The sequence below is a fragment of the Euprymna scolopes genome, chromosome 46, assembly GCF_053919585.1.
Source record: "Euprymna scolopes isolate OS-2025 chromosome 46, ASM5391958v1, whole genome shotgun sequence".
NCBI classification, from domain to species: domain Eukaryota; kingdom Metazoa; phylum Mollusca; class Cephalopoda; order Sepiida; family Sepiolidae; genus Euprymna; species Euprymna scolopes.
This window is the reverse complement of record NC_136527.1, coordinates 148,212,469-148,284,557: the sequence shown is the minus strand read 5'-3', so window position 1 is coordinate 148,284,557 and position 72,089 is coordinate 148,212,469. Positions and strand designations below refer to the sequence as shown.

The 72,089-nt window shown below is 33.6% G+C and overlaps 1 long non-coding RNA gene across 1 annotated transcript; it reads left to right on the top strand.

Moving 5' to 3' along the window:
• Positions 1–17,323: 17,323 nt before the first annotated feature.
• LOC145270741 (uncharacterized) lies at positions 17,324–69,040 on the top strand. The gene is made up of 2 exons (XR_013865541.1): positions 17,324–17,512; positions 67,983–69,040. It is a non-coding gene; the product is annotated as an uncharacterized LOC145270741 (long non-coding RNA).
• The last annotated feature ends 3,049 nt before the right edge of the window (positions 69,041–72,089 follow it).

Here is a 72,089-nt window from a genome sequence, read left to right as displayed (position 1 = left end):
CCGGCGTGCAGTTCTAAGAAAGAAGCTTTGTTCATGGAATCCGCGTTTTGATTTAGGCACAGATATAGAGTGGGGGAAATTTTTCACAGTGGATTCAGCTAGACGGGTGGTTTTTTTTCACCCCTTTTCCTCTTGCGCGTTACGGATTCGAACCTGCTTACTAATTTTTTTTTTATACTTGTACTTGCTGCTATTTTTGAGTTGTTTTAATTCTTCTTTTTTTTTTTTTGCTCAACCAACCCCCTTACACACACCTCGACACACCCAGGCAATGCCGGCCATCCAAGCTAGTCTATAATATAAATCTCAAATGTCTGTTAGAGCGTGTGTATGCTTTTATATCTTGCATGTCTGCCAAAACTTTCAACACATGCGATCAACACTAAAAAAATTGGTATCGTTTAAAAGCTCAGTCTTTCAGCCGACAAATATCCAAAAATTGATCATGTTACGTTGCGCATGACCCCAGGTTGGGAACGGTCGTATTTAGTAAGTTCCCTGCTGCAACAAACCTAGCAGCCGACTTTATTGATCGTCTATTTTGTTTAGGACTCTGGGTGCCATAGTAACGGCCAAGACAGCAGAGTTATTTCCCCCCTGACCGTGCATTTTTTTCTTACTTGTTGTCAGCTGTCAACCGCTTATCATAACAACGTTGCCGGCTGAAAGAAAATTAACATGCACACAAAAATCAGACGTAACTCAGCACTCCAATTAAGATGTAAGACACACTGGCTTTTTGTATAAAAATATATTTTGTGTTAGAAATATTTTTCTCGTTCTGTACATAGAGATTTTTAACAGTTCACAAAATGCGGCTTACTTTTCTGTTTCAGTGATGGAGAGGGGGGGAACGTTATGTTCTCGACAACGCACGTCTCATCTATCGGCGTCTCTCTCTCTCCTTCTCCTTCTCTCCTTCTCTCTTCCTCTCCTTCTCTCTTTCTCTGGACTCAAAAAATCACCTCTTTATATTAGCATGTGTTTTTGCTCGGTAATTTTCCACGCCACTGGTCGATCAACTCTGTTATCGATAATGGATTGCGCATTTCCTGGTCACGTTTCTCAGTTTTCGTTGTACACATGCATTGCTGCATCTGAACCAGAGACATCGTAACCCATTTCTCTTTTTACGACATAATTATTTTTGCCGCTTCAACTGGTGGACAATCGATATTCGATGGCCACCTTTCAAATCTTTTATTATCTTTTTTTAAAGAAGTTTTTTCTTTTCAGTTATGTATCGGATGGTCCCAGCCATCCATTACATAACAACCAAATGCATTAATTTTTTACCATCAACTGGGCCGTTTTTTGCAAAGAGGGGTCACTTTTTTTGTTGAAATTTTTGCAAAGTCATACGCGTTGCAATGTCTAAGCTTAATTTGTTGTATGTCGCAGTGGGCACAGTGACTAAACTGTTTTCTTTTTTGTGGTATATTTGCTAATGACACCGTTCTCTACAACAGACACAAAGGGAAACAAATGAACACATATCTAAGGAAATGGCAGAAACACTAGAGGAAGACCTCCAATCTGTAGTGGGACAGGGAACGTGATTTGGAACAGATACATTGAGAGCATTGCAAAGGTCGCTGCAAGGGAGGTAAGCTCCCTCTACCATGCTAGAAAGCTACTTATGCATGAAAGTATCCTGTACCTCTATAAGGTCACCATTCACCCATGTATGGAGTATTGTTGTCACATTTGGGTTGGTGCATTTGCTACTAGTCTCTCACTCCTGTACAGGGTTCAAAAGACAGTCTATACTGAGATAATTACTATTTTTGGCTACTACAGAGTGCCCCTTTAACCCTTCTTTTGGGATGCTGGTTTTACCACACATTAAAAACGACCTTTTGTCACATTTTGCTTTCATGAAGAAGCAAATAAATACCAATAGGAAAAAAAGGTTTATCAAGACAAAAAAAAAAAATTATAGGAGTGTGTGTGTATATATATATATATATATATATATATATATATATATATATATATATATATATATATATATAAAATATTAGGTTTTAAAATTGTGCCCCTTAGTTTAGGTATGGGTTAAATAGAAACCGACGTGAAAACAACAAATATATTCTATTAAAAAATTTTTTCTTCAAAATCTTTGGATTCGGCATTAAATAACCCGAAAAGGGTTGATATGCCATAAAACAAAAACAACCTTAGTTTAGGACGCTACTATATATATATATATATATATATATATATATATATATATATATATATATATATATATAGTAGCGTCCTAAACTAAGGGGCACAATTTTAAAACCTAATATTTTTTAGAAATAAGAACTGTGAAAAACTGAAATTTTGACAACCGGCGATAGTTGTTATCATCCACAACAACATACTAAAATTTGAATCATTTGCAAAGGATAGAAAAAGAATTATAACAATTATTTATTTATTTTCGAAATAGGAACGTCCAAATGTCAGGGACGAAATTGAGAAAAACAATGTAAACAGTATGCTATATTCAAATTTTTTATTTCTTCTAAAGAATAAGTCTTACTTATTTATTTGTAAACGTTGCATCAGCCGGCACCATGGCGAAACGTCAAAAACTTGATTATTCTGTGGGACAAGCTATTGTGAAGCTATACAAGGAAAATCACACCATTAGAGAGATTTCAGAGAAAGTGAAACGTTCTAAGAGTGTTGTAGCCAGGGTTGTTAAATCCTACAATGATACTAGCAAAATAAAACCCTTTTAAACCCAGACAAAAAAAAAATTCACCCTTGTCCGTTTGTTTTTAAAATTTTGCACAAACATTAAACATGATATGAGTAAAAAAGTAACAGAACGGATTTTCTGGGAAAAATCCGATTGGTTGCCTAGGGGTGTCTTTCGGGTTAAAATGGCTAAAATTGAAACTTTTGTGGTTTTTAAAAAAAACTGATGCCTTGGATTTTTATAAAACTTTTTGAAAAGTTGTAACTAACTGATATAAAAAAATATCAAAAAAAGTTATAAATATAACTAACTATATAATTTTGTTTGTCTATACTTTGCGATAACTCTTGGGTGTACCCCAGGGGCTCTTTTAGGGCTAATAAAAACACTCCATTTTTGGGACTATTTTACTATATTTGTCCCAAAGTTTCTGTATATGTCTGTTTAGCAGTTTTGCATGGTGCTGAACTCAAATTTACATATGTTAAGGCCTAAAACTGCACTGTTTGTTCATTTTCACCAGGATTTGACATCCCCTGGGGACTTTTTGGGGCTAAATATGGGAGAGGTGCAAATGCTGAATTTGGACATTTTTTTTATGCCTCGTTTACTGTAAACCGACGGGGATCATGAGTGCTTCACTTCTTTCTTTCCAACTCTCCAGACTTGACTTTTATTTTTTTTATTGTTTTTTTTTTATTACATTTTCACCCCAAACAAGGCACATTGCCACTTTGATGTAGGGGGCTACTATCAGGGACATAAGTTACAGGCGTACTATGTAGGGAGTTTAGCAGCAAGATATCTGTTCACATTACACTTGAACTTTTGCATGTCAGTGTAACCCCCATGTGTGGCTCCCTCGTCAGATCGCCAACCCCCAATGTCGTGGATTTTTCGTTCGACTATTCTTCTTATGGCCGGATCGTCCTTTTCCCATTGGCGAATGTCGATGAGAACACACGCGGTTAACAAAATAGAAATATGAACAAAGAAAGGAAAAACGCAAACGCCAATGTTCACATATAAATTGACTGTTGGACTTGTGAGTGTGTGTGTGTCTTTTTATATTATATTTGTCTGTTTCACAGTCAACTCTAAATGTCAAACTGTAGTCGTTATCAACTCAAATCTGACATCTAGCACATCTAGTTGTCAACTGTCACTGTCCAACTTCCATCTGCTGCCTAGCGCATCTAGATCTCAACTGACTGTCCACTCTATGTTGGTATCACAGGTCGCCCATCCTACCCTGGCTACCGGAAGCTGCCCTTCCCTGTTTTATCAGTAGGTTTCTATTGTTATTGTTTGCTATTTCCTATCTATTGTTAATTGTAGGATATTTCCGATTTCTTTGTTTATTCTAAGCTATTTCCTCTTCCTTTGTCTATTCCTCCCTCTCAGCACTTAGTGGCTCAAATCCACCCCAGGGCAACTTTATAGTATCACATCAGTTGAGGAAGCTGGAAACCAGAAGAGAATTCCAAAGTCCTGCCGTTCTGGGAAAGAAGCTATTAGAGTAAAAGGCTTTCTTACATCTAGGGATCTCACTGTCTAGGGGTTGGACCTCGCTGCTTGTCGGGTTTGTCGGGGTGGGGGTATTTTCGTCGAGGGGGTACAAGTGCTTGGAGTTCGTCAGAGCATCCATCATTAAAATACTTGTAAAACAGGCAGAGGGATGCAACATCTCATCGGTGGGATAGGGGCCGAAGCTTAGATCACAGTTCAGGACCTATTAGGTTGGCGACTCTCTTTTGGACCTTGTCCAGCAGTGAGAGACTAGTAGCAGATGCACCAGCCCAAATGTGACAGCAGTACTCCATACATGGGCGTATGGTGATTTTGCAGAGGTACAGGATACTTTCAGGTGTAAGTAACTTTCTAGCACAGTATAGAGAGCCCACCTTTTTTGCAGCAGCCTTAGCAATGATCTCAATGTATCATGTTTCCTGTGAACATTAAGCCAAGGAGCTTGAACGAAGTGCTTTCAGGTAAAGCATCTCTAGCCATGGCTGTTGGTGGTCTGTAAGGTTTCATGTAATTATTAAAATAAACAAGCTTTGTCTTGGCAGCATTGAACGTTATCAACCATTTATGACTTCATTCCACTACAGACTGAAGGTCTTCCTCTAGGGTTTCAGCCATAACCTTAGATATGTGCTCATTAGTTTTCTCCACGTGCCTGCTATAGAGCATGGTGTCGTCGGCAAATATACCCATCTCAGAGACAATTTAATCAGGTAAGTCATTTATGAATATCAGAAATAATAAAGGTCCAAGGATCGATCCCTGACGTACACCCGCATTTATATCAAATTTTTTGGACGTACGCCCATCGAAGACAACCTGGATTCTTCTCTCATTTAAGAAGGATCTAATTATGCTAAGCATTTGTCCAGTAATACCATAGGATTTTATTTTCATGAGAAGACCATCGTGCCACACCCTGTCAAGCCTTAGATATATCTAGGGCTTCTGCCCTCCCCTCTTCTGCCTTATTCAGGGCTTGGTATATACGTACAGAGATAACAATTAGAATATCTGCAGTAGAACGGGCTTGCCTAAATCCATATTGGTGGTCTGACAGAAGTTTAGCCGCTGTAAGGTGGTGGACTAGAGCTTGATTAATTAAGGACTCAAATATTTTGGCAAAAAGAGGGAGAAGGCGAATGGGGCGATAATTTAATGGGCCAGTTCTTTCACCAGAGTTTTTGTAAACTGGTACCACAGAAGCAATTTTCCAGCAGCCAGGAAAGCAAGATTTGTTAAGGCATTTGTTGAAGAGTTTAGAGAGAACAGGAGCGATCTCAGCGGAGCATTTTTTTAATAGCACAGCTGGGATGAGGTCAGGTCCACATGCTTTTGAGGTGTCTAGGTTTTTTATAATATCATGTACTTGGGAGGGCGTGTTCTTCAGATCATCTCGTGTGGTTTCTACCCGCAGAGGAAAATCAGGGAGGGAATGGCTTACTGGGTCCCAGGTAGAGGTTGAGGCAAACTAACAGGCAAGCACGTTAGCTTTCGAGGATTTAGAATTCTTTTTTTTTTTTACAAGATGGTCATCACTTATCAAGGCCCAGAAGCCACTCGGGGATAAGGGTTATTGCGTAAACAGTACGTTAGTGTTGAGATTTGATAAAGTGTCTTACTTAAGGGGGCGATTCATCAGGAATTTGTTTATGTTGGACTTGAAGACATCTAGCTTGTAGTCAGGTGGGAAACAGGCAAACGGAACAGAGTTCCACAGGAGTGCACTTTTGAGAAAGTAGCTTTGTTCATGGAATCTACGTTTTGGCTTTGGCACAGATAAAGAGTGGGGAAAATTAAGAGAAAAGGGCATCCCCCACTAGGCCACAAAGTCTATTTTGTACTCTGTCAAGGCAGGATAGGCTGTTTTTAGCAGCTCCTGCCCAGATATGGCAGCAGTATTCTATCCCTGGATGTACTTGGCTTTTATATAGATAGAGAATTGCATCAACAATAAGATATCTTCTGGAGCGGTAGAAGAATCCTACCATTTTTCCAGTGACCTTGGCAATAGACTTGATGTATGTGTTCCATTTCAGATCAGGAGTAAAGGTCAAACCCAGAAGCTTATCAAAACATGGGGCCTCTCCTAGACGGGAGCCATCCATTTCAATTGATGCCAGATGGGGATCAGAGAGTTGATGATGTAAAGATAGGAGCTTGGTTTTAGATGCATTAAAAGTAACCAGCCACCTCTTCCCCATTGTACCACACGCTAGAGATCAGAGGAGAGAGAATCAGAGAGAACTTTGTCATTTATGACCTTTGATGTGTTGCCATGGATGGTCGTGTCATCAGCATAGATGTCAACGAATGATTTAAGTATGTGTTTTGGGAGATCATTGATGCAGATCATGAAGAGAGTTGGGCTCAGGATTGACCCTTGGGAGACTCCAGCATTAATACTGAGGGCCTCTGATTTCTGCCCATCAACTCTTATGAGCCTATCAGAGAGAAATGATTTAATGATCGAGAAAACATTTCCAGTTATACCGTAGCTAGAAATCTTGTGAAGTAGGCTCTGATTCCATACTTAATCGAAGGCTTTTGATATGTCAAGAGCAATTGCCCTAGAAAGGAAGCCTTTGTCGAGAGATTCACTGATCCTATGAGATATAATCGTTAGCACATCTGCTGTAGATTTGGCAGAACGGAAACCATATTGCATGTCACTAAGAAGGTTATTTCTGTGAGGTGGCTGACTACTTCTTTATTTAATATGGATTCCAACAACTTACTCATGACACACAGGAGACTTATTGGTCTGTACTGAGAGGGAGACGCATTATCATCTGAATTCTTAAATACAGGGCATACTGATGAGGTTTTCCAGGGTGTTGGGAAGCACTTCTCTTTAAGGCAACGCTTAAACAGTTTTGTAAGTATGGGGGCAAGTTCTGGTTGGAGCTTTTTCAGCACTATAATTGGAATGCTGTCAGGGCCAGTTGCTTTACTGGAATCAAGGTTCTTGATTAGCTTGGCGACCTCACACACAGATATTTGTATGTTGCATAGCATGTTGTCTGTTATAGGAGGAAAGATGGGGAGTTGATGGCCTTTGTCACATAGGGTAGAATTAGCTGCTTGGCTTAGCTGCTTGTTCTTGGCAAATAGTTTGGCCTTGTCTGATGCTGACGAGATGACCTCATGTCCATTGATAATGGTTGGAATAGAACGCACGCTTCTGTTCAGGATCCTGTTTGATATTTGCCAAAACTGGTGGGAACCAAACCACTCCTCAGCTACTTTGGATTTAACTGACTGAGCATATAGCTCTCTTGCATGCTTTATTACTCTTTTACAGTGGTTGCTGGCAGTCCTGAAAGCAGCTCCAGTCACAGTACATCTATTACGTTGGTACCTATGGAAAAAGTGATTTCTGTGCGCAATGGCAGCAGTACATTCTAGGGAGAACCATAGCTGGCTGTTAGGTTTTTGTTGGAATTTTTTGGATGGTATGAATCAGTCTATGCCTACAATTAACCATTCGGTCAGGTCTGATACTATGGAGGACCCATTCTTTTTAAACATGGAATGCAGAGGTAGATCAGATATGAATGTACAGAAGCTATCCCAGTCAGCCATAGAGTACCGATATACAGTACGGTGGAGAGGTACGTCTGAAGATTTATTGCATTTCGTTTTTATCTTAACTGATACAACTGAGTGGTCGGAAGATCGCAGAGGAGACAGAATGGAACATGAATATAGCTCAGGGGAAGTTGTGAGAAAAAAGGTCTAGAAGGCTAGTGTACTGACTGGAAGTATCGGGCACACGGGTGGGTTCGTGAAAAATCTGGGTGAGGTCATGGGCAATGGTGAAATCATGACAGAACCTCCCCTCATCATCTGTCTTGTTCAAGTAGGCCAACCATTCCACATTGTGAACATTGAATTCACCACAAATGTGGATGTTAGCCAAAGGATGAGCAGACAGGATGTCATCAATTTTCTCAGATATGCTCTTAAAGAGAGTAACTCTGCTGTTGTGTGGGCAATAGAGGGCAAATATAAATGCAGTGGTGTAAGCAAGTGCAATCCGGAAGCACATATAAGGTAAATTAGGGTCTTCACTGGAGATATCCCTGCCACACGGAAAGCCATCTTTAATGTAGACACATATTCCATGCCTATGGCGATCTTGGGGGGCAGATTTAGATGTTAAGTTAGAGTATCCTTTAATTATGAACTCATCTAGGGAAGTGGTCAGCCCTATGCCAGTTTCACTTAGGAAGAATATGTCCAGTTCCGTTTTCTGTAATTGGGTTTCAACTTCTGGAAGGTTGGAATGTAGACCCCTGATGTTAGAGAAGGAGACATGATAGTAGAGGTCTACGTTGGAGGATGGGGTTCTAGGTTTATTTGTGATTTTTTTCTAGAGATATTTCATGTTGAGGATTTGGATTTGTGGAACAGGTCGACAGACTTGGTTAGAGCAGGACAGAGAGGGAATCCAGGAGAGAAAAAGACAGAAATTTTTTTTTTGTAGCACATAAGGTAAAGCCATAACAATTACCAGAAACTACTGCATGGTCCAGTTTTTTTTTTTTTTGTTTTTTTTTTACACAGTGATCACCACTTATCAAGGCCCGGAAGCCACTCAGGGATAAGGGTTATTGCAAGTACATTACGTTAGTGAGGAGATTTGATGAAGTGTTTAATTAGGGGGGCGGTTCATTAGGAATTTGTTAACATTAGACTTGAAGACATCCAAGTTGTAGTCCGGAGGGAAGCAGGCAGATAGAACAGAGTTCCACAGGCGTACAGTTCTAAGAAGCTTTGTTCATGAAATCCGCGTTTTGATTTAGGCACAGATAAAGAGTGGGGGAAATTTTTCACAGTGGATTCAGCTAGACGGGTGTTTTTCATGAAAGATTGGCGAGGGGGGACCAGGGATTGGAGTTCAGACGAGCACCTGCCATGAAAATAACGATAAAACAAGGATAGGCCCGCAACGTCTCTTCTGTGGGAGAGAGGTTGCAGGGTAGAGAAAAGGGCATCCCCCACTAAACCACGAAGTCTATTTTGTACTCTGTCAAGGCATGATAGGCTGTTTTTGGCAGCTCCTGCCCAGATATGGCAACAGTATTCCATCCTTGGCCGTACTTGACTTTTATATAGATAGAGAATTGCATCAGTAGTGAGATATCTTCTGGAGCGGTAGAAGGATCCCACCATCTTTCCAGCGACCCTGGCAACAGACTTGATGTACGTGTTCCATTTCAGATCAGGAGTAAAGGTCAAACCCAGAAGCTTGTTAAAACACGGGGCCTCACCCAGACGAGAGCCATCCATCACAATTGATGCCAGCTGGGGATCAGAGCGTTGATGATGTAAGGATAGGAGTTTGGTTTTGGATGCATTAAAGGTAACCAGCCACATCTTCCCCCACTGAACCACGCGCTCGAGATCAGAGGAGAGAGAATCCGAGAGAACTTCGTCATTTACAGCCTTTGATGTGTTGCCGTAGATGGTCGTGTCATCAGCATAGATGTCAACGAATGATTTAAGCATGTGTTTAGGGAGGTCATTGATGTAGATCAGGAAGAGAGTTGGGCCCAGGATTGACCCCTGAGGGACTCCAGCATTTATATTGCAGGCCTCCGATTTTTGTCCATCTACCACTACTCTTATGAGCCTGTCAGAAATAGATTCAAAAGTGAGGCTTGCTGGTCCTGGCGATCTGGGAGACAGGTCGGAAATGTTACTGTCTGTGTCAAGGAATAGGATATAGCAAAGTTATGGATGACGCTACCAGCTGTGTCAGTGTAGTTAGAGAAGCGAAGCAAATTTCTGTGGTGGGCGTTAAAGTCACCAAATACATGTATTTGGGCACTAGTGTCAAGGGAGAGTGCTACATCTATGCTGTCAGAGACATGATTGATTATAGTACAGTCCTGGGTTGATGGAGAGTGATAAAGAAAATACAGGTTTATTTAACATACTATTGTCGTCAGATCCCTTACTGTCTATTTAGTAAACGGCCTGTGACTCATCTAGTGTTATGGGTGCGTGCATGGCAACATATAATACACACACATACACATGATGACATACCTGTTTCTGCCGCTGGTCACTTCTAGGGAATTCGCCAACTGTCCTTAGGGCAACTGGAACCTGCTGAAACAAAGATGCTTCGAGATGATGTGTGTTTTTATTATATGGTTTTTATTCATTCCCAGGCATCTTGTCAGCAGAAATTGAGTCACCGATGATCTTTCGCTTGAGTGTTCTCTATTTGAGACCATCATCTCCCTCGTTGGGGAGACCTTTTAAACCCATCTTGCTTGTTTGGCATCGCAAATCCAACTCAGCTAAACTTGCTCAAACACGTCACGTCCTGTCCCCATTCAGATACTTCCAGTGCAAACTGACCAGTCAACTAAGTTTGACTTGTCACAACATTAGCTTTTGACCCTTTCTACACCTTCAATGATCATTCAACTTACTTCCCATGATTCAATCTCTGTTGTTTACTCAGCTAGCTTGCTAGATAGATAGATAGATAGATAGATAGATAGATAGATAGATAGATAGATAGATAGATAGATAGAAGTTGCCTGGCTACTACTTTATACAAATTATTAAGAGAGATAGATAGATAGATAGATAGATAGATTACTGAATGAATGTTTTCTACTCAAAGTTGCCTGGCTAATACCTAACACTACGTTATGCAAATTATTAAGATAGATAGATAGATAGATAGATAGATAGATAGATAGATAGATAGATAACTAAATACTTTCTGTCCAGTGTTGCCCGGTTAATACCTAACATTACGTTACGCAAAATGGCTTTTAAACGAGATAATAAGGATGGACTTAAAAGAGGCGAGGGTCACAAGCGAGTGGCACAGTGGCACACTAGTCGAGCTTTCAACCTCGACAATCATGCTGAAAGAAACTGGGCCATTTTATTGACGTTTTACACGTCAGACTGTGGGTAGAGCTTTATAAGATCACCAGCACAGAACTTGCCATTCAGGGATCGGCCTGCCTGTTTTTGACCTTCATCAAGCCGGGAAACAGTGGGTGGTCTACCATCTAGCGAGGGTTGGGAGGGGCCTACTAACAACTTTTTTCTTTTTAGATTTTTCCCCACCGTTTTCTACTCTTTTTGAATTTGTTTATTTGTAAATAAAAAACAGTCAATCTTTTCGGCGCTTCTACAGAATTGGGACGAGATTTTCGGAAATCGTGAAACTGAATTTCACATGAAAACAATGGTATCTACGTATTACTTGTATTTTTAAGATGATTATATCCAAAAATTACGAAAATCGATACGGTAGAAAATTATTTATTTTTTTTTTTTTTTTACATAGGCGTCACCACTTATCAAAAAAAAAAAAAAAAAATTAGAAATCGTAAAACTGAATTTCACATGAAAACAATGGTATCTACGTATTCCTTGTATTTTTAAGATTATTATATCCCAAAATTACAAAAATCGATAAGGTAGAAAATTATTTATTAAATACAATAACAAAATAGAATTTGAAGAAAACAATCGTAAAACGCAGGAGAATTCAAAAGGGAGATAATTTTCCGTTTCGATTTAAACAAGATGGCGCAACTTTTCACCTGCTAACACGATTAAAGTTTTTTTTTAATTCCATAATATTCAGGTAGTTTCGACTGCATAATTTGGAAGCTTCCATTGTAATTTATTAGAATTGACAAAAAAAAAAAAAAAAAAAAACGAAAACAGTAGAAACCATAGTTTTTTTTTGTATCTGAAAACTCCATTTATCGACTCACCAATAATTCGAAATATGTTAAACATTAAAAAAACAAAAAAAAAACATTGTTAATAACCATTTTGGTAGAAACAAAAATGTCCACAGATATTGGCGCGCTGCTACGAATTCGGAAAAATGGCATGTGAGCGAGAAAAGGCGAAAGTAGAATCAGGGAGACATCTGCTACAGGATACCCCCCCCCCCGTGATAGGAGAGGGAGGGGGGTAGACAACAAGTGATAAACTTACTCCACCCGAAAACTGGATTTTTTTTTATTATTTATTTTTTCTGTAAATAATTTTTGTCGCGAAAACATTTTTCATAACTTTTTTTTCACGTGTACAAATTTTTTTTTTTTTTTTTTTTTTCATTTTGGAAATTAACTTTAGTCTGTAATCTTTCGAATGCAATCAAAATTGGCCTTTTGGCCAAGATCAAAGTGTAGTATCTGTTCTTCAGATGCTGCATTGCTGCACTTCCATTTCTTGTTCTCTTTCGGTAGAGGAGAAATCCTTCACGACTGAGACAATTTTTTTTTTATTTTTGTACCTTTTCTCCACGTTAAAAACCGACCCTGGTGTCTAACTCTGTCCGGTGGGGAGGCATAGTGAATAGGGACAATCAAAAAGTCGTCGGAAACCTACAAAAACGGGTAATCTCCAAAAAAGTTTTTTGTTGACTCTTCTGGCGGCCATGTTGTAACCCTAACGGTATTTTTGGAGATTACCCAAAAACGTTATGATAAACCGGCTTTGAAAATTATGTCCCCATATTTTTATTCCGTCAATTTTGGCCGTATCTAACTTTAAATGTAACTTTTTTTTATTTTCTTTTGCATTTTCAATCCAAACAAGGCACAGTGCCACTTTAATGTGGGGGGGGGCTACTATCTCGGACATAATTTGCAGGGATACTATGTAGGGAGTTGAGCAGCAAGATTTCTGTTTACATTTACATTTGAACTTCTGCGTGTCAGTAGAGTTAGGAAACAGGAACCCGGAAGGGAATTCCAAAGTCTAGCAGTCAGAGGGAAGAAACTATTAGAGTAGAAGACATTTTTTTTTTTTTTACATAAACGTCACCACTTATCAAGGCCGATAGGCCACTCAAGGATAAGGGTTAAAGAGTGTAGAGTAGTCAAAAGGACAATATAGTAATCGATAGTAATGGAAGTTCGGTAAATTTGTTAACTTAAGTGGAACGGCTCATCAGAAACTTGTTCACGTTGGACTTGAAGACAACCATATTATAGACAGCTGGAAAGCAGGAAAACGGAACACAATTCCACAGGCGTGCAGTTCTAAGAAAGAAGCTTTGATCATGGAATCTACGTTTAGGTTTAGGCACAGATAAAGAGTGGGGAAAATTATTGATAATGTTTTCAGCTAGTCTAGTGTTTCTTGTGAAAGTTTGGCGAGGGGGGGGGCATAGATTGAAGCTCAGTTGAACACTTTCCATGAAAATAACGATAAAGCAGAGACAAACTCGCAACATCTCTTCTGTGAGACAGAGGTTGCAGCGAAGAGAAAAGGACATCTCCCACCAGGCCACAAAGTCTATTTTGAACCCTATCAAGGCAGGACAGGTCTTTTCTAGCAGCTCCTGCCCATATGTGGCAACAGTACTCCATCCTTGGACGTATCTGGCTCTTATATAGATAGAGAATTGCATCAGCAGTGAGATATCTACTGGATCGATAGAAGGATCCGACCATTTTTCCAGCGGCCTTGACAACAGATTTGATGTACGTATTCCATTTAAGATAAGGAGTAATGGTCAAGCCCAGAAGCCTGTCAAAACTTGAGGCTTCCCCAAGACGAGAGCCATTCATTTTAATTGATGCCAGATGGGGATCAGAACGTTGATGATGTACCTATTTACTATGCCTCCCCACGGGACAGAGTTAGACACCAGGGTCGTTTTTTAACGTGGAGAAAAGGTACAAAAATAAAAATTGTCTCAGTCGTGAAGGATTTCTCTTCCACCGAAAGAGAACAAGAAAATGAAGTGCAGCATCTGAAGAACAGATACTACACTTTGATCTTGACCAAAAGGCCACAAAGAACGTTGATGATGTAAAGAGAGACTTTCTGGCATCCAGAGATTTCTACTGTGTAAGGGTGGAATTTTGCTGCTTGTCCGGCTTGTTGGAAGTTTTTACGCCATGGAGGTTACAAGGGCTTGTAGTTCGTCAGAATATCCACCATTAAAACACTTGTAAAACAGGCAGAAGGATGCAACATTTCGTCGATGGGACAGAGGTTGAAGCCTAGGTGATAGGGCGGGCCTGCGGGGCCTATCAAGTTGACGACTCTCCTTTGAACATTGTTTAAGAAGTGGAGATTAGTAGCAGATGCACCAGCCGAGATGTGGCAACAGTACTCTATACACGTGGGCAAATGGTGACCGTGTAAAGGTACAGGTGCAAGCCTTTTCGGGTTTGTATTACTGTACACATAGATTCGAAAAAGTTGTCAAAAAACAAATATATAACAAATGGGGTTTGTATTACTGTACACATAGATTCGAAAAAGTTGTCAAAAAACAAATATATAACAAATGGGGTTTGTATTACTGTACACATAGATTCGAAAAAGTTGTCAAAAAACAAATATATAACAAATGGGGTTTGTATTACTGTACACATAGATTCGAAAAAGTTGTCAAAAAACAAATATATAACAAATGGGGTTTGTATTACTGTACACATAGATTCGAAAAAGTTGTCAAAAAACAAATATATAACAAATGGGGTTTGTATTACTGTACACATAGATTCGAAAAAGTTGTCAAAAAACAAATATATAACAAATGGGGTTTGTATTACTGTACACATAGATTCGAAAAAGTTGTCAAAAAACAAATATATAACAAATAAATGTTATCAAAGGCAAGATAAGTTACTTTTCTACCAAACTGGATATATTTTTTGTGTTTTTATTCAATTTAACATGTTTATTCAGCTCGAAAAACATGCAGTGTTTACCGATATATTGGAAAATTCAAAATGGCGGCCGACTCTCTCTTAAACGCGATAAGTTCGAGAAAAGGTGTTATAAATAATAAACTAAACAAAATACTATTTAAAAAAACACCGAATATATGTCAACCTATGTCATGGTAACATATAATGAGCGAATTTCTAGCAGTATTTTGTCTAGTTTATTATTTATAACACCTTTTCCCGAACTTACCGTAGTCGGCCGCCATTTTAAATTTTCCAATACATCGGTAAACACTGTATGTTTTTCGAGCTGAATAAACATGTTGCATTAAATAAAAACACGAAAAATATATCCAGTTTGGTAGAAAAGTAACTTATCTTGCCTTTGATAACATTTATTTGTTATATATTTGTTTTTTGACAACTTTTTCGAATCTATGTGTACAGTAATACAAACCCGCGTTTTCTAGTCTCATACAAAAACACGCGTTCACATTTCAAGCCACTTTTCTCGTCATACACATACGCACACACACGTACATATATTTACATGTACACATGTACACACACGTAGATGTCTTCACGTTCACGTACATACACTCACAATCATGTGCATACACACACACGCTAACGTACACACGTGTACGCACACATACACACACACGTACGCACACATGGGCAACGTCACATCCCTTTAAAGGAAATCCACACATGCGCGAAGGACACCGGAAACAACTATAAAAGCGAGAGACCTAAGCTTTTTCCTTCTTTCCGATTCGGCTCCTGACCTGAGCGGTCAACGGACCTAGTGCTCCCTTCGGGGCTCGCTTCACGTCCCCTGCTACTATGTGTGGGGCAATATGTACACCTTATATGCTTTCTCTCTCCATGGCCTATATTGACTTTCTCACTCTCTCTCTCTACAACAATAGGCTTTCCCTCTCACCAGCTAACAGCGAGAGATGCATGCCAAACTAAACACGTGCTGTATTCTTTCTTTTATTTGTTTCTTCACGAAATAAATTCGAGTTCGTTTATTTCAATAAACGCGTTGTTCGTTTCTTTCTCAACTCAGTTCATTTTTCCTATTTTGTACGACTGGCGGATATATATAATATATCCACCAGTCCGCTACAATACTCTCGGGCGTAAGTTTTATGAATATATGTCAGCCTATGTCACGGTAACATATATTGAGTGTATTTCTAACAGTATTTTGTATAGTTTTTTATTTTTAACTCCTTTTCCCAAACTTACCGTGTTCAACACAGAATCAGGCGCCATTTTAAATTTTCCAATTCATCGGTAAACACTATATGTTTTTATTTAATGTAACATGTTTATTCAGCTCGGTAAACACTATATGTTTACCGAGCTGAATAAACATGTTACATTAAATAAAAACACTAAAAATTATCCAGTTACGTAGAAAAATAATATATCTTGCCTTTGATAACATTTTTTTTTTTTTTACATGGCTGTCACTACTTATCAAGACCCGGAAGCCACTCGGGGATAAGGGTTATTGCGTGTCGTAATCAATGGGATTATGTGTTATATATTTGTTTTTTTGACAACTTTTTCGAATCTATGTGTACCTATTTACTATGCCTCCCCACGGGATAGAGTTAGACACCAGGGTCGTTTTTTTAACGTGGAGAAAAGGTACAAAAATAAAAATTGTCTCAGTCGTGAAGGATTTCTCCTCCACCGAAAGAGAACAAGAAATAGAAGTGCAGCATCTGAAGAACAGATGGTATTTATTTGCTCCCCCACCGAGCAAATTAGGCACAAGGCCGATTTTTAATGTGAGGAGTGAAGGGAGGGGGAAGGGGAAAAGGGGACCAGCTCCCGAGAGGTGGGAAATGGGAGCTGGTTAACGGTCAGACATGTGGGGTTGCCCCCACATCTGGTCTTTGCTAGTCATAGCTAGTCATAGCTAGTCATAGCTTGCAGTATCTGCCGGAACAGATACTACACTTTGATCTTGACCCGAAGATCAAGTGGAGCTCTTGTATGCATCTGAAGAACAGATACTACACTTTGATCTTGTCCCGAATTTTTTTTATGAGAACTTAATTTCATAACGGATACCTACTAATTTGGAAACTTACAATATAAATTTTTTTTTCAATATTTTCATTTTTTAATGTCTTGATTAAACTAAACAACCACCAGCATAAGCAACCAACATCTTGTTAATTTTTCCTAAGCATGGTCCAACATAGTAGCCCCTTTACGACTAAGTAGCGCTCTGCCTTGTTAGGGAGGAGCGTGAGAGAAAAACCAAAAAATTCTGCCCAGCTTTCGCGACGGGAGAAAGTTAGATACCCAGACGTTTTTAAACAAGGGACAAAATTATCCTAATCACCGGTTTTTGAAATATCCTTTGTTTTGTTTTGTTTGTTTTTTATTTGTTTTTTTTTTTCGCCGTCAAATTCCAGAAAACGTTTTTCTTGAAGGAAAATTTCGTATTTTTACGATATTTTCGCGTGATTTCATTTTTTTTTTTTTGCTGACATTTTTTTAAATTTTCAAATTTAAATGAATTTGAAATCGAAAAAATTTTTTTTAAAAGAAGCGGAGAATTGGAAAATATCAGGTAATAATTTTATTTAATTATTGTGATTATTTCGTGGCCATTCCCCAATTTTTCGGCCTTGTGCCATTTTTGGGAGGCTTTCATTATGATTGGTACTTCTTTGTTTACAAAGCCATTCGGCGGAAGTGACGTCAGACAAATATGAAGGTACGGATGACCAACAGTATGTATTTTTTTTTAAGCAAATATAAAAATAGAAGTTTTATTAAATCTTTATTTGAATTTTTATAACACAATTATAACCTTTATAAGAAAATATGTGATACTGCTAGTTTATCGCTGAAAATGGAGACACCACTTTTTTCGGGCACCTGTCGTCAGAATCAGAGGGAGAAATCAGTATTTTGAACTATGACCGAAGCAAGCAGCGAAAAGGAAAAGCATGATATAAACAACAAAAATATTAAACTATATAATGATTACTCCCGAAAAGAACTAATTACTACATACCCTAGCGTAGTATAAACATTCCCAACCTTCTCGTATTAAGAACAGCTTTCCAAGTTGGGGGTGCTTATTCCGAAAGCCGTTCTTAACATGGGGAGGTTGGGGGTGTTTATACTAAGCTAGGGCATTCTTTCCGGAAGTAATCGTTATTTAGTTTAATTTTTTTTTTTTTTGCTGTTATTTATTTAATGCTTCCGTCATAGTTTAAAATACTGATTTCTTCCTCTAATTTTGACGACAGGTGCCCGAAAAAAGGGCGTCTCCATTTTCGGCGATAAACTGTACTAATACCACATATGCACTGTTATTTCAAAAATCACGTAAATCGATCAAGTATTTCTATTTAAAACTGAGAAAATCAAAATTTACGATTTTTAGCGATTTTATAACTAAACTGCATTGATGATTGAACATAAGGCTGATTTTTTGGTAAATTTTTAGTTTACCGACCCCTCGACATTCACCTCTAAATTGTCGACTTTTATAAGTTTCCGGATACGCTGAGAACGAATATCGCATTTATTTTTTGCGCAAACACGCAGTTATCCATATTTGAAGACATTCAGTATCCAACGTAATCTTTGTCATTTTTAATGGCGGCCATCTTGTTTTTCAATAACGAAAAAAACGCTAAAAGAAGCTAAATATGCCACATGTAACTGGAATCCCCCCCTCCTCCTCACCACCGGCGTTGGCGCAAAAGAAAGTAAGATTTATTGTACCTATTTACAATGCCTCCCCACGGGACAGAGTTAGACACCAGGGTCGTTTTTTAACGTGGAGAAAAGGTACAAAAATAAAAATTGTCTCAGTCGTGAAGGATTTCTCCTCCACCGAAAGAGAACAAGAAATGGAAGTGCAGCATCTGAAGAACAGATGGTATTTATTTGCTCCCCCACCAAGCAAATTAGGCACAAGGCCGATTTTTAATGTGAGGAGTGAAGGGAGGGGGAAGGGAAAAAGGGCACCAGCTCCCGAGAGGTGGTAAATGGGAGCTGGTTAAAGGTCAGGCATGTGGGGTTGCCCCCACATCTGGTCTTTGCTAGTCATAGCTAGTCATAGCTTGCAGTATCTGCCGGAACAGATACTACACTTTGATCTTTACCAAAAAGGCCAAGAAGTGGTAAATTCCAAGAAATCTTGACCAAAGGAAAGAACGTAAATTAAAAGCAGTATTTAGAGTAATATTTATTAAAATAAATTAAAAGGTAAATATTACCTTTTGCTAAAACAGAACACTGACCACTAATTTGTTGGGTTTTTTTAAGGATATTCGATGTTGCCGGCCACAAATCTGATAATCAAATCCGTCGCAAAATTACGATTTGCATGGTATTAACCCCTTTTACCCCTTTTAATTGATCTTAAAAAAAAAAGAAAAAAAGTGCTAATGCACTTACTTTTTTATTTTTCATTATTTTTTTTTATTACATTTTCACCCAGGCACATTGCCACTTTGGTGCAGGGGGCTACTATCAGGGGCAGCAACTACTGGGGCACTATGTTGGGATTTGGGCAGCAAGATGTTGGTTCACGTTACACTTGAACTTCTGCATGTCAGTGCAGTTAGAGAAGCAGGGACCTGGAATGGAATTCAAGAGTCTATCGGTTCTGGAGAAGAAACTACTGGAGTAGAAAGATCTTTTACATCTAGGGATCTCTACTGTGTGGGGGTGGGATTTAGCTGCCTGTCGGGTTTGTCGAGGGTGTCTACGTCGTGGGGGCACAAGTGTCTGCAGTTTGTCAGAGCATTCACCATTAAAATACTTGTAGAACAGGCAGAGGGATGCAACGTTTCGTCGATGGGACAGAGGCTGAAGCGTAGATGCCAGTTCAGGGCCTATCAGATTGGCAACTCTCTTTTGAACCTTCTCTGCCACCAATAGCAATGGCCAGTGACTCCCTGTCTGAGAGTACATCTTTCAAACTGCTTGACCTAACGTTCACAGGAAACATGAGTTAGAACAATTATATTGAAAACATTGCCAGGGCCGCTGCGAAAAAGGTAGGCTCTCTCTACCGTGCTAGAAAACTACTGACACCCGAAAGTATCCTGTACCTCTATAAGGCCACCATTCGCCCATGTATGGAGTATTGTTGTCAAATTTGGGCTGGTGCATCTGCTGCTAGTCTCTTGCTCCTAGACTTACTGATCCGCACTATTTTTTAAATCGTATTTCCACGTTTAATTAAAGTTTTATATGTTTTTCTTTTATTCAATTGTAAGGTACATAATAGGTACAAAATACCCTCCCATCCTCATGTTAAGAATGGCTTTTTAAATAAAAACGTTATTATTTCAGCACGGATTAATAAGTGCATGACTGCATGAGTACCAAAAAAAATAAGGTTTTCACAAACTGTTTACAAAAGCATATTTTATGTTTTTCGTTCTTTTTTTGGGGAGGGGGGGTAGTCAAATATAGAACTTGTGTATTTTAACAGGTGCTTTATAAACCGCTCGTGAAAACTTACTGACAGCAATATTTTTTACTCTTTAATGAGGTGAAAACTTTTTATTTTATGAAAAATATTTCTTGTCATTTAAAATGTCTGCCATGTATTCATGCGCCTTGTGAAATGTCAAGTGACTACGTGCATGCATTTTAGTAAAAAATTGAAAAAATGAATATAATTAAGAAAATGAAAAAATTAATGTAATTAAGAAAGTGAAAAAAAAATTGTCCATTTTTATATCGGGAAGCGAAAAAATATCCGGAAGGGTGGGGTGGGCGGTCATTTCGGCATTGAAGCTGAAAAATGCTTTGAGGGCCATGTTTTGGCTCTTTTGGTTGTTTTTGGCGTTTTTTCCTAAATATGAAACAAGATGGCCGCCAGCAAAAACCATAGTGATAACGTTGGATACTGAATATCTTCAAACATGGATAACTGCACGTTTGCGCAAAAAATAAATGCGATATTCATTCTCATCGTACCCGAAAACCTCCACAAGTCGACAAATTAGAGATGAATGCCAAGGGGTCGGTAAACTAAAAAATACCGATTTTTTTTTTTTTTTACCGCTACACTTAAATTTGAGTTGTCTCCCCTTTATTTCATCGGATTTAATCGTGGCCCATGAAAACACCTTTTTTTTTTTTTTTTACACAGTGGTCACCACTTACCAAGGCCCGGAAGCCACTCAGGGATAAGGGTTATTGCAAGTACATTACGTTAGTGTGGAGATTTGATGAGGTGTTTACTTATTTGTTAACGTTGGACTTGAACACATCCAAGTTGTAGTCAGGTGGGAAGCAGGCAGATGGAACAAAGTTCCACAGGCGTGCAGTTCTAAGAAAGAAGCTTTGTTCATGGAATCCACGTTTTGATTTAGGCACAGATAAAGAGTGGGGAAATTTTTCACAGTGGATTCAGCTAGACGGGTGTTTTTCATGAAAGATTGGTGAGGGGGGACCAGAGACTGAGGTTCAAACGAACACCTGCCATGGAAATAACGATAAAACAAGGATAGGCTTGCAACGTCTATTCTGTGGGAGAGAGGTTGCAGGGTAGAGGAAAGGACATCCCCCACTAAGCCACGAAGTCTATTTTGTACTCTGTCAAGGCAGGATAGGCTGTTTTTAGCAGCTCCTGCCCAGATATGGCAACAGTATTCCATCCTTGAGCGTACTTGGCTTTTATATAGATAGAGAATTGCATCAGTAGTGAGATATCTTCTGGAGCGGTAGAAGGATCCCACCATCTTTCCAGCGACCTTTGCAACAGACTTGTTGTACGTGTTCCATTTCAGATCAGGAGTGAAGGTCAAACCCAGAAGCTTGTCAAAACATGGGGCCTCTCTCAGACGAGAGCCATCCATCCCAATTGATGCCAGATGGGGATCAGAGCGTTGATGATGTAAGGATAGGAGTTTGGTTTTAGACGCATTAAAGGTAACCAGCCACTGAACTACGCGCTCGAGATCAGAGGAGAGAGTATTAGAGAGAACTTCGTCATTTACAGCCTTTGATGTGTTGCCGTAGATGGTCGTGTCATCAGCATAGATGTCAACAAATGATTTAAGTATGTGCTTAGGGAGGTAATTGATGTAGATCAGGAAGAGAGTAGGGCCCAGGATTGACCCCTGAGGGACTCCAGCATTAATACTGCAGGCCTCTGATTTTTGTCCATCGACCACTACTCTTATGAGCCTATAAAAGAGAAATGATTTAATGATTGAGAAAACATTTCCAGTCGTAAAATTGATTTTCCTTGCTTATTAAGATACAGTGGACAGATCGATTCTTGTAAGAATATAATTGGCATTTTGGTGCTAGTGCACTTACTGATCCACGCTATTTTTTAAATAGTATTTTCAAGTTTAATGAAAGTTTTATGATATGTTTTTTTTTATTCAATTGTAAGGTTAAAGGGTTAACATTTACAGATATGGTCCCGACGTCCCGCCTCGTTCTGAGTTCGGGGAGAAGTCGTCTGCCGTAAGCGGTGCCGAGGCAGAAAATTACCCTAACCCAAAGACCCCTTCAGCATGGATTTGACAATTTTGGAGTTCCTACAATGAGGCGCAAATTTTCTTACGAGAAAAGAAGGGCCTATGTACGTCATTTGTCAAAGACAAATGACAGAAGTAAAAAGGGACAGAAATTATTGTTGGAGGTGCCCTGGGGGCTCCTTCACATAAAGAAAGGCAAATTTCGAGAAAGCAAGACAGTTTTTTTTTTTTTAGGAGTTCAGCTGCCACTTGAATTATCAAAAATTCTAATTATTTGAACTGTTTATTTTGTAAAATTCTAATTATTTGAACTCTTCATTTTGTAAAATTCTAATTATTTGAACTGTTTAAAATAAAAAAAAAATTATAATTATTGGAACGGTTTTTATTTTTCTTAAGTTAACAACTCGGCACTTTAATGAAGGTGTAATTTTCTACCTCGACACCGCTTACGTCAGACGGCTTCTCCCCGAACTCAGAACGAGGCGGGACATTGGGACCATATCCGTAAATGTTAACCAGTTAAAGTATAGAATAGTTACAAAACACCCTCCCTTCCTCATGTTAAGAATGGCTTTTTAAATAATAACGTTATTATTTCAGCACGGATCAATAAGTGCATTAGTACTGGTATTTTTACGACCTAAACCAGCTTAGGGTACTTGTACAGTTTAGTCAAGACATTAAAAAAATGAAAATATCGAAAAAAGGTTATATTGCATTTATCCGTTATGGAACGAAGTTCTTCGAAAAAAATTTCACTTAATTTCATCAAGTAGTTTTGTTTTTTTTTTACAGCGAAAAAATAATTTTGTTATGATACCGAGCAAAAGGTTCGATTTTTAGGAAGAAAAGCTAGAATTAAAGATGGGGAGGGAGTGTCGGCGTTTTACATGGAGTTATCTCCCCGTGGCCGCGTGTTCAGCAAATTTCACAATGGCTGACTTCAACACAACACTCTCATAAAAACGTGTTTTTCCGTTGTAAAAAAAACAAAAAAACTACTCGATCAAATTAAATGAATTTTTTTTTTTTTTCGAGATCTTCAGTCCAAAACAGATACGTGCAATACAACTTTTTTTTTTTTCGATATTTTCATTTTTTAATGTCTTCACTAAACTGTAAAAGTACCCAGCTTAGTATAAACACCCCCAACCTCCACATGTTAAGAACGGCGGCGAACCTGAACGACCCCCCACCCGTAAAATTAATTCCTCTTCACATTTTCTTATTTTTTCTGCGTATTATCGTCGATAACAGACCTAACTTTCATATTAGCAGGAAAAAAAGGTTAATGTGCACTGGCCCAGTGCACTGGGTTATCCAACCTGCAAAGGGTGTTTATTCCGAAAGCCCTTCTTAACATTGGGAGATTGGAGGTGTTTATTCTGAAACGCATTTTCTTATTTTCAACCTCCCCATGTTAAGAACGACTTTCGGAATAAACACCCGGTCAAAGTGCACTAGTTCTCCGACATGTTTATTCCGAAAAGCCGTTCTTAACATGGGGAAGTTGAAAGTAAGAAAATGCGTTTCGAAATAAACCCCCACCCCCCACAGCTTTCGGAATAAACAGGTTGGGCTACCACAACCAGTGCACACTCACTGCACAGTGACCCAAAAAAAAAAATTTGGTAAAATTTTACATTAAGACCTGCCTCACGTTCGTATATAAAAAAATTTTTTTTTTTGTAGATTTCGGTGTGCTAAAAACGAATCTGCAAAAAAATAGTTTTCATGGTAGGAAGAAATTACTTTTTCGAAAAATGGGTGATCACTTTTCCATATAAATTTAATTCAAAATGAACACCCACTTTCTGGCCACCTGAGAGAGGGGGCATTTTTTGAGTGTTTATTAGCTAAAAGGTTTTTTTCGATTTCTTTTTCTGCTTTCATCTTTCAATAAAGACACGAGGAAATTAAGAAATAAAAAAAAATTGGTAGTATTTTACTTTTAGGCTCATCTCACATTCGTTTAGGAAAAAAAAATCTTTTTTTCTTTTTTTAGCTTTCGGTGTGCTAAAATTCGGTGTGCTAAATTTCGGTGTGTAAATTTGCTACGGAAACGGTTACCATATTCTTATAAAGAATATGGTAACCGTTTCCGTCGCAAATTTACTGTTTGTATCGTATTAACCCCTTAACTCTTGGACTATTTTCCATTTCACAGCCTAGCCTTCGTTTACGCTACGTGCGAGCATAAACGAAGGCTGTTAAATGTGCACTCGCGTACCAAACTGCCTTGTCAAAGTGTAGTATTGGCGAAAAATTTTAAATTCGACGAAAAACAAGTAGTTTTCCAAATATGAAGCCATGTAATTCTATATGTTATCACGGGTGGCCATATTGTACGCGCAAGCGTGTGCGTCGACCATGTGCATGCTTGCGCGTACAATATGGCCACCCATGATAACATATAGAATTACATGGTTTAATATTTGGAAAACTACTTGTTTTTCGTCGAATTTTAATTTTTGCGCCAATACTACACTGTGACAAGGCAGTTTGGTACGCGAGTGCATATTTAACAGCCTTCGTTTATGCTTGCGCGTAGCATAAACGAAGGCTAGGCTGTGAAATGGAAAATAGTTGAAAGTAAGAAAATGCGTTTCGAAATAAACCCCCACCCCCCACAGCTTTCGGAATAAACAGGTTGGGCTACCACAACCAGTGCACACTCACTGCACAGTGACCCCCCAAAAAAAATTTGGTAAAATTTTACATTAAGACCTGCCTCACGTTCGTATATAAAAAAATTTTTTTTTTTGTAGATTTCGGTGTGCTAAAAACGAATCTGCAAAAAAATAGTTTTCATGGTAGGAAGAAATTACTTTTTCGAAAAATGGGTGATCACTTTTCCATATAAATTTAATTCAAAATGAACACCCACTTTCTGGCCACCTGAGAGAGGGGGCATTTTTTGAGTGTTTATTAGCTAAAAGGTTTTTTTCGATTTCTTTTTCTGCTTTCATCTTTCAATAAAGACACGAGGAAATTAAGAAATAAAAAAAAATTGGTAGTATTTTACTTTTAGGCTCATCTCACATTCGTTTAGGAAAAAAAAATCTTTTTTTCTTTTTTTAGCTTTCGGTGTGCTAAAATTCGGTGTGCTAAATTTCGGTGTGTAAATTTGCTACGGAAACGGTTACCATATTCTTATAAAGAATATGGTAACCGTTTCCGTCGCAAATTTACTGTTTGTATCGTATTAACCCCTTAACTCTTGGACTATTTTCCATTTCACAGCCTAGCCTTCGTTTACGCTACGTGCAAGCATAAACGAAGGCTGTTAAATGTGCACTCGTGTACCAAACTGCCTTGTCAAAGTGTAGTATTGGCGAAAAATTTTAAATTCGACGAAAAACAAGTAGTTTTCCAAATATGAAGCTATGTAATTCTATATGTTATCACGGGTGGCCATATTGTACGCGCAAGCATGTGCGTCGACCATGTGCATGCTTGCGCGTACAATATGGCCACCCATGATAACATATAGAATTACATGGTTTAATATTTGGAAAACTACTTGTTTTTCGTCGAATTTTAATTTTTGCGCCAATACTACACTGTGACAAGGCAGTTTGGTACGCGAGTGCATATTTAACAGCCTTCGTTTATGCTTGCGCGTAGCATAAACGAAGGCTAGGCTGTGAAATGGAAAATAGTCCCTGAGTTCAGAGGTTAATTAATACCATGCAAAAGAAATCAAGCAAAAAACTTTTTAGTGAATAAACACACAAAAAATGCCCCCTCTCTCAGGTGGCCAGAAAGTGGATGCTCATTTTAAATTAAATTTATTTGGAAAAGTGATCACCCATTTTTCGAAAAAGTAATTTCTGTATATCATGAAAACTATTTTTTTTGCGACGGAAACGGTTTGCAGTTTCGTTTTTAGCACACCGAAATCTACAAAAATGAAAAAACAGAATGTTATATACGACGTGATACCAAAATATTTTTTTAAGTTTATTTAATGATTTTTAACGTCAGGAAAGGATCACTTTTCAGTTATATCGTTCTATTAAATTGATCATGCACTTTGCAGTCAACAAGCAGCACAACTTTCCTATTTAACGTGTCATGTGTCCGCTGGGGGGGGGGGGGTAAAAGAAAAAAATTTTTAAGTGATTCCCCACGACATTAAATAAACTTTAAAAAAAAAAAAAAAAAATCCTGCTAATATGAAAGGTAAGTCTATCAACGATAATACATAGAAAAAAAAAAAAAAAATTAATTTACGTCTCAAAAAAAAAAAAAGAGAAAAAATAGGCGCTTCTGCACTATCAGAACGAAATTTCGGAAACTTAATTTCACATGTAAAAAATGACGTGTGCGTATTCCTCATATTTTAAAGATGGTTATATCCAAAAATTACGAAATCGATGCGGTAGAAAATTATTTAATAAAGAAAATAGAAAATAGAATTCGATGAACACGATCGTAAGACACAGGAGATTTCAAAAAGGAGGTAATTTTCCATTTTGATTTAAACAAGATGGCCGCAATTTTTCAACTGCTAATACGATTAAAGTTTTTTTTTTTTTAATAATTCAGTAATATTCAGGTAATTTCAACTGTATAATTTGGAAGCCACCATTGTAACTTATTAGAATTGATAAAAATAAATGAATTGTTTTTTTTTCTGAAAATTTCATTTATCGACTACAAAACTTCATTTATTGACTACAAAATTTCGTTTATCGACTACAAAATTTCGTTTATTGACTACAAAATTTCATTTATCAACTACTAAATTTCATTTATCGACTACAAAATTTCATTTATCGACTACAAAATTTCATTTATCAACTACTAAATTTCATTTATCAACTACTAAACTTCATTTATCGACTACAAAATTTCATTTATTGACTACAAAATTTCATTTATTGACTACAAAATTTCATTTATCAACTACTAAATTTCATTTATCGACTACAAAATTTCATTTATTGACTACAAAATTTCATTTATCGACTACAAAATTTCATTTATTGACTACAAAATTTCGTTTATTGACTACAAAATTTCATTTATCGACTACAAAATTTCATTTATTGACTACAAAATTTCGTTTATTGACTACAAAATTTCATTTATCGACTACAAAATTTCATTTATTGACTACAAAATTTCGTTTATTGACTACAAAATTTCATTTATTGACTACAAAAGTTCATTTATCGACTACAAAATTTCATTTATTGACTACAAAATTTCGTTTATCAACTACAAAATTTCATTTATCGACTACAAAATTTCATTTATTGACTACAAAATTTCATTTATTGACTACAAAATTTCATTTATCAACTACAAAATTTCATTTATCAACTACTAAACTTCATTTATCGACTACAAAATTTCATTTATTGACTACAAAATTTCATTTATTGACTACAAAATTTCATTTATTGACTACAAAATTTCGTTTATCGACTACAAAATTTCATTTATCGACTACAAAATTTCATTTATTGACTACAAAATTTCATTTATCGACTACAAAATTTCGTTTATCAACTACAAAATTTCATTTATCGACTACAAAATTTCATTTATTGACTACAAAATTTCGTTTATCGACTACAAAATTTCATTTATCAACTACAAAATTTCATTTATTGACTACAAAATTTCATTTATCGACTACAAAATTTCGTTTATCAACTGCAAAATTTCATTTATCGACTACAAAATTTCATTTATCGACTACAAAATTTCATTTATCGACTACAAAATTTCATTTATTGACTACAAAATTTCATTTATTGACTACAAAATTTCATTTATTGACTACAAAATTTCATTTATTGACTAAAAAATTTCATTTATCAACTACTAAATTTCATTTATCAACTACTAAACTTCATTTATCGACTACAAAATTTCATTTATTGACTACAAAATTTCATTTATCGACTACAAAATTTCATTTATTGACGACAAAATTTCATTTATCAACTACAAAATTTCATTTATCGACTACAAAATTTCATTTATCGACTACAAAATTTCATTTATCAACTACTAAATTTCATTTATCGACTACAAAATTTCATTTATCAACTACAAAATTTCATTTATCAACTACTAAATTTCATTTATTGACTACTAAATTTCATTTATTGACTACAAAATTTCATTTATTGACTACAAAATTTCATTTATTGACTACAAAATTTCATTTATCGACTACAAAATTTCATTTATTGACTACAAAATTTCGTTTATCAACTACAAAATTTCATTTATCGACTACAAAATTTCATTTATTGACTACAAAATTTCATTTATTGACTACAAAATTTCATTTATCAACTACTAAATTTCATTTATCAACTACTAAACTTCATTTATCGACTACAAAATTTCATTTATTGACTACAAAATTTCATTTATTGACTACAAAATTTCATTTATCAACTACTAAATTTCATTTATTGACTACAAAATTTCATTTATTGACTACAAAATTTCGTTTATCAACTACAAAATTTCATTTATTGACTACAAAATTTCGTTTATCAACTACAAAATTTCATTTATTGACTACAAAATTTCGTTTATCGACTACAAAATTTAATTTATCAACTACAAAATTTCATTTATTGACTACAAAATTTCATTTATTGACTACAAAATTTAATTTATTGACTACAAAATTTCATTTATTGACTACAAAATTTCATTTATCGACTACAAAATTTCATTTATCGACTACAAAATTTCATTTATTGACTACAAAATTTCATTTATTGACTACAAAATTTCATTTATTGACTACAAAATTTCATTTATCGACTACAAAATTTCATTTATCGACTACAAAATTTCATTTATTGACTACAAAATTTCGTTTATCGACTACAAAATTTCATTTATTGACTACAAAATTTCATTTATTGACTACAAAATTTCGTTTATCAACTACAAAATTCCATTTATCGACTACAAAATTTCATTTATTGACTACAAAATTTCATTTATTGACTACAAAATTTCATTTATTGACTACAAAATTTCATTTATTGACTACAAAATTTCATTTATCGACTACAAAATTTCATTTATTGACTAAAAAATTTCATTTATTGACTACAAAATTTCATTTATCGACTACAAAATTTCATTTATTGACTACAAAATTTCATTTATTGACTACAAAATTTCATTTATTGACTACAAAATTTTGTTTATCGACTACAAAATTCCATTTATTGACTACAAAATTTCATTTATTGACTACAAAATTTCATTTATTGACTACAAAATTTCATTTATTGACTACAAAATTTCATTTATTGACTACAAAATTTCATTTATTGACTACAAAATTTCATTTATCGACTACAAAATTTCATTTATCGACTACAAAATTTCATTTATTGACTACAAAATTTCATTTATTGACTACAAAATTTCATTTATTGACTACAAAATTTCATTTATTGACTACAAAATTTCATTTATCGACTACAAAATTTCATTTATTGACTACAAAATTTCATTTATTGACTACAAAATTTCATTTATTGACTACAAAATTTCATTTATCGACTACAAAATTTCATTTATTGACTACAAAATTTCATTTATTGACTACAAAATTTCGTTTATCGACTACAAAATTCCATTTATTGACTACAAAATTTCATTTATTGACTACAAAATTTCATTTATTGACTACAAAATTTCATTTATTGACTACAAAATTTCATTTATTGACTACAAAATTTCATTTATCGACTACAAAATTTCATTAATCGACTACAAAATTTCATTTATTGACTACAAAATTTCATTTATTGACTACAAAATTTCATTTATCGACTACAAAATTTCATTTATTGACTACAAAATTTCATTTATTGACTACAAAATTTCATTTATTGACTACAAAATTTCATTTATTGACTACAAAATTTCATTTATCGACTACAAAATTTCATTTATTGACTACAAAATTTCATTTATTGACTACAAAATTTCATTTATTGACTACAAAATTTCATTTATTGACTACAAAATTTCATTTATCGACTACAAAATTTCATTTATTGACTACAAAATTTCATTTATCGACTACAAAATTTCATTTATTGACTACAAAATTTCATTTATCGACTACAAAATTTCATTTATTGACTACAAAATTTCATTTATTGACTACAAAATTTCATTGATCGACTACAAAATTTCATTTATCGACTACAAAATTTCATTTATTGACTACAAAATTTCGTTTATCGACTACAAAATTTCATTTATCGACTACAAAATTTCATTTATTGACTACAAAATTTCGTTTATCGACTACAAAATTTCATTTATCGACTACAAAATTTCATTTATTGACTACAAAATTTCGTTTATCGACTACAAAATTTCATTTATTGACTACAAAATTTCATTTATTGACTACAAAATTTCATTGATCGACTACAAAATTTCATTTATCGACTACAAAATTTCATTTATTGACTACAAAATTTCGTTTATCGACTACAAAATTTCATTTATCGACTACAAAATTTCATTTATTGACTACAAAATTTCGTTTATCGACTACAAAATTTCATTTATTGACTACAAAATTTCATTTATTGACTACAAAATTTCATTGATCGACTACAAAATTTCATTTATCGACTACAAAATTTCATTTATTGACTACAAAATTTCGTTTATCGACTACAAAATTTCATTTATCGACTACAAAATTTCATTTATTGACTACAAAATTTCGTATATCGACTACAAAATTTCATTTATCGACTACAAAATTTCATTTATTGACTACAAAATTTCGTTTATCGACTACAAAATTTCATTTATTGACTACAAAATTTCATTTATTGACTACAAAATTTCATTTATCGACTACAAAATTTCATTTATTGACTACAAAATTTCATTTATTGACTACAAAATTTCATTTATCGACTACAAAATTTCATTTATTGACTACAAAATTTCATTTATCGACTACAAAATTTCATTTATTGACTACAAAATTCCATTTATTGACTACAAAATTTCATTTATTGACTACAAAATTTCATTTATTGACTACAAAATTTAATTTATCGACTACAAAATTTCATTTATCGACTACAAAATTTCATTTATTGACTACAAAATTTCATTTATTGACTACAAAATTTCATTTATTGACTACAAAATTTCATTTATTGACTACAAAATTTCATTTATCGACTACAAAATTTCATTTATTGACTACAAAATTTCATTTATTGACTACAAAATTTCATTTATCGACTACAAAATTTCATTTATTGACTACAAAATTTCATTTATCGACTACAAAATTTCATTTATTGACTACAAAATTCCATTTATTGACTACAAAATTTCATTTATTGACTACAAAATTTCATTTATTGACTACAAAATTTCATTTATTGACTACAAAATTTAATTTATCGACTACAAAATTTCATTTATTGACTACAAAATTTCATTTATCGACTACAAAATTTAATTTATCGACTACAAAATTCCATTTATTGACTACAAAATTTCATTTATTGACTACAAAATTTCATTTATCAACTACAAAATTTCATTTATCGACTACAAAATTTCATTTATTGACTACAAAATTTCATTTATTGACTACAAAATTTCATTTATTGACTACAAAATTTCATTTATTGACTACAAAATTTCATTTATCGACTACAAAATTTCATTTATTGACTACAAAATTTCGTTTATCGACTACAAAATTTCATTTATCGACTACAAAATTTCATTTATTGACTACAAAATTTCGTTTATCGACTACAAAATTTCATTTATTGACTACAAAATTTCATTTATTGACTACAAAATTTCATTGATCGACTACAAAATTTCATTTATCGACTACAAAATTTCATTTATTGACTACAAAATTTCGTTTATCGACTACAAAATTTCATTTATCGACTACAAAATTTCATTTATTGACTACAAAATTTCGTATATCGACTACAAAATTTCATTTATCGACTACAAAATTTCATTTATTGACTACAAAATTTCGTTTATCGACTACAAAATTTCATTTATTGACTACAAAATTTCATTTATTGACTACAAAATTTCATTTATCGACTACAAAATTTCATTTATTGACTACAAAATTTCATTTATTGACTACAAAATTTCATTTATCGACTACAAAATTTCATTTATTGACTACAAAATTTCATTTATCGACTACAAAATTTCATTTATTGACTACAAAATTCCATTTATTGACTACAAAATTTCATTTATTGACTACAAAATTTCATTTATTGACTACAAAATTTAATTTATCGACTACAAAATTTCATTTATCGACTACAAAATTTCATTTATTGACTACAAAATTTCATTTATTGACTACAAAATTTCATTTATTGACTACAAAATTTCATTTATTGACTACAAAATTTCATTTATCGACTACAAAATTTCATTTATTGACTACAAAATTTCATTTATTGACTACAAAATTTCATTTATCGACTACAAAATTTCATTTATTGACTACAAAATTTCATTTATCGACTACAAAATTTCATTTATTGACTACAAAATTTCATTTATTGACTACAAAATTTCATTTATTGACTACAAAATTTCATTTATTGACTACAAAATTTCATTTATTGACTACAAAATTTAATTTATCGACTACAAAATTTCATTTATTGACTACAAAATTTCATTTATTGACTACAAAATTTCATTTATCGACTACAAAATTTAATTTATCGACTACAAAATTCCATTTATTGACTACAAAATTTCATTTATTGACTACAAAATTTCATTTATCAACTACAAAATTTCATTTATCGACTACAAAATTTCATTTATTGACTACAAAATTTCATTTATTGACTACAAAATTTCATTTATCGACTACAAAATTTCATTTATTGACTACAAAATTTCATTTATTGACTACACAATTTCATTTATTGACTACAAAATTTCATTTATTGACTACAAAATTTCATTTATTGACTACAAAATTTCATTTATTGACTACAAAATTTCATTTATTGACTACAAAATTTCATTTATTGACTACAAAATTTCATTTATCGACTACAAAATTTCATTTATTGACTACAAAATTTCATTTATTGACTACAAAATTTAATTTATCGACTACAAAATTTCATTTATTGACTACAAAATTTCATTTATCGACTACAAAATTTAATTTATCGACTACAAAATTCCATTTATTGACTACAAAATTTCATTTATTGACTACAAAATTCCATTTATTGACTACAAAATTTCATTTATTGACTACAAAATTTCATTTATTGACTACAAAATTTCATTTATTGACTACAAAATTTCATTTATCAACTACAAAATTTCATTTATTGACTACAAAATTTCATTTATTGACTACAAAATTTTGTTTATCAACTACAAAATTTCATTTATTGACTACAAAATTTCATTTATTGACTACAAAATTTCATTTATTGACTACAAAATTTCGTTTATCGACTACAAAATTTCATTTATTGACTACAAAATTTCATTTATCGACTACAAAATTTCGTTTATCAACTACAAAATTTCATTTATCGACTACAAAATTTCATTTATTGACTACAAAATTTCATTTATCAACTAAAAATTTCATTTGTTGACTACAAAATTTCGTTTATCAACTACAAAATTTCATTTATTGACTACAAAATTTCATTTATTGACTACAAAATTTCATTTATTGACTACAAAATTTAATTTATTGACTACAAAATTTCATTTATCGACTACAAAATTTCATTTATTGACTACAAAATTTCATTTATTGACTACAAAATTTCATTTATCGACTACAAAATTTCATTTATTGACTACAAAATTTCATTTATTGACTACAAAATTTCATTTATTGACTACAAAATTTCGTTTATCGACTACAAAATTTCATTTATTGACTACAAAATTTCATTTATTGACTACAAAATTTCATTTATTGACTACAAAATTTCATTTATTGACTACAAAATTTCATTTATTGACTACAAAATTTCATTTATTGACTACAAAATTTCATTTATCGACTACAAAATTTCATTTATCGACTACAAAATTTCATTTATTGACTACAAAATTTCATTTATTGACTACAAAATTTCATTTATCGACTACAAAATTTCATTTATTGACTACAAAATTTCATTTATTGACTACAAAATTTCATTTATTGACTACAAAATTTCATTTATTGACTACAAAATTTCATTTATCGACTACAAAATTTCATTTATTGACTACAAAATTTCATTTATTGACTACAAAATTTCATTTATTGACTACAAAATTTCATTTATTGACTACAAAATTTCATTTATCGACTACAAAATTTCATTTATTGACTACAAAATTTCATTTATCGACTACAAAATTTCATTTATTGACTACAAAATTTCATTTATTGACTACAAAATTTCATTGATCGACTACAAAATTTCATTTATCGACTACAAAATTTCATTTATTGACTACAAAATTTCATTTATTGACTACTAAATTTCATTTATTGACTACAAAATTTCATTTATTGACTACAAAATTTCATTTATTGACTACAAAATTCCATTTATTGACTACAAAATTTCATTTATTGACTACAAAATTTCATTTATTGACTACAAAATTTCATTTATTGACTACAAAATTTCATTTATCAACTACAAAATTTCATTTATTGACTACAAAATTTCATTTATTGACTACAAAATTTCATTTATTGACTACAAAATTTCATTTATCAACTACTAAATTACATTTATCGACTACAAAATTTCATTTATTGACTACAAAATATCATTTATTGACTACAAAATTTCATTTATTGACTACAAAATTTAATTTATCAACTACTAAATTTCATTTATCGACTACAAAATTTCATTTATTGACTACAAAATTTCATTTATCGACTACAAAATTTCATTTATCGACTACAAAATTTCATTTATCGACTACAAAATTCCATTTATTGACTACAAAATTTCATTTATCGACTACAAAATTTCATTTATTGACTACAAAATTCCATTTATTGACTACAAAATTTCATTTATTGACTACAAAATTTCATTTATTGACTACAAAATTTCATTTATTGACTACAAAATTTCATTTATTGACTACAAAATTTCATTTATCGACTACAAAATTTCATTTATTGACTACAAAATTTCATTTATCGACTACAAAATTTCATTTATCAACTACTAAATTTCATTTATCGACTACAAAATTTCATTTATTGACTACAAAATTTCATTTATCGACTACAAAATTCCATTTATCGACTACAAAATTTCATTTATCGACTACAAAATTTGGTAATCTCCAAAAATACCGTTAGGGCTTACAACATGGCCGCCAGAAGAGTCACGTGATCCGGTTGATCCAAAACATGAATCGTGCAAATGGAAAACGCAGCCTTGAAGGCAAACTTTGACAAACAATCACAATTTGTTTGTATTTAATTTTTTGTTGATATAATGTTGTTATAAAAATAGGCAAACTTTGAGAAACAATCTTAGGTTGTTTTTAGTTAAAACAGTGTTTATAAAAAGTATTTTATTCAGAACAAACAAGTGGTCGACTAAGTGTATCAGAATTTTAGGCGGAATTTTTGACACCCCCAACAAAAAACTGCAAATAAAATATATAAAACTCGTAATTTCTGTTTTTAAAGTGGGTTGTCAATTTTCTTTATGAAATATACTTCCAAAATAAACTATTACAGTCGTTTAAAACATAATAGAAGTATTATTTTTTATTTTTTAAAACAATGTTTACAAAATGTCTACGTACATACGTAGACATTTTGTAAACATTTAAAAAACAAACAAACTGTGATTGTTTCTCAACAAAAAATTAAATGAACGTTCTAAATAAATTATTTATTATTATTATGATATTGAAAAACTGTTTTTGTACTTAATTATTATGCTTGTTTGTCAAAGTTTGCTTTAAATTTGCGTTTTCCGGTTTCGTAATACGGCGATTCATGTTTTGGATCAACCGGATCACGTGACTCTTCTGACGGCCATGTTGTAAGCCCTAACGGTATTTTTGGAGATTACCCAAAATTTAATTTATCGACTACAAAGTTTAATTTATCAACTACAAAATTTCATTTATCGACTACAAAATTTCATTTATCGACTACAAAATTTCATTTATCGACTACAAAATTCCATTTATCGACTACAAAATTTCGTTTATTGACTACAAAATTTCGTTTATCGACTACAAAATTTCATTTATCGACTACAAAATTTCATTTATCAACTACAAAATTTCATTTATCGACTACAAAATTTCATTTATCGATTACAAAATTTCATTTATCGACTACAAAATTCCATTTATCGACTACAAAATTTAATTTATCGACTACAAAATTTCGTTTATCGACTACAAAATTTCGTTTATCGACTACAAAATTTCGTTTATCGACTACAAAATTTCGTTTATCGACTACAAAATTTCATTTATCGACTACAAAATTTTATTTATCGACTACAAAATTTCGTTTATCGACTACAAAATTTCATTTATCGACTACAAAATTTTATTTATCGACTACAAAATTTTATTTATCGACTACAAAATTTCATTTATCGACGACAAAATTTTATTTATCGACTACAAAATTTCGTTTATCGACTACAAAATTTCATTTATCGACTACAAAATTTTATTTATCGACTACAAAATTTCATTTATCGACTACAAAATTTTATTTATCGACTACAAAATTTCGTCTTAATAGTGTAGAAGTGCTGAATGTTTTTGTAAACTGCTTGTGTAAACTTACTGACAGCATTATTAGCGTCCTAAATTATGAGATGAATAAATGAACGAATCTCTTAGTAAAAAAGAGTTGTCTCCCTCAGAATGTCGACAAATTGTAAAACAGCGCCAGTTTTCAGGGATGCTGAAAACGAATATAAGATTTAACAGTGTGGCACAGAAATAATTTTCATGATCTGAACAAATTACTTTTTCAAGAAATGGGGGGGATTACTTTTCTATATAAATTTAACGTAAAACGAGCACCCACTTTATGGCTACATAAAAAAAATGTGCGCTTGCACATATACAAATGGCCACTACTGATAACATGAGGAATTACATTGCTTAATATCTGAAAAACTACTTATTTGCGGCAAATTTAAATGCGATATTCATTGTCAGCATACACAAAAACCCGTGGAGATCGGCATGTTAAAGGTGATTGTGAAGGTGGAAAGTCAGTAAAAACCTAACCCCCCCCCCAAAAAAATAGGGTTTGTGTAACTATACACATAGATTCAAAAAAAGTTGTCAGAAACAAATATATAACAAATGAATGTTATCAAAGGCAAGATATTACTCTTCTACCTAACTGGAAAAGTTTTTAGTGGTTTTTTACTCATTTTAAAACGGTTAGTCGGTTCGAAAATCATATAATGTTTATCAGTATATTTGAAAAAGACAAATGGCGGCGAGCTCGTAGTTGAATACATTAAGTTTGGGAAAACAAATTCAAACTAAAAAATTATACAAAATCCTGTTAGAAACTCATTTATCTGTTAACGTGACATAAGCTGACATATAGATAGATGTATATCATGTGGTTATGTTTTTGGATAATTTTCAGCAAAATCTAATGGTTGGAAAAGATTCTATGCACCGAAAAGTGTTATTTTTACCCCATTTTGAACCCCTGGGGACGCAACCAGAATTTTTATGGCTGACAAAAACACTACAACTCACTTAGTCATAAAATTTGTTTTTTTTTTTTAATAAAAAAAACTACTTGATTAAATTGTGATTTTTGGAATATGATATTTTCGTTTTGTAATAAATGCATACATCATACAGACTTTTCTGTATTTTTTATTTACTTATAATTGTCACCATAAAGTGCAAGCACCAAAAAAAAACGGTGCTTGTACAGAGGCGACAGATCGATTTTATTTATTTTATTTTTTTAAATATTTTTTTTTTTAAATATTTTTTTTTAAATATTTTTTTAAAAATATTTTAAAAAAATTTTTTTTTTAAATATTTTTTTTTAAATATTTAAAAAAAAAATTTTTTTTTAAATATTTTTTTTTTAAATATTTAAAAAAAAATTTTTTTTTTAATTTTTTTTTAAATATTTTTTTTTTAAATATTTTTTTTATTTATTTTTTTAAATTTTTTTTAAAATTTTTTTTTTAAATATTTTTTTTTAATATTTAAAAAAAATTTTTTTTTTAAATATGCCGTTTTAAGCAAAAACAATATTACTCAGTTGTAATGTCAAAAATAGTAATACATAAAAAAAAACAACGAAAATTCATTCAATAAAAAGTTAGATTTTTTTTTCTTTTCCTCCCCCCTTTAAAATTGACGACTAAAAAAAAGAGGGAGACAACTCAAATTTATTTGTGATTGTTACCTCCCTTTTGGGGGGAGCTTGTTTGTTTGTCGTCCAGGATTCAACTCACAAAACTTTACTCAGCTTATTTAAATCGGAACACCTGGCACGTCACGTCCGGTTCCCATCTGGATACTTACTGTCATATTTCAAAAAATCATGTAAATTTATCAAACCCTCTGTGTTTATCTACGTCAGATGCGTGTTTTTACCTATTTTATTCACTCCCAGGCACCCTGTCAGCAAAAATGAAGTGACCGACGATTTTTTGCTTGGGGGTTCTCTGACTCCATTTTGAGGTTGTCACCTTCCTCTTGGGAAGACTTTCTTAATCCGTCTTGCTTGTTTGACTTCTCGGACTCAACTCACAAAAGTTAACTCAGCTTATTCTAACCAGAACATCCGGCATATCACGTTCGGTCCCCAATCGGATACTTGCTGTCATATATGAAAAATCACATAAATTGATCAAACCTTCTGCATTTACGCAGCAATGGGGGAAGTAGTGACAGCAAAGAGATGCCCCGATAATTTCCACATTCATCTCTGCTACCCTTCCCCTTGTATAGCACCACTATCTATGCATCCCGCCAATCCTGTGGAACACACTGATCCCGCCAAGCAGTCTGCGACAAGTCCGCTAAGCTTTGCATCATCTTGGGTCCAGAACATTTAAAGATCTCCGCATGCAAACGATTCAGGTCAGGAGACTTTCCATTGTTCAGCTTATGGACAGCTGCTTCAACCTCCTGGAGAGAAGGAACCACTGCCAAGATATCCTTGACCGGATTTCTAGGAATCGACCTAACAAAATCCTGATGAATAAAAGAAGGTCTGTTCCGGAGGTCATTGAAATGCGCCCTCCATCTATGAAGAATGTCGGTAGGGTTTTGAAGAAGATCCCCACCATCCTCGAGTGCAAAGGAATGATAGGTGATCTGGATGGTCCGTAAACCGCACGCAGTAGGCTGTATAAGACTTTGGTGTTGTTCGAATCCGAGGTAAGCTGTGTTTCCTCAGCTTTCTGCCTGCATGTTTCGCAACCTCCCCTGCACCTCGCGCTTGATTGCCTTAAACTTGTCCCTCAATCGATCTTGCTCACCATCCGTCAAACCACCCCCGAGATAAGCGTGCAATGCCCTGGCCTTTGAATCAAGCAGAACCTGAATTTCAGTATCATTCTCATTGAACCAATCCTGATGTTTACGCTCACAATAACCTAATACTCTCTCACATACCTCATAGACAGACTCCTTAAAAGCAGGCCAAGTGTTTTCATAGTCAATCTCTTCCATATCCTTAACTACTTTCTCCCTCACAATATTGTCTGTTTTCTCCCTCACAATATTATTGACGGTCAACATTAAGTCGCTTTGGGATAGCCACGCTAGCTCATCTTGGGCTTCACAACACACTTAATCTTTGCACGGACCAACCGATGGTCAGTCCAGCATTCAGCACCCCGCATGACACGAACACTGCAGATATCCCTCATCTCACGTTTTCTGACTAACACATAATCTATCAAGTGCCATTGTTTGGAACCAGAATGCATCCAGGTCGTCTTGTATTTGTCCTTCTGCTGAAACACAGTGTTACCGATTTTAAAACCTATCTCTGAACAAAACTGCAACAACATCAGACCATTGCTCAGCATCCGTCAAACCACCCCGCTCCATATTTACCCAGCACATCCCAGGTTTCAAAATCTCTTCCCACCCTAGCATTAAAATCTCCAAGAATGAAAATCTTATCAGCAGAGGGGATGCGTCTAACTACACTGCACAATGCAAGGTAGAAAGCAACCTTTTCATCTTCTGTTGCATCCATAGTTGGTGCAAAGACACTCAAAAAAGTTGTATAACGACCATTTACCAGATGTAACCTCATAGTCATGATCCTGTCACTCACACTACAGGGAAGTTCTTCCAGTCTAGAAAGAATTGATGCCTTTATAGCAAAAGCCACGCCTGATTCCCTCTTACATCCATCCGCTCTACCACTCCAGAAAATGGAGTAAGCCCAAGCCAACTCAGAAAACTGTCCCTCATCAGCCAGCCTGGTCTCAAACAGAGCAACTATGTCCATGTCATAACGTTGAAGTTCCTTAGATACAAGAGCAGATCTACGCTCTGGACACATTATTGCTGATGGCAAGTCAAGCAGCGTCCGCACATTCCAACGGCCGATGGTCATTGTCATATATTTCCTCACAGTAGCATGATGACAACCGGGTCCAGGCTGTGGAGCCTTGAAACACCTGCCGGGCCAGGCCCTGGAAATTCCAGTTCCCTTATTGCCATTTACTTTCATAATCCTATTTGCCAACTTCATTGAATGTTTTGCCATTTTAGGCTACAGCCAGCCTTTTCTTTTTCGCTGTCAAGATACACAAGATGGTAAAAAGTGTATCTAATTTATATCAAGCAATGCCTGTGCATGAGGCTTTTTATAGCGATCAAGGTCTGGTGTGGACGTGTGTTAAAAGCACACAGATGTCTTAGCGTCTTTCTGTGCTTCTCCCAGACAAATCAACCCCCACGTGCACGTCGTGACCACTGCCACGCAGACGGGGCTCTGATGAACAGCGAGTGTCTTGCGCCGTATAATCGGACCTCCACTGGCTTTTGAGCCAAGGTTATTTAACCAAAGGCTAAGGGTGAAGTAACCCTGACAGAAACCTCCAGAGGAGCCTAGGCCCTGTAAGCTGCGGCATACATGAGCCACCAGCGTGTGGAATATGCTCTGGTGCCCAGCAACCTAAGTTCCAGTCATGGATCAAATGGCATGGTGGGTGGAGAGGGCTCTGTAAGCCATGGTGAAGGCAACCTCTCTAGGAGAAGGAAAACTCTGATATAAAACCTGCGATGGCTGCTGCATCCAATGATGTCGACTTGTTCTTCTTTTTGGATCAATTGTGGCAGTTGTTTAGAGAGTGGGATTGTCTCGGTGCAAAGTCTTTCCTCACTAGATAGATGCATGATGATTGCAACGTCTTGTCAGACGAGTGCCACTCCCTCAGACACTGAAAGTTCATGAGCCTGAAAATGACATATAGTCCTGCCGGTGAATTCACATGCTCAAGCAGACATGGCACTAAAGACGGTCATTGGTATACATACATATATATACACGCACACACACATACATATGTACACATATCACACACATATATACATGCATACATACACAATACACATTACGCACACATACATATACATACACACACATGCAAACATACACAAGACGGTCATTTGTCATACATATAAATATATACATGCATGCATACATACATACATACATACATACATGTCTATAAGCATACGCTCATATATACCCGTATACATACACAATGCATAATACACAAACATACATATACTTACACACATGCATGCATACACATATACATACATATACATCCACATATACACATACATACATATATATCCACATATACACACACATACAAATACATATACTTACACATACACATACATATACGTACACATATGCACATATATATACATACACTTACCTACATATACATACACATATATATATGCATTCATACACATAGATAGATACATACATCCTTACATACATCAGTTAGATAGCTTAGATAGATAGATTAGATAGATTAGATAGATAGATTAGATAGACAGGTAGATAGATTAGATAGACAGGTAGATAGATTAGATAGACAGGTAGATAGATTAGATAGACAGTTAGATAGACAGGTAGACAGTTAGATAGACAGGTAGACAGTTAGATAGACAGGTAGATAGATTAGATAGACAGGTAGATAGATTAGATAGACAGTTAGATAGACAGGTAGACAGTTAGATAGACAGGTAGATAGATTAGATAGACAGGTAGATAGATTAGATAGACAGTTAGATAGTTAGATAGACAGGTAGATAGATTAGATAGACAGTTAGATAGACAGGTAGACAGTTAGATAGACAGGTAGATAGATTAGATAGATAGATTAGATAGACAGGTAGATAGATTAGATAGACAGGTAGATAGATTAGATAGACAGTTAGATAGACAGGTAGACAGTTAGATAGACAGGTAGATAGATTAGATAGACAGGTAGATAGATTAGATAGACAGGTAGATAGATTAGATAGACAGGTAGATAGATTAGATAGACAGTTAGATAGACAGGTAGACAGTTAGATAGACAGGTAGATAGATTAGATAGACAGGTAGATAGATTAGATAGACAGTTAGATAGTTAGATAGACAGGTAGATAGATTAGATAGACAGTTAGATAGACAGGTAGATAGATTAGATAGACAGGTAGATAGATTAGATAGACAGTTAGATAGTTAGATAGACAGGTAGATAGATTAGATAGACAGGTAGATAGTTAGATAGACAGTTAGATAGTTAGATAGACAGGTAGTTAGATTAGATAGACAGGTAGTTAGATTAGATACAGGTAGATAGATTAGATAGACAGGTAGATAGATTAGATAGACAGATAGATACATTAGATAGACAGGTAGATAGTTAGATAGACAGTTAGATAGTTAGATAGACAGGTAGATAGATTAGATAGACAGGTAGTTAGATTAGATAGACAGGTAGATAGATTAGAGAGTTAGATAGACAGATAATTGAATAAGTGCTTTCTACCCAGCTATTACCTTACACCTTCTTTTGGGACCCTGTCTAAGAGCGGAAGATGCACCATTGCATATATGGCAACAATACTCCATGCATCGTCAAATGATGGCTTTGTAGAGATATATAGGATACTCTCAGGTGTGAGTAATTTTCTAGCACATCGAATCTAACATTCTAAGACAGTTAATTAATTTTTCCCAATAACCCTAAGTTTCAGTGGCAAGGTCGTAAAACATCCCGTTCTCCCACACAAAATAAGACCAAACAAGTTTTACCTCTCATAAGAAAAAAAATAAAGGTTAATACCCCTAAAACGTTCTTGGCCTTCGATTGTGTCTGTTCTGATGTTACACTTCACGATTTCTGTCCTTGGTAAGCGGAGGAGAAATCCTTCATGACTGAGATAATTTTAATTTTTGTTCCTATCCAGAGTGCCCCCTTTTGGGAAGCCGGATTTTCCCCACATTAAAAACCGGCTTTGTGTCCAACTCTGCCCTTGTGGGGAGGCAAGTAAATAGAAACACTAGAATGGTTAAAAAATGTGATCATTTTTATGGTAAACTAGCAGTTCAGTCCGGCTTTGCCATGTCCAAGTTTTTTCTGAATCCTGATGTTAAGCAATCGTCCCAACACTAATATATATATATATATATATATATATATATATATATATATATATATATATATATATATATATATCTTATATATCTATAATATAAAGCTGAATGTCTGTGTGTGTGTCTGGTCACGAATAGGCTCCTATATGGTTGACTATTTTAAAAAACTGATTACATATAATGATAGAAGATGTATCGAGACACAGGAATGGGTATGTTTGATCTGGCAGAACGGTGATTCATTAAAATTGTGGGGTCTGCGTTCGCGCCTGGTCCACAAAGTATGGAAATAAAAAAAAATTTTAATTTAAAAAGAACGTTTACAAGTGTTTTTGATATAGAAGTACATAAGAATACTTTGATAAATATGTTTTAACTTAAAAAGGGATGGTATAATAAAATTGTGGGGTCTGCGTTCGCGCGTAGCCTCCATATGATGGAAATAGGCACAAACTTTAATAAAGACTTTTCATATCTATCTGCGTAAGTATACTTTGATAATTATGTTTCTGTTTGAAGAAATATGGTATAATAAAATTATGGGGTGTTCGTTCGTGCCTGACCTCCATAGAATGGAAATATGTTACAAAGTTTAACAAGGTTTTTTAATCCACAGAATATTGTGATAAGTGTTTCAGTGTGAACAGGTATGGTATAATAAATTATAGGGTTTATCTATTTTATTTTTACTTTCATCATATTTTGCTTTCATATTTCGCCCAAATTCAAAGCTATATCTTTACAACCCTTCCTTTTCATAACCTATCATACTTTAATAAATCAGAGTCCATTTTCTTTAGGGTGTTTTTGAACCCAGTCAACAATGGATACTTTTGCTAGTATATATATATATATATATATATATATATATATATATATATATATATATATATATATATATATATATATATATAGGGTGTCCGTAAAGTTACTAAACAGTCTTATTGTTTTCTTGTATGATATTTGTATTAATAGTTAATATTTATTTTTTTTACAGGTTTAGTAACTTGTAAGACTGTATAGTAACTTTACGGACACCCTGTGTATATATATATATATATATATATATATATATATATATATATATATATATATATATATATATATATATATATATTTGGAAATCCAACATGACGGCATGAGAGATTACATATATATACAAAATTAAAAATTTAATGGTTTCAAGACCAAAACAAGTGCAGAAGTTTTTTTTGTTTTTTTTCTAAATAAACCAATTGTAGGGGATTTGGTCGAGTTTCACTGATGCCTGGTATCACAGTCGTGGTGTGAGCATCAGTAAATGTCTCCCAACCCTTAAAAAACAAATAAATAAAAGCAATATGAAAACCAGTATCAACATTTAATATAGAAATTTATTGAAGAAAACCTCACTTCCTTACTGTTTATTTTTTTTCACACGCGTGTGTGCGGTGTCAACACGCGAGAGAAAGGTGAAGTCAATAAATGACTTACAAAATGTTCGTAGTTCTTGGATTTAGGTATTTAGATTTTTTTTAATCATGTGTAGAGGTGTGTCAGAAATTTCGTGAAAATAGTGAATAATTCCACCCCATCTTTCCAAGCTTATAACTCCTCGAAAAATGCAATTCAAGCCCTAATTTTTTGTTTCAATTAAAGGAGCAAGGACCAAGGTTTCATTAAGAAAAAAAAAACAAAAAAAAAACGTGTTTTTTTTTAAAAGGTTTTAAATTTCGGACTTTACAGGTAAATTTCTAAAAAACAGTACATTTTTTTTGTTTTAAATTTGAATATATTATGTATTGACCTTTTCTCTTCAATTTGTGAGTAAATAATTATTTACTTTTCGGTGTCTAAATTAATTATTATTAGACATTTCAAAATGGGAGGCGTGAATTATTCGACCCCCTGTCTTTCCAAGCTTATAACTCCTCGAAAAATGTAATTCAAGCCCTAATTTTTTTTTCAATTAAAGGAGCAAGGACCAAGGTTCCATTAAAAAAAAAAAAAGAAAAAACAAATAACGTGGTTTAAAAAAAAAGGTTTTAAACTTCAAACTTTACAGGTAAAATTCTAAAAAAACACTATGTTTTTTTTTTTTTAAATTTGAATATATTATTTATTGACCTTTTCTATTCAATTTGTGAGTAAATTAATTATTTACTTTTCGGTGAGTAAATTAATTATTTACTTTTTAATAGACACTTAAAAATGGGGGGGGCGTGAATTTAAAAAAAAACGTTTGTCTAAAATATTATATTCGATTTATTGGAAAGAACATAAAATTTCACATTGACCCTGAAAATATCGTAAAAATTGAATCAATAGAAAAATTTTGATAGATTTTTAAAGTTTAAAAATTGAAAAATATTGAGTTCGGAAAATTCATTACTGTTAAAAAAAAAAAAAAATATTTCTATTATTTTTAAAACAACTTTAATAGTTTATTTTGGAAGTATAATCACTAAAGAAAATAAACAACCCACTTTTAACAGAGAAATTACGAGATTTTTATATTGTATTCACAGTTTCGTGTTAGGGGTGTCAAAAATTCCTACAAAAATTCTGATACTGCTCCGTGAGGAGTTAATATGTATTTCTTACGTAGAGTCAGATAGAACTTGAGTATAAACTGCAACAACAGATGAAAATAGAAAAAACCTCCTCCGACTGAGGAAATCATGTTTTTTTTTTAAGAGGAAAACGTTATATCAATTAGTTCTAGTAATGTGTTAATTTTTCTCCATAAATGTGTCTGATGTGACAAAAGGTTATTGGGGGGGGAATAAATCCAGTGAGATTTGAGCGTTAATATTAGCTGCAAAGACATATTTTTCCTTTTGTGTTTGTGCCATGTGGCTTAGCCTGGAGCTAAAACCCTCAGACGGTTTGCTGCCAGCCAACAGGGAGACAAAAGGAAAAGATGCGCAAAGTTATGCTGGTGGTTTAACGGAACAGATACTACACTTTGATCTTTACCTCCCGGGCAACAAGCCTAGAGATGGGTTGTTAGTTAACAAGCATAAAATCAAGACGAGTTGTCTCACTTACATAAAAATTGCAAAATCGGAAAGTATGAAGAATCAAGCCACGCCCTTAAATAGGGAGCACTTTGACCTATTAAGAATTGCTTTGGCAACCCTATCAGCATTCCCCGATTAAGGCACCTCGGGCAGTTAGCTATAAACTAACTCTTCTCCAAAGAATGAAGAAAAGGCCTTGGAGGGTGGACTTTTTTAGACTATCCAACTCTGATACCGGCCCTGTCGGTGGGGCATTAGAATATGCCGACTGCCCCCCTGCAGAAGGTAAAAGTCCCTCAATGGGGGTCCTGGATATGACCTTAAACTATATCCAGTGGTGACGCCCCAGCTTGTGGGCTTTGGGGAGTGTGGAGCCACCCTTTAATTACCATTGCTCCCAGGTCCACTCTGACCCGGAGTGGTAGTACCTGTTAGGGTCCCAACTATGGGTTAAACAGAAACCAACGTGAAAACAAATATATTCTATTAAAAAAAATTTTCTTCAAAATCTTTGGATTAGGCATTAAATAACCCGAAAAGGGTTGATATGCCGTAAAACAAAAACAACCAACCAACCAACCAACTCTGATACCTCAGCTCAACAGATAAAAGGTTACTGAGTTGACCTAGTCTCTGTCGGACTGATTAAGAACAGATTCTCAATTGGCATGTATCGCTCCAAACGAAGGTGGCCGGCGTTGCCCGGGTGTTTGAAAAAAAAAGTGTGAGTAGGCAGGCGGGTTCAAACCCGTGATGTGAAGGAGGAAAAAAAAGTGAAAGAAAGAACATAAGATCTTACCGCTACACTACGAAATGACAGGAAGTGAAAAGCGTTCAAATTTATCGATTCCAATCAAAATATTGACAATGAGTTCACGCAGGCGCAGAAATGGACGTTGGCTGAAGGCCAGTTAAGCTTTCCAACATTTCATTTATTTGTTTCCCCACGATGTTAGGGAAACCAAGCTCCCCCGAAAAAGGGGGAACTCTCAAATGAATAACAATTGCCTGATATGAATGGTTTTCCTAACATTAATTAAAACTAATTGCTTTCAAGATCTCACGGCGCAAAAGGCCGCTGACGGCTTCGCATCAATGAGTTTCACTTTATTTATATGAAAAAGAACCACAAAGATGCAAACGGACAGAATAGCGTAAATTTTATAAAAGTCGATCAAAATAAATGTAGAGACGATGTGCGCTCACAAATCATAGATATTATAATCTATGGAGTATATAAAAAGGGTGCAAGTCAAGTAAATGGGCCACTAATAATCTTTTTTTACTATAAAAATCTGAAAAAAATCTTTATAATGTACGTACTTGTCACTGCATGAAAATGTCATATTCCAAAAATCATGTAAATCGATCAAGTAGTTTTTTTTTTATTTAAAAAAATCAAATATTATGAGACATTTTATTGAAGAAAAACTTCACACGATCTTGTTTTTGAATGATACACTGCTAGCGACACCTATTGGGAATGTAAGATCGGCAAGGGAGCAGACAATCGACTTTCCACGCTATAAAAAAGAAAACTTGGAAAATTAAGACATTTATAAGTTTTTGAGGATGTTGAAAACGAAAATAACGTTTAAAATTCCAGCAAACGAGTAGTTTCCATGATATAAAGAAATGTTAGGTTAAAGAAAGTGGGGGATCACTTTTCCATAACAATTTAGCGTATAATGATCACCCACTTTATGGCCACCATTAGTGTCAAACTTGAATTTACGCAGCTGAAATACACATTTGCCGAGTTTTTGTTGGAGGAGCGTCAACGTGTGGGTGCTCAATTTACGTAAAATTCTTCATATCTTGGAAACTACTTGTTTGCTGGAATTTTAAACGTCATTTTAATACAAAAAAAAAGACTTTGTCTCCACATGAGAATAGTCCCAGAAATTACCGAGGCAGTTTACAAAAGAGAAACAAATTAAAAATTACACTAAATAAAATTAAACAAAAAATGGCGACGATTAAAAAACATTAGAAAAAAACATTGAATAAAAAATGCTTTAATATCATAAACACTATTTATTGGCAACGATTTTAAATGTGCTATTCATTCACAATAAACCCGAATACATCTAAAAGCATCTTTTAAAAGGCCAGTCTTTAGTTGCTATTCTACAAATTTAAAAGGCCAGCCGTTAGTTGCTATTCTACAAATTTAAAAGGCCAGCCGTTAGTTGCTATTCTACAAATTTAAAAGGCCAGCCGTTAGTTGCTATTCTACAAATTTAAAAGGCCAGCCGTTAGTTGCTATTCTACAAATTTAAAAGGCCAGCTGTTAGTTGCTATTCTACAAATTTAAAAGGCCAGCCGTTAGTTGCTATTCTACAAATTTAAAAGGCCAGCCGTTAGTTGCTATTCTACAAATTTAAAAGGCCAGCCGTTAGTTGCTATTCTACAAATTTAAAAGGCCAGCCGTTAGTTGCTATTCTACAAATTTAAAAGGTCAGTCGTTAGTTGCTATTCTACAAATTTAAAAGGTCAGCCGTTAGTTGCTATTCTACAAATTTAAAAGGCCAGCCGTTAGTTGCTATTCTACAAATTTAAAAGGCCAGTCGTTAGTTGCTATTCTACAAATTTAAAAGGTCAGTCGTTAGTTGCTATTCTACAAATTTAAAAGGCCAGCGGTTAGTTGCTATTCTACAAATTTAAAAGGCCAGCGGTTAGTTGCTATTCTACAAATTTAAAAGGCCAGCCGTTAGTTGCTATTCTACAAATTTAAAAGGCCAGCCGTTAGTTGCTATTCTACAAATTTAAAAGGCCAGCGGTTAGTTGCTATTCTACAAATTTAAAAGGCCAGCCGTTAGTTGCTATTCTACAAATTTAAAAGGCCAGCCGTTAGTTGCTATTCTACAAATTTAAAAGGTCAGTCGTTAGTTGCTATTCTACAAATTTAAAAGGTCAGCCGTTAGTTGCTATTCTACAAATTTAAAAGGCCAGCCGTTAGTTGCTATTCTACAAATTTAAAAGGTCAGTCGTTTGTTGCTATTCTACAAATTTAAAAGGTCAGCCGTTAGTTGCTATTCTACAAATTTAAAAGGCCAGCCGTTAGTTGCTATTCTACAAATTTAAAAGGTCAGTCGTTAGTTGCTATTCTACAAATTTAAAAGGCCAGCCGTTAGTTGCTATTCTACAAATTTAAAAGGCCAGCCGTTAGTTGCTATTCTACAAATTTAAAAGGCCAGCCGTTAGTTGCTATTCTACAAATTTAAAAGGTCAGTCGTTAGTTGCTATTCTACAAATTTAAAAGGTCAGCCGTTAGTTGCTATTCTACAAATTTAAAAGGCCAGCCGTTAGTTGCTATTCTACAAATTTAAAAGGTCAGTCGTTTGTTGCTATTCTACAAATTTAAAAGGTCAGCCGTTAGTTGCTATTCTACAAATTTAAAAGGCCAGCCGTTAGTTGCTATTCTACAAATTTAAAAGGCCAGCCGTTAGTTGCTATTCTACAAATTTAAAAGGTCAGTCGTTAGTTGCTATTCTACAAATTTAAAAGGTCAGTCGTTAGTTGCTATTCTACAAATTTAAAAGGTCAGTCGTTTGTTGCTATTCTACAAATTTAAAAGGTCAGTCGTTAGTTGCTATTCTACAAATGTAAAAGGCCAGTCGTTAGTTGCTATTCTACAAATTTAAAAGGCCAGCCGTTAGTTGCTATTCTATAAATTTAAAAGGCCAGCCGTTAGTTGCTATTCTACAAATTTAAAAGGCCAGTCGTTAGTTGCTATTCTACAAATTTAAAAGGCCAGCCGTTAGTTGCTACTCTACAAATTTAAAAGGCCAGTCGTTAGTTGCTATTCTACAAATTTAAAAGGCCAGCCGTTAGTTGCTATTCTATAAATTTAAAAGGCCAGCCGTTAATTGCTATTCTACAAATTTAAAAGGCCAGCGGTTAGTTGCTATTCTACAAATTTAAAAGGCCAGCCGTTAGTTGCTATTCTACAAATTTAAAAGGCCAGCCGTTAATTGCTATTCTACAAATTTAAAAGGCCAGCGGTTAGTTGCTATTCTACAAATTTAAAAGGCCAGCCGTTAGTTGCTATTCTACAAATTTAAAAGGCCAGCCGTTAGTTGCTATTCTACAAATTTAAAAGGCCAGTCGTTAGTTGCTATTCTACAAATTTAAAAGGCCAGCCGTTAGTTGCTATTCTACAAATTTAAAAGGTCAGTCGTTAGTTGCTATTCTACAAATTTAAAAGGTCAGTCGTTAGTTGCTATTCTACAAATTTAAAAGGCCAGCCGTTAGTTGCTATTCTACAAATTTAAAAGGTCAGTCGTTAGTTGCTATTCTACAAATTTAAAAGGCCAGTCGTTAGTTGCTATTCTACAAATTTAAAAGGCCAGCCGTTAGTTGCTATTCTACAAATTTAAAAGGCCAGCCGTTAGTTGCTATTCTATAAATTTAAAAGGCCAGCCGTTAGTTGCTATTCTACAAATTTAAAAGGCCAGTCGTTAGTTGCTATTCTACAAATTTAAAAGGCCAGTCGTTAGTTGCTATTCTACAAATTTAAAAGGCCAGCCGTTAGTTGCTATTCTACAAATTTAAAAGGCCAGCCGTTAGTTGCTATTCTACAAATTTAAAAGGTCAGTCGTTAGTTGCTATTCTACAAATTTAAAAGGTCAGTCGTTAGTTGCTATTCTACAAATTTAAAAGGCCAGCCGTTAGTTGCTATTCTACAAATTTAAAGGTCAGTCGTTAGTTGCTATTCTACAAATTTAAAAGGCCAGTCGTTAGTTGCTATTCTACAAATTTAAAAGGCCAGCCATTAGTTGCTACTCTACAAATTTAAAAGGCCAGTCGTTAGTTGCTATTCTACGAATTTAAAAGGCCAGTCGTTAGTTGCTATTCTACAAATTTAAAAGGTCAGTCGTTAGTTGCTATTCTACAAATTTAAAGGTCAGTCGTTAGTTGCTATTCTACAAATTTAAAAGGCCAGTCGTTAGTTGCTATTCTACGAATTTAAAAGGCCAGTCGTTAGTTGCTATTCTACAAATTTAAAAGGTCAGTCGTTAGTTGCTATTCTACAAATTTAAAAGGTCAGTCGTTAGTTGCTATTCTACAAATCCTTAACATCAAAATCAGAAGTGTAACAATTCCAAACAGATAACCTTTTTTTTTTTTTTACTTTTCTGCCTGGCAATAGATCCATTTAGCAAGCTACGGCAGGCTTCCTAAAGTGGGCTTTACGGAACCTTGAGGCTCTGTGTGATGCTGAGGGGCTCTGGAAACCCTTTCTTAAAGAGGGCCAAAACCGCTATCTTCAGACAATTCACACCTGGCACCGTAGAGATTCAACGTCTCTATCAACTGCGCCACGGGCCCCGAAGGGCGATCAAGGTTGGATTTTTTTGTCTTATAAATTCATGTTTATTTATTATCTGATCTTCCATAGTCGGATCTGTACAGAATTGTATATGTTATTTAATTGGAATTCATTATTGAGATGAGTTTTATTTATTAATTTTTATTTTATTGTGGTGAGACGACAACAACTATGGAAGACAGTAATTGCAGTGGATGCAGTCGGGAGATTCAGAGTTCCTATCCCGTCGCAGTTACCAACTGACGAAGGCCAGAGGAATAGTTTGCCGAAACATCATGGACCAACTAAGAAAAAGATAAGGATAATAGTCCACAATAAAAATTAATAGATTTGAATTTGTTCCACATTATAATGTCTGGCGGACTGTGCCAGTTGCCTATTTGCCAAGAGGATTTAGCATCTAGACATTAGGTAACTTGGGCTCTCTCTCTTTTTTTCTTTTTTTTTTTAAATCTATAGTTCGTTTCCAAAAATCAAGGGAGCTAACTCCTCCCGCAGCTAACACTTGATTTCATTTCGATTTGGATTTATATCCGAGGGATCTTTTTAGAATAGATGTTGGTTGCCAACTGTATTTCCTTACAGCTTGGTCTTCCAGGGATTGTTTTTATTTTTTATTTTTTTTATTACAAAGGAGTCACCACTTATCAAGGCCCGAGGGCCACTCGAGGATAAGGTTTAATGAGTATACAGTAGTCAATGGGTAAATATTGTAGTAATTGTTAGTAATGGAAATTCAGTAAATTGGATTACTTAACGAGATGGCTCATCAAGAACTTGTTTACATTGGACTTGAAGATTCAACATCTCTATCAACTGCGCCACAGGCCCCGAAAGGCGATCAAGGTCGAATTTTTTGCTCTCATAAATTCATGTTTATTTATCATCTGATCTTCCATGGTCGGGTCCGCAATAAATAAAATTAATAAAAGTAATACTCATCTCAATAATGAATTCCAATTAAATAATATATTACAGGAATGGTTTTAAAGTCTATAAACAAATAAGGTAAAAATAATGGTTTTGTCCTATTTTGCGGATTTTCAAATATCACAGATGGTCTACCATGATATTCGAGGGCATACTGCCGTTTGTTTCACTATACACAGATTCGAAAAATTGTCAAAAAAAAATATATAACAAATAAAGTTACTTGTACACTTTAATCGCGGCATTAAAAAATGAAAATATCGAATAAAGGTTATATTGTATATATCCGTTTTGGACTAAAGATCTTTGAAAAAAATTTCTCTTAATTTGAGCAAGAAGGGTTTTTTTTTTTTTACAGAGGAAAACACGTTTTTATGACAGCGCGCTGAAGGTAACCATGTTAATATTTTTAGAACTTGCGATGGGAAGATAACTCAGTCTAAAGCGCCGACACCCTCCCCTCCCCTCCCCATCTTTAATAACAGCTTTTTCTTCCTAAAATGGAAACATGGCTACATTTTGATCGGTATTGTTTTTTCGCTGTAAAAAAAAACAAAAAAAAAAACATTTGATCAAATTAAGTTAAATTTTTTTTCAGAGAACTTCATTCCATAACGGATATGTACAATATAACGTTTTCTCGATATTTTCATTTTTTAATGTCTGGACTGAACTGTACAAGTACCCAAATAAATGTTATCAAAGTCCAAACTAAAAAACTATACAAAATACTGTTAGAAACTCACTCAATGTATCTTACCATGACATAGGTTGACACCTATTCGGTGGGTTTCTAACAGTATTGTCTATAATTTTTTAGTTTGGACTCATTTTCCCAATCTTAATGTATTCAACATCGAGCTAGCCGCCATTTTTCTTTTTCAAATATATTGATAAACACTGTATGAGTTTCAAACCGAATAAACATGTTACATTAAATAAAAATACTAAAAAACTTATCCAGTTAGGTAGAAAAGTAACTTATTTTGCCTTTGGTAATATTTATTTGTTATATACTTGTTTTATGGTCCCCCCTCGCCAAACTTTCACAAGGAACACTCGTCTAGCTGAAAACACTATCAATAATTCACCACACTCTTTATCTGTGCCTAAACCTAAACGTAGATTCCATGAACAAAGCTTCTTTCTTAGAACTGCACGCCTGTGGAATTGTCTTCCGTTTTCCTGCTTTCCGGCTGACTACAATATGGTTGTGTTCAAATCTAACGTAAATAAGTTCTTGATGAGCCGTTTCATATAAGTTATCAAATTTACCGAATTTTCATTACTAATGATTACTATATTGTCCAATTTCTACTGTACACTCTTTAACCCTTATCCTTGAGTGGCCTCTTGGCCTTGATAATGTGGTGATGCCTGTGTAAAAAAAAAAAAACTTTTTTGGATCTCTGTGTACAGTAATGCAAATCTCAAGTAGTTTCCAAGATATAAAGAACTTTTTCGAATTTATGTGTATAGCAAAAAGAACACAATGAAAAAGAAAAAGAAAACAAAAAAACAAAAAACAAAAAAAAACATGCAGTATTTTTTTTTAATTAATCAAAAACAAAAAATGGTTGTGAAAACGAAAAGATACTAAAATCACAAACAGGAACAACTAATGAACACGTATGAGTTAAAATTTGAAATGAATGTTTTTCATATTTTAGAAATTATCTTGTGCTCCGGGGGGGGGGGGGCTCCATTGTGTTCTGAAGATTGAGAAAACCTGTTCTAGTGCAGTTTGACCAAAAAAACGTTTATTTACTTTTGGTTTTGTGTATGTTAATTAACAAGTTCAATTATTTTGTGCTGCTGCTACCAGATCAGGCTGTCTGAAGATATTGGCTTCCTGAAACAAAATGCACCTAACATTGATGCTTTTTTGTTTCTTCTACTTCCTTTTGCAAAACTCAATCATGTTCTGCAAAACCAAAAACAACAACCCACCTTTTTCCCCTTTTTCTTTCCTATCTTCCCCCTACTTCCAGACAACTGCACTTAAGGGAACAGCGAGGATGCTAAAAAGAGCTCTCGGTTGGTTTCAATAAAAAGCAGGGCAATGTTGGCAGCTGGTTTGGCTGCTCATTACCCAGCATTACAATCTTCAAAGAAAGAAAATTAAAAAAAAAAAGAACTGGGAGGTTCTGCCACACAGATGTAAAGAGTGTGAGCAACCTGACATCCAGTTGTAAAGTCCTGGGGGGGGGGGGCTATGATACAATGCAACACAATGGAGTGTGCAAATATCTCCACTGAAAAAAAATCTGTCAAAACCTGAATATCCCATGTAATAGCAAATCCTAGGAACATGTTTACCAGAAAGAACAGTTGGAAATAAGTCATACAAGTTTGTCTCTGCTTTATCGTTATTTTCATGGAAAGTGTTCGACTGAGCTTCAGTCTATGGTCCCCCCTCGCCTAACTTTCACAATGAAACACTCGTCTTGCTGAAAACACTATCAATAATTCCCCCCACTCTTTATCTGTGCCTAAACCTAAACGTAGATTCCATGAACAAAGCTTCTTTCTTAGAACTGCACGCCTGTGGAATTGTCTTCCGTTTTCCTGCTTTCCGGCTACTCGTTTCTTCCCTCAAACAGGTAGACTTTGGAATTCCCTTCCTGCTACCTGTTTTCCTGGTTGTACTGATATGCCTAAGTTTAAATGTAATGTAAACCAACATCTTGTTAATCTTTCCTAGACATGATTACATCCAGGTGACCATATGCCTTGTTAGGGTTGAACAAGAGTAAAAACTAAAAGTTTTGGAGCAGTCAAAGAAAGACTTTGGAGCGATACGTGCCACTTGTAAATCTGTTCTTAATCAGTCCGACAGAGACTAGGCCAATTCAGTGGCCTTTTATCTTTTATATAAGAGTTGGGTAGTCTTAAGAGGTCCACCCTCCAAGGCCTTTTCCTCATTCTTTGGGGAGGAGTTAGTTTATAGCTAACTGCCTGAGGTGTCTTTACAGGGGAATGCTGATAGGGCTGCCAAGGCAATTTTTAATAGGTTAAAGTGCTTGTCCTTGAAGTGAAACAACACGTCTCGATTTTATGCTTGTTGACTAACAACCCAACTCTAGGCTCGTGTCCCGAGAGGCAAAGATCACATATAACTTTGATTGCAGTATCTGCCCGAACAGATACTACACTTTGATCTTTGCCTCTCGGGACATTGTTTTTGTAGCAATCAGTTATTGGTCAATGTAGGGGAAACCCTTCATGCCAATTGTCACTATCCCCCTCCCCAACCTCCCTTGCAGGAGCTGGTCCCCTTTTCCCCTCCCCTCCTCTTTCTCTCCACATTAATAAACGCCATGAAGCAAATAAACGCCCAACTCTAGGCTCCCTTTACCATACTAGAAAACCTGAGAGTATCCTTATTCTCATTTTTGCATTAAGCCCTAATCCTCATTAATCCTTCACTTCGAATGTAACGTATACCATAATGCTTAGTTCGTTACACCTTATCATAACAAAGGTTAACACAAAATTACAGTCAGATCGGACCAATAGTTCCTAAGCAAAAGTGGAATGAACAGCAAAAGATGTTTAGATGTTTTTATTTGTTTTTGTTAGCGATACTTTCTTGAATGAATTCAAGTATTTATACGAAAGTGCATTTTTACCTAAATGCTTGTTGGGAATAATTTTCCCATTGACCAGACACATGGTTGTACAGTTCGATTCTATGGCGGAAGAGCCACGGACAGTGGTCACAGGGGAGGATAGGGAGATGGGTTTGCTCTCGCTCCCTTCTCCTTCTTCTCCCAGCCTCGTCCCTTCTTCTACTTTCCTCCTCAAAGTAAGCACTGGCATGGTGTACAGCGTTCCTCCACGCCTTCGTCCCTGGCAGCCTCTTCCCACGAGGAGTGACTGATGCCAGAGTGTGCTTCAGCTGGTCTTTATAGCGCATATTTGGTGCTCCTCGTGGTCTTGTCCTTTTTGCCAGTTCCCTGTAGCTTCCTGTCTCATCTGTTTTGAGCCGCAGTGGAACGATTGTGGGCCAAGCGTATGTGTGTGGCAGTCGCGCAGCCATAACCACCTAAAACAAAATACTTTAGCGACTGACATTCTGTCGTCATACACACACACACACGCACACACACACACACACACACACACACACACATATATATATATATATATATATATATATATATATATATATATATATATATATAAATTCCCGTTGTTCGCATACACCTTTCAAGATAAAGCTAGAACCCAGAACTAGATAGAATCGAGCAATTGCATCGACAACGGACAACGCCAGACCCAAAGTGGGTTTCGATGTACTGCATCTCATCAGTGACGTGCTCCGACATAGGCACGAACCCAGGTTGTTGCACTCATGAAGTGTGCAATACTGACAACCTAACCATATGGGCCACGGCGCAATCTATTGACTATGCCTCGATTTCAAATTCTTATATTTTCATCCAGTTCTACATTCTACGATGTGACAAGCAACGCGTCATATACTGATGAGATGCAGTACATCGAAACCCACTTTGGGTCTGGCGTTGTCCGTTGTCGATGCAATTGCTCGATTCTATCTAGTTCTGGGTTCTAGCTTTATCTTGAAAGGTGTATGTGAACGGGAATTTATATATATATATATATATATATATATATATATAAATAAATACTTTAGCGACTGGCATTCTGTCGTCATACACACACACACACACACACACACACACACACATATATACACACACATATATATATATAAGTATATATATATATATATAATCATTACTATAATTATTTTAATACCTACTGACACTAGTGTTTTATCCTTTCGGAAATGCAGGAGTGCAGGGAGTTACGATTACATCCAGCCGAGAGATTCAAACCCAGCCATAAAGCCATCCCTGACAAACTTCATGGCCAAGGTTAACCGCAAGAAATATCATTAAAATTAACATTTATATGCGAAGATCATTCCAATTATGGGTTGGTTGGTTGTTTTACAACATATCAACACTTTTCAGGTTATTTAATGCCGAATCCAATTATTTTGAAAATAGTATTCATGTTGCATCCAGTTATTTTGTAGAATGTTTTTATTCTTCAAGTTTTTTGTATCTTTAATCGCTAGTTTGTCGTGTTTGGTTTGGTTGTTTTATAGTGGATTTTATCGTTTTTGTTCCCTGCCCTGCAGAACATGAATGAATGAGTTTTTGAATGAGAGAGGGAAAAGAGTTACAGTATTAATGTTTGGTACATTTTAAGTGAGGAAACCAGTCAGGAAATGGGGGAGATAGAAAGGGGAAATAGGAAGAAGGAAAAGAGGAGGAAAAGGTGGGTTGTTGTTTTTGTTTTTGGTTTTGAAGAACATAACTTAGTTTTTGAAAAAAGGAAGTAGAAAAAGAAAAAGCAGCAATGTTAGATGTATTTCGTCTCAGGAAACCAATATCTTCAGACAACAGCAAAAGTTTACCAAAATCTGATCACTACAAAAATGTTCTAACTATGATGCCATGAAATGATGAGTCATCGCACTAAAAATAACCAATATTTCCATATTTCAAGTTGTTGCTTACAAAAGAGTTTGGATTTTTATATTAGGTAAAAAGCTCTGTCAGTCTTGAAAGACTATGAAGACCTACCATAGGGGTACCTGCACATGAAATTTTTGTGGCAAGAGTTGCACAATCTCCAACCACATCTCTCCTGAGTTATCATTGTTAAATACCAGTGGCAAGTAGAGTGTGTATATATATAGTCTTTGAAGTTTTTAACCTTTAAAACTATACAAAATAATATTTTTTTTATCATTCGTTAGAAAACCATCTAGTCAGTAAGTCATTTAATCACCTGCAATCACTGCATCAACTCGCTCTCGAATTTACTATAATACCAATAATTTATTTTTCAAGGGATCATCAGTTGTTTACCATGAAACACTGTTTCGGGGATTTAAAAACAAAGCAGTATATTACATCATGGCTCCCCAGCAGTGTTGATCAAACACCACCATCCTTAATCTTAGGAAGAAGACATGTTTCAAACATTTGATCCAATTTCCTATTCTTAACTGCAATTACTAACCTTTTCATACTATAAAAATGAATTTCTTACCTGTGCGATTCATCAATTTCCACATTTAAAATGGATACATTTTTTAATTTTTTAATTTATCAGTCTTGTATTTATAAGATTAGGATTAATCCATTTAACTACTTATCACCTCCGCTATGATTAGTATTTAATATATTTACATTCTTATTTATTTAAAATTTTATATATAAAGGTTAAAATTATTTTTACATATATACATTTTTTTTTTTAATATATAAATTTATTATATGTAATTATAAATACATTTTATACATTGCTAATATAGTTTTGGGTTTCCTTTATTAATAGTCTGGTTTATCTTAAACAATTCAAAAGCATCAGGATAACGAACAAATGCTTTATTTAACTGTTTATATATATATATATATATATATATATATATATATATATATATATATATATATAAGCATAAAATATGCTTAAATAAGATATTTTGATTAGTGCAGATTTAACATTTATTATTGTATCATAATGGACCAAATATATAAAATGATTTACAAAGTTAAAAAAAAATGACTCATACGCCATCACTGAGAATCGAAACCAAAACGTTTAGTTTACGATTTATTTTTTTCCTCTGACGACATGTTTGCTGCAAGGCTAAAAATTAAAACATGAATCAACTGTTTTCATCTTGATTGTGATTTTTCACAACGTTTCAATCTCGGGAATGTTTTTTGTCGAAATTGGGAATTTGTACGGAATTTATTTCACGGTGGTGGCATGCTCTCGTTCCATCAGGCATGACTGGATAGTGGTCTTAAGTTATTCGCAGTTGTATTTTTCAGTCGCCCACACTGAGGATTGAACCTTCAACCTTCAGGAGAATACCACTTTTTTACAATTGATTTTTCCAAGTATCCTAACCACTGTGCCACGGACCCCGGACCTTTGCACTGTAACCTTCAAAAAATGGTGTGCATCATCGTGCAAGGTTTGATCATGATAGGTATGGGCTGTAGGAGAGTTGTAAACACAAACCACACACACACACACACACACACACACACACACACAGATGCTGCTACTTTTTATATATACATACGCATGAATGCCGCTATATATAGAAGATTTGCAGACTTTTATTCTTATCTTCATAGTTCTCAATGTTTTACCACATTTTGGCCAACTTATCCTCTGGCCTTCTTCAGGGGATTAACCGCGACAGGATAGGCATGTTGAGTCTTTTAAATTAATTACTGCCTTCCATAGTTGTTGTTGTCTCGCCATGTTTTGGCCAACTAATCCTTTGGCCTGCTTTGGATAGGATTGAAACCACTATCTTATGACAACGCTTGGCGATTCAACACCTATCCACTATGCCACGGGCCTCTATGGTTCATCTATTATATGACTAGCAGGCTGCCCGGCATTGCCCAGTCGTAAAATATGCTTAAATATGAATGCAGACTTTGTATTTATTATTATATTATATTGAAGCCAATCTATAGTAATGATTTAAAAAGTTTTAAAAAAATGACTCGTGCACCACCACTGAGAATCGAAGCCAAAACATTTAGCTTACAATTTATTTTTTCCCCTGAAGTTAATGACTGACCTATAAAGACATGTTTGCTGCAAGGCTAAAAATTAAAACATCAGCCAATAGCTATTACATTACGCATGCATATTAATAATGCTGTCATTTGACTTTCACCTGGCATATTTCATTTCTTTAATTTTCATACTTTTGCACCGATTTTCCCTGGATAAAACCCAAATATAAAGTTTTGCATGGGTAGATGAAAACTGACAGAGGAGTTTGGTAGGCAAACTTTTTAAACAAATATATATACACATACATAAATATATATAGAAAGAGGTTTACTATAAACATTTTATGCAAATATTACGCAAGTATAAATCATGTAGAATATCTGCATGAATATAATTACACGTAATAGTTAACTAAAGATGATCATCCCATGAGAAAATCAAAAAAAAAACTAATAAGGAATTAATTAAAATGAATGTTTAAAATAATATGCAAATTAGCAAGATCTTTTGCTAGTGAATGTAATTCCACAACCCAAATATAACAAAGTTGTATTTTTTTTTTTTAAATAAGCAGAAAAAGGTTTGCCTTTTTTCTTCTTGGCCTTTGGGCCAAGATCTTTTTCTGTTGTTCTTGGCCTTCGGGCCAATTTGTTTTTAACAATCTATTTATTTTACTCCCTACACCCGATATGAATTCTTCCCAATCCTCATTAGGGATCTCCCCGCTTGTTTTCGGTGCCCCGGAAAACAGTAGGCGATCTAACTGTCTAGATTAGCTCAGGGAGGGACCTTACTAACAATGCACTAATTTTATTTTTTGTATATTTCTTCTAGATTTCCCACTCCCCAACTTTTTATTTTCCAATGAATTGAACTTTTTTCACACATACACACATTTTATTTAATAGATGCACACACACACACATAAATTGTATATATATCCTTTTTGCAAAAACGCTGGGGTTTTCATTAGTTAGTTTAGAGTCCACAGAGTGAATGAGGTATTGTGGTAAATGTTGCCAGTCAAGAGTAAAGTCGCCACAGACTCCATTTTTACTTTAGTTACAAAGACCCTGCAACACTCCCCTCCCCAGATCTTATAGGACCTTGTGCCTAAATTTGTTTTGTCTTTTGGAGATTTTACTTTTTTTTATATTTTTTTATTTTTATATTGAAATTTTTTTTATTGTAATTTTTTCTTTAAACGAAATAAATTAAATACAAAGATCAAAGTGTAGTATCTGTTCTTCAGATGCTGCAATCAAAGTAATATGTGGAAGCAACCACACATATCAGACCTTTGCTCTTGAGCAATTAGTTTTGGTCAATGTAGGGGAACCCTCCATACCAATTGTCACTATCAAGTTCCCTCTCGGGGGGAACTGTGGCCCCCCTCTCCCCTCACTCTCCACATTAAAAAACGGCCATGTGCCTAATTTGCTCAGTTGGGAAACAAATAAATAGTTAAATAAATCGAAAAAAAAGTTTTTTTTGATACACAAAAAAAAACAACAAATTCATAGGAGTATCAATATTTAAATTTACGCAGTTCTCATATTGTTATAGGGTCAATTATTTCATTATTATATTGTACCCAATATAAAGTCATGATTTCAAAAGTAAAAAAAAAAAATATGATTGAGTGCCATCAGCTGAAATCGAAACAGAAACCAAAATATAAGAAAACATAGTTTCATGATTGAAACTTTGTTAAGAAAACACTAAGGTTTATCTGTACTCAATATGGTTGGAGTGTGGAAAGGAGTGTGTATGTTTTTTTGTTTTTTTTTACAAAGGAATCACTACTTATCAAGGCCCACAGGCCACTCGAGGATAAGGGTTAAAGAGTGTACTCAAAAGGACAATATCATAGTAATCGTTTGAATTTTGGAAATTGGATTACTTAAGGACAACGGCTCATCAAGAACTTGTTTACATTGGACTTGAAGATGGCCATGTTATAGTCAGCTGTAAGAAGCTAAACAGAAGACAGTTCCACAGGTGTGCAGTTCTAAGAAAGAAACTTTGATCATGGAAACTACGTTTAGATGGGCATGGAATATGTGCCTATATTAAAGATAGCTTTCCATGTGGGAGGGACATCTCCAGGGAAGATCCTAACTTACCCTATATGTGCTTCCGGGTTGCTTTAGCTCACACTACTGCATTTATATTTACTCTCTATCGCCCCCACAACAGCGGAGTTACTATCTTTCAAAGCATATCTGAGAAAATTGACCAAGTCCTTTCTGCTTATCCTTCAGCTAACATTCACGTATGTGGAGACTTCAATGTTCACAACGTCGAATGGTTGACCCACTCAAACAAGACCGATGATGAGGGGAGGTTCTGTCATGATTTCTCCATTGCCTATGACCTCACTCAGATTGTTCAGGAACCTACCCGTGTGCCCGATAATGACGGCCAGTATGCGAGCCTACTAGACCCTTTTCTTTCTACTGTACACTCTTTAACCCTTATCCTTGAGTGGCCTCTGGGCCTTGATAATGTCGTGATGCCTATGTAAAAAAAAAAAAAAAAAAAAAAAAAAAGCACAGATAAAGAATGGGGGAAATTATTGATAGTGGTTTCAGCTAAACGAGTGTTTCTCGTGAAAGTTTGGCGAGGTGGGGGGGGGCATAGATTGCAGCTCAGACGAACACTTGCCATGAAAATAATGATAAAACAGAAACAGGCTCGCAATGTCTCTTCTGTGAGAAAGAGATTGCAGGGAAGAGAAAAGGACATCCTCCACTAGGCTACGAAGTCTATTCTGAACTCTGTGAAGGCAGGATATGGTCTTCTTAGCAGTTCCTGCCCAGATGTGGCAGATTTATATTATTTTAATACAATCTAGTTTCCATGACAACAACGTTTTGGCCACGTTTAGTTTGATGGAAAGATGCAAGAGCAGTCGAACTGTCCACAAAGTTTTATGATTTAATAATTTGATAATTTATTTAGAAAATATTTGGTTCAAAAGTGTCTTTTATTTACACATATATAATTAATTTTTTTTTTTTTTTTTTTTACATGGGTGTCACCACTTATCAAGGCCCAGAGGCCACTCAAGGATAAGGGTTAATAGGTATACATTAGTCATTGTGGTTTTAGCATAGTAAACAGTGGGAATTTTGTAACTTGGATTACTTAGGGGGACGATTCAATTAGAACTTGTTCACATTGGACTTTTTCTTTTTTTTTTTTTCATAGGTATCAACACATTATCAAGGCCAAGAGGCCACTCAAGGATAAGGGTTAAAGAGTGTACAGTAGAAATTGGACAATATAATAATCATTAGTAATGAAAATTTGTTAAATTTGATAACTTATATGAAACGGCTCATCAAGAACTTATTTACGTTAGACTTGAAGACAACCATATTGTAGTCAGCCGGAAAGCAGGAAAACGGAAGACAATTCCACAGGCGTGCAGTTCTAATAAAAAAGCTTTGTTCATGGAATCTACGTTTAGGTTTAGGCACAGATAAAGAGTGGGGGGAATTATTGATAGTGTTTACAGCTAGACGAGTGTTTCTTGTGAAAGTTTTGCGAGGGGGGACCATAGATTGAAGCTCAGTCGAACACTTTCCATGAAAATAACGATACATCAGAGACAAACTCGCAACATCTCTTCTGTGAGATAGGGGTTGCAAGGAAGAGAAAAGGACATCTCCTACGAGGCTACGAAGTCTATTTTGAACTCTATCAAGGCAGGACAAGTCCTTTCTAGCAGCTCCTGCCCAGATGTGGCAACAGTATTCCATCCTTGGACGTACCTGGCTCTTATATAAATAGAGAATTGCATCAGCAGTGAGATATCTACTGGATCGATAGAAAGATCCCACCATTTGCTTCCATCATTTTTTCTGTTTTTTTAACAAAGGCAATAAAACTAGGTATAAAACAGAAGATTGGTATAGTCCATTATAAACAATATTACCACAAATATTTATACTAATATAATAATATATAGTAATTTAGATATTTGATTTGAAAAAACTTTTATTTAAAGATATATAATTTATTTACATAATATTTGATACAAAAATTTTTATACATGCAGATATAATTTATTTAGATAATATTTGATTAAAAAAGTTTTATACATGCAGATATATAATTTATTTACATAATATTTGAATTAAAAATTTTTATATTTACCGATAATTTATTTTGATAATATTTGATTAAAATTTTTTTTATATTTACAGATATATAATTTACATAGATAACATTTGAATTAAAAGGTTTTTACATGCAGATATATCATTTATTTAGATAATATTTTAATTTAAAAAGTTTTATATTTACAGATATATAATTTATTTACGTAATATGTGATTCAAAATTTATTTAGATAATATTCGAATTAAAAGGCTTTTACATGCAGATATATCATTTATTTAGATAATATTTGAATTAAAAAAGTTTTATATTTACAGATATATAATTTATTTACGTAATATTTGATTCAAAATTTTTTTATTTACAGATATATAATTTATTTACGTAATATGTGATTCAAAATTTCTTTATTTACATATATATAATTTATTTACATAATATTTGATTCAAAATTTCTTTATTTACATATATATAATTTATTTACATAATATTTGATTCAAAATTTCTTTATTTACATATATATAATTTATTTACATAATATTTGATTCAAAATTTCTTTATTTACATATATATAATTTATTTACATTATATTTGATTCAAAATTTCTTTATTTACATATATATAATTTATTTACATAATATTTGATTCAAAATTTCTTTATTTACATATATATAATTTATTTACATTATATTTGATTCAAAATTTCTTTATTTACATATATATAATTTATTTACATAATATTTGATTCAAAATTTCTTTATTTACATATATATAATTTATTTACATAATATTTGATTCAAAATTTCTTTATTTACATATATATAATTTATTTACATAATATTTGATTCAAAATTTCTTTATTTACATATATATAATTTATTTACATTATATTTTATTCAAAATTTCTTTATTTACATATATATAATTTATTTACATTATATTTGATTTACATAATGTTTGATTCAGAATATCTAGTATTTACTAGCAGTTTTCATAACATTATGTGCATATGTGTATATATATATATATATATATATATATATATATATATATTAAAAAGTTTGACTCCTGTTCAGGTAACCTACATCTAAAATTTCAAGTGTTTAGACCCAAAATTGACAGAGGAGTTTGGTAGAGTCTGCAAAGGTCAACTCTTACAACTTTGACCTCTTGGCAGCCAAATTTTTGCCCAGAAACTGATTAAAACGCTTGCTGCATGTCTGAATACCCTTTATGTAAATTTAAAATGCTTAGACCTACAAATTTGCTGAATAGTTTGCTAGAGACCGCAAAGGTCAAATCTTTTTAACTTTGACCTCTTGTTAGTCAAATTTTCGTTCAAAACTGATTAAAAAGCTTGCCCTATGTTTGAGTACACTTTATGTAAAATTTCAAATGTTTGGCTGAGAGGTCAAATTTTTTAAAAACTTTGACCCGAATTTTTACCCCTTAACATTTATTGTTTTAGACTCAAATTAAGTTAAAAAGTTTGACCTATGTGCAAGGAACCTACATCTAAAATTTTAAGTGTTTAGACCCAAATCTGGCAGAGGAGTTTGGTAGAGTTTTCAAAGGTTAAATCGTTGAACTTTGATCTCTTGACAGGCAAATTTCTGTCCGAAAACGATTTTCCCAAATCTCAGTACCCTTTATGTCAAATCTCGAGTCTAGAGACTGAAAATTGACAGAGTAGCTTGATAGGGAAATATACCCACACAGACACACAGACGATTCCACTTTTATAGATATAGATTTAGATAATATTTGATTCAAAAAGTCTTATATTTACATATAAATAAATTTTTTACGTAATATTTGATTCAAAAAGTCTTATATTTACAGATAAATAAATTTTTTACGTAATATTTGATTCAAAAAGTCTTATATTTACATATAAATAATTTTTTTTACGTAATATTTGATTCAAAAAGTCTTATATTTACATATAAATAAATTTTTTACGTAATATTTGATTCAAAAAGTCTTATATTTACATATAAATAAATTTTTTACGTAATATTTGATTCAAAAAGTCTTATATTTACAGATAAATAAATTTTTTACGTAATATTTGATTCAAAAGGTCTTATATTTACAGATAAATAAATTTTTTACGTAATATTTGATTCAAAAGGTCTTATATTTACATATAAATAAATTTTTTACGTAATATTTGATTCAAAAAGTCTTATATTTACATATAAATAAATTTTTTACGTAATATTTGATTCAAAAAGTCTTATATTTACATATAAATAAATTTTTTTACGTAATATTTGATTCAAAAAGTCTTATATTTACATATAAATACATTTTTTACGTAATATTTGATTCAAAAAGTCTTATATTTACAGATAAATAAATTTTTTTACGTAATATTTGATTCAAAAAGTCTTATATTTACATATAAATAAATTTTTTACGTAATATTTGATTCAAAAAGTCTTATATTTACATATAAATAAATTTTTTACGTAATATTTGATTCAAAAAGTCTTATATTTACATATAAATAAATTTTTTTACGTAATATTTTATTCAAAAAGTCTTATATTTACATATAAATAAATTTTTTTACGTAATATTTGATTCAAAAAGTCTTATATTTACAGATAAATAAATTGTTTACGTAATATTTGATTCAGAATGTTTTATATTTACATATAAATAAATTTTGTACGTAATATTTGATTCAAAAAGTCTTATATTTACATATAAATAAATTTTTTACGTAATATTTGATTCAAAAAGTCTTATATTTACAGATAAATAAATTTTTTACGTAATATTTGATTCAAAAAGTCTTATATTTACAGATAAATAAATTTTTTACGTAATATTTGATTCAGAATGTTTTATATTTACAGGTTGGTCATATTTCTGGAAAATCAGCAGCAACTGGACTGAAGAAATTTTGAAATATAAATCGTGGAATTATTGGATTGACATTTTGTAAAAGTACTTTTTAGATATACTTCGAAAATATTTGTTTGCACAAATATAATTCAATGTTTTTAAAGGTATATACAAAACGAGATTTTATGGATCATACAGTAATTTCTATTAATAATTGTAAGTGAAAAGATAAGAGAGATTGTCCTATTAAAAACAGTAGAATCTAAATTTTTATAATAAAATAATAAACCCAGAAATTTTGCAAAGGCAAAAGTTTTTATGAAACGATTTTAGCTTCTTTCTAAATTTTTTAACCAAAAATTGAAACGATATGGGTTTAAATAACCCTGATGGCGCAAGTGTGTAAATGAAATCCAAATTATTAATACTAAAAATATATACGGTTTGAAATTGTACTTAGCTCGTGCTGATGGCTGTTAGGGTTTTGTTCAATGCATTATTGATTCCTTAGCATTCTTAATTTCTTTGAACATTTATGCAGAGACTCTTCCAAATTAATTTTCTAATTGTGAAATGTAATCATAAGTAAACACAAGTCAGCCATTTTTATCTATTATGAAATTATCTGTTTGATTGCTATTGGTTATTTATCTCATCAAATACTCTCTCTTTTCCCCCTACCTCTCTTTCAATTTATTATCAAAGAAATGCTTTAAAAAACAACGTCATCTTTTATAGATGTCAGCCAGTGTGCGCGGTTATTCCTAACGTCATCATGTAAAAAAACAGATGTTGTAGCAGTCGCATTGTTACAAAGAAAAAGGTATCAGTTTTTATCTTGAATTTCAAAGGAAAAAAATACAAAATTATTTTATTAAAGAAAGTGACTTAATAATTAGGGTTAGTACTTTCCTTCTAGTGTTTGTGTATTGCTCAATTACTTAAAATTACTCACAATCTAAAAGAAAATCCATTCTAACATTGCTACGAGATACTTTTTCTTAGTTATGAACTAAGATATTACAGGTTCACAAGTACCAAATAAAAAAAGATCTCAAGTGAAAAAAAACTACAAGAATGTTTTATTAAAGAAAGTGACTTAATAATGAGAGTTAGTACCTTCCTTCTAGTGTTTGTGCATCACACAATTACTTAAAATTACTCATAATCTTAAAACTAAAAGAAACTCTACATTTTCTTAAGAACTAATTATTAACATTTTAATCTTCATTTTATTCATACAGCATAGGTTTACAAGTAAAAATAATAATAAAAAAAAACAACTCAAAACACAAACTCAAGAAAAAACACAATACTCCACATTTGTGGTGCGTGTTTTTAAAAATGTTATAATCATTCGTAAAAAACAGATATTTTTTCCTGTTCTTTTAAATCAAAATAGGTCCTATTTACTTGCCTCCCCACGAGGGCAGAGTTAGACGCAAGGTCGATTTTTCATGTGGGGAAAACCCAGCTACCCAAAAAGGGGCACTCTGGAAAAATAAATAAAAATTGTCTCAGTCATGAAAGATCTCTCATCCACTGAAAGATGACAGAAAAAGTGAAAGGCAGCATCAGAGCAGATACTTCACTTTGATCTTGTCTAGAAGACCAAGACAGATATTGACTAAAAAATAACCAAATACATGTTTTTAAAAACGTAATACTGTAGCACATTCTGTATTTATAAGTTGCGTTTGTGGTGCATATTTTTAAAAATATCCTAATTATTTGCACAAAACGATTCTGTTCAAATAGATCCTATTTTATTCTGTTCTTTAAAATTTTAAATAGATATTGACTAATAAATAACCAAAAAATGTTTTTAAAAAACCAAAAAAATATACATTTTTGAAAAAAAATGTCATAATTATTCTATAAAAACCACAAAATATTCTTATGGGCTGAGTTTGCTTCTCAGTTAAAAAAAAACGATCTCGTGAATCACATCGATACATACTGACTAATACTTACAAAAAACATGTTTTTTAAAAATGTATAATTATTCACAATAAGTACAAAATGTATAATTATTCACAATAAGTACAAAATGTATAATTATTCACAATAAGTACAAAATGTATAATTATTTACAATAAGTACAAAATGTATAATTATTTACAATAAGTACAAAATGTATAATTATTCACAATAAGTACAAAATGTATAATTATTCACAATAAGTACAAAATGTATAATTATTCACAATAAGTACAAAATGTATAATTATTCACAATAAGTACAAAATGTATAATTATTTACAATAAGTACAAAATGTATAATTATTCACAATAAGTACAAAACAGATGAGCAATACTTCATCCTGTTCTTTTTAAATCAAATAGATCCTATTTACTTGCCTCCCCATGAGGGCAGAGTTATTCTATAAAAAACACAAAATAGATGCGCTGTATTATGAATTTTCTGTTTAAAATAAAAAAAAGTGCACCATATCTTGTTCTGATTACCCCCCCCTAAAAATAACAGTATATTTTTATAAAATGTCACAAAATAAATGAAAACACAAAATTTCAAATTTGTTAATGTGTACTTAGATACTGACTAAAAACTCAAAAAAAAAAAATTTTTATGGCATAAATATTTGCAAAAAATATCACAATAGATGTGGCTGATTTTTATGAAGGAGTTGATTCTGATTTTGAAAAGATTTTCTGTTTAAAATAAAAAATAAAAAAAACCGTTATTTAATGTTCTTGGTCAATGATAAAGTGACTTGTTGCTGCTTTAGTAGTGTGGAATACTTGTTGATTATTATTAGATCCCGGGCAACGGCGGGTCCTCTACTAGTATATATATATATATATATATATATATATATATATATATATATATATGATTTAATGTTTATGGTTGATAATAAAATGAATTGTACAGTTCAGAAAAAAAGGTTCTTTAAAATCACATACTAAAAAAGAAAACAAATTTTTTTTTTAAAAATGTCACAAAAAGAAAACAAATATGTTTTTTTTTTTAAAAATGTCACAAAACAAATGCGGCTGATTTTTTATAAATGAGTTTTTGATTTTGCAAAAATTTTCTGTTTAAAATGAAAACGCAAACAACCAAAGAGAAAACGCACCTTTGCCCACAATGTGGTTCGATATTTTTGTACCGCGGCAACCTGCAGCGGCATATGAGGACGCATAGCGGTGAAAAGCCATACGGCTGTGAAGTGTGTGATGCGACCTTTTCCGACAGTTCGACCTTGAAACGCCACGTTCGTATTCACACGGGAGAAAAACCGCACACGTGCACTGTCTGTACATGCACGTTTTCACGAAAGTCCGACCTGAAATCTCACATGAGAACACACACGAGTGAAGACCCGCACTTTTGCGATGTGTGCCGATCCGGCTTTATCAAGAGTGCCGAATTGGACGCACATATAAAATGCCACAGCGCGGACGAACTATATTCCTGCAACATATGTGAATGCTTATTTGTTTCAACAGCACGGTTAAAAAGCCATTTGGATATGCACACCGAAGAGAAACGGCACATCTGTAAGATCTGTCGGTGTGCCTTTTTACAAAGCAGCAACCTAAAAAGGCACATGCAGACGCATACTGGCGAAAAGCCACACGTCTGTAAGGTGTGTTCTGCGGCTTTTTTGCAAAGCGGACACCTAAAAAGACACATGCAGATTCACACTGGGGAAAAACCGCACGCTTGTGAGGTATGCCATTCTTCATTTTCCGACAGCTCAACATTAAAACGGCACATCCGAATACATACTGGGGAAAAACCGTACATTTGCAGCGTTTGTGAGTACGCGTTCTCACGGAAATCCAATCTGAAGACACACCTGCGGATCCATTCTGGTGAAAAGCCGTTTTCATGTGACGTTTGTGGATCTTCGTTTTCACGGAAATCAAATTTGGAGACGCACGTACGGATACACACGGGCGCAAAGAAAGTTACGAAAAAATCAAAGAATCCAACATAAATTATTACACATGAAAGGAAAGAAAGTTACAAAAAAATCAAAGAATCCAACATAAATTATTATGTAAGATTTTCCAAACATCCCAGGAAGTTTCAAAAACATCAAAGACTTTAACCTCAATTATTATCTTGGAATTTCCAAACATCCCATG